The sequence below is a fragment of the Quercus robur genome, chromosome 10 (assembly GCF_932294415.1).
Source record: "Quercus robur chromosome 10, dhQueRobu3.1, whole genome shotgun sequence".
Taxonomy (NCBI): Eukaryota; Viridiplantae; Streptophyta; class Magnoliopsida; order Fagales; family Fagaceae; genus Quercus; species Quercus robur.
In genome coordinates, this window is record NC_065543.1 from 7,417,452 (window position 1) to 7,489,540 (window position 72,089).

A 72,089-nucleotide genomic window follows, 5' to 3' on the forward strand; every position below is an offset into this window, starting at 1 on the left:
TTTTTCGCCGAGGTCTTCGGTTTCCTCTTCGATAACACATCGGGTGTTATCTTTGTGTTTGCATCTTCCTTCCTCTCTATCTCTGCCTTTACATTATCTGCTGTGGTTTAATTTTGTTATGGCTTAGATAGTTGTTTAACCAATTTCATATTATAGCATATGTTAAGTTTCCGCACACTTGTTGTTTGACATATTGCTTGTGTTGGTTAAGTTGTTTTTGGGGGTCTAAATGTTCAAAAGTGTTTTTGTACACGTTTTTGAACTTTCAATTGGTATCAGAGCGGGTACACTTGTTGTGGTTTAAATACCTAAGTGTGATCCTTGACCCCTTGTGTTTTTTTGCCATGGATTGTGCTTTGTATGCCTCTTTGCATGATTTGGTTGGTGATGAATGTAACATGCCACATGTTTGTGAAAATGCCTCTATGAGTGTTAATCCTCATAAGTGTGATGACATGTTATTTGAATCCATGGGTGTTGTTGACAAACTCTTAAAGAAAAATGCTAAGAAGTTTCAAAAGAATTTGAGCAAGTTATTTTGTGAAAATGATGATTTGATTGCTAAGCTCAATGAATCCAACAAATTGGTTGAGAAATATAAAAAACTTGCTGAAATTTCTCTTGAAAAGCTGAAAGAGTTTGAACGTTTGAATATGGACTTGGATGCTAAACTTGTTTTGTCTAACAAACTTGTTGATGATCTTAAATGTGAAAATGAATCTCTTAAGATGCATGCCAAGTGTTTGATTGCTGAACCCACTGTTAAAAAGGATGAAAATATGTGTTGCAATCATGTTGTGGTACCCGATTTTGTGCCTAGTGTGTGTTCTACCGTAAAGGACAAATCGGTGTACATTCCTCCACATAAAAGAAATCAAAAGGTGGAGAGAAAGGCTGTTAAGTCAAAGCCTCTGTTTAGGTCTCAACCTAAGGCGTTGGATGGATCTAAGTTTCTTCCAACTTGCCACCATTGTGGTGTGATTGGTCATATAAGACCTCAATGTCATAAGTTGAAGAGGGAACAAAACCATGTTGCTAGATCCATTCCCAAAAAGCCTAGTGGACCTAAACACATTGTTTGTCACCATTGTGGTGCCTTTGGTCATCTAAGACCTCATTGCTCTAAGTTTCAAGCTCTTAAGAGAATCAAAAGAAAAGAGAAACTTGAGCTTTTTGGAAATTGTGCTAAAAGGAGTAAACTGGATTTGAGTGAAAATAGCATGTTGTTAAAGAAAATGTTTAATGCTCTTAACTCCTTGACTATGTGCATCTCCGGTTCTCATTCTTCCAACCCTCGTCTCACTTCTCTTGAGACACTCATTCCAAACAATCGTTCCGTTTGGATGAGGAAGGGTTCCTATGGTTGAGCTTTTGCTCTTTTGGTCCTTGATCTAATTCTTTCGATCTTTGTAGGACCCTTCATGCATTAAATGTCATATCTTCATGCATTTTGTGCATCTTGCATTTATTTGTATGCATTGTTTCGTTTTTTATCTTACTTTTATGTTTCTATTTTGTGTGAGTAAAAATCCAAAACCACATAAAAAGTGAAAAATTCAAAAAGTTTGATCATATATGTTTGAGCACATATCACATGTGAGTTTGGCCTTGTACCTTTGTACAAATGGCTTTGTGCATTTTCGAGCTTAGCTTGTTATTTTTGCACTTATATCTTTGTGGGAAAAATCTTGACATCTTTGTGTGATTGTTGTAAATCGATCTTCAAGCTTGTCATAAATGATTTGTCAATAGTCATGTTGGTTTTGATACATGCGTAGACTTGTGCTTATATCTCTTCCCACTCTTTTATCTTTATTGCTTAAAGAGCTCAATAAATGTAAATCTCAAAATGAAAAGAGATAATGAGCTGCAAAAGCCGTCGCACATACTAGTATTCGACTAGAAAAAAGGGAAAGCGACTTATATGAAAATGTATGATGCCCAAAAAGCCAAAGGCTTGTTCATCAAATTGAAATATCAAAAATTTCAGGCATCAATCTCAAAAATGAGATGTATTGCTCAAAATGAGTTGTATTGATTCAAAATGATCAAATGATATGAATTGTAAGAAGCCAAATGAAAAGCTTCAATCTTATGTAATCATTTTCTTGTGGGAGGTCATATATGTTCACTTCTATAATTGAGATATACCACTTGACTTAGTACTAATTGTGTATGACTTGATTGAATTGATCATTGAAGCTTCATTCTAGACTAATGACTATTCCACATTTGATACACACACATAACACACTTGCCTTATGTTCAATGAATGTCTTATTCATTTGTTAGATTGTACTTGTCTAAATGTGATATGTGTGTGCTCAATCATATATGGTTCAATCCAAAAAGATTTTTGATCATTTTATATGTTTTTGGAAGTGATTTTTATCATTCTTTGAGTTTATGTTTAGTGCTTACTTTGTTTTTCAATGTTTAAACATGTTCTGGTTTGAAAAACAAGTGTCAGATTTTTTGGCCACTCATATTGGCTACTTGCGTGAGCTGCCAGCAAGCTGCCAGTTTTGGCTGGTCGGTTTGGCGGCTTGCAAGCCGCGAGTCTAAGCCGCGAGCTCAGACAGAGAGGTTTCGCGGCTCACTCGCGACTTGGCTCGCGACTCGCCAGTCGCGAGTCGCCCAGAATCAGCTTTTTAAAGAGCTTTTTCGTGGGAAACTTGTTTTAAACCTCTCCCATCCTCTCTAAAACCCCTCTTTCAATATTTTTACATCAAAACCCAACCAATTTGAATGGTTTTTCAATCCATTAACATCTCTAAGGTAATTATAAATTCTTTTCATTATTTTTGATCCTTGGATTATGTTTTGGGGAGTTTTGTACTCTTGGTTGGGATTTTTATCATTGGGGTTGGGAAAACTTATTTTCTGTCAATTTTCTTCATGGGATTGGTTTCTTTCGTTGATATGCATTGGATGTTGGCCCCTTGTGGCAGAAAGAACATGTATTAAGGGTGGATTTCATGATGTTCATGCATTGTTTCACATTTTTGTTCATAGTGTGCATGCTAGGTGTTTGATAAAATGCCTCTTAGACTTTTTCTCGCTTGTTTGGACTCCGATGAGTACCAAACTTTGGGGTTTCTCATGTTTCCTCATTAGGAACATGTTTGGTTCATTGGTTGTGTTTTTTAACACACTTTGCCCCACATGTGCATTTTTCATGCATTGGTCATGCATTGGTCATGCATTGCACTTATCCACCTCTTGCACACACCTTTGCTACCCTTGTCATGCATTGGTCTTTACCTTATTTCTTCATCCTAGCATGTCATGCTTACCTTATGCTTTGTCTTAGGTTTGAGCTTCATTTTCTCATTCATCTTGCACCCCTCATGCATCATTAGCATTGTTCATACCTTCATATCTTGCCCTCGTTTCTTCTTGACCCTTTGTCTATTCCTGACAAAAAGGGGGAGAGTATACTCTAGAGTATGTTTCGGAGTATTTTGTCATTTCTATATGACTCTTGTGCACATCCTTAGGGGGAGAAATTCTATTTCTCATGCACATTTGTAGGGGGAGAGATATTCCATAGGGGAGATGCATATACCAAGGGGGAGAAGACATTGTGTTAACTAGAAAACCTTGTTCTGTTTGTTTTCTTGTTGGCTTTATGGTGCTTTGTGTTATGCTTTGGTGTTCTCATTGCATCATGTTTGTGCTTTGGACATGCATATATCCCTATGTTATTATGCTTCATTGAATGCATGTTCAGATGATCATTTGCTTTGCTATGTGATCAGTGTAGTCATTTCTATACTTGTTATATTATACTTGTCATTTATTACTTGCTTTACCTTGAGGGTCTAATGTGTTTTGTGCAAGTGTTTCAGGGTACAAGTATATATATGTTTCAAGTGCATCACAGCTTCTCATCACTTTGAAGGAGAGAATTTTTAAGCACTTTTAGTTTATATTGTTTAAGTTTTTATTCAATATAATGTCTTTGTACCCATATGCTTTTGTAAGCTTTTAGGATTTATGGTTTATGCATAGTTTGTAGGATTTATGGTATGTACCTTGCTTAAGTGCAGCCTTTATGCTATGTTTGAAATCAGTACTTTAATCTAAATGTTATGCATTTTGGTTTATGTACTGTCACTCTTGTGCCCTTGTAGGATTGTTCCTAGATGCATATGCCCTGTGTGCTATGCATTGGTTGAGTGTTGAGCATACAAGTGTCTTGCCTTGTACTTGTTAACTTGTATGTCCTTGTGTTCATTCCAAGTGTGAATGAGCACTGTGATCACTATCTTGTGGTGTTCACTTGGTTGATCAAGCCATGGTTTGTTTATTAACTCCATCTCTGCTTGATCTCATATTGCCTGTTTCATATGCATTTATAATTTTCTGCTTACAATGATCATGGTGTATTGTTGTGTTTCAGGAGTATTATGTTCATATGATTCAAAGTGCTTCACAGCTTCTAGAGTTAGGTGTGAGTGAGTTTTGTTCAACTGTTCCCAACTCACATGTTAAGTCTAGAGTCTGTTTTAGGGTTTTGTCACGGAATAGCCAAAGGGGGAGATTGTAAGGTTGAATTTATTCAACCATCTAATTGGCTTTATTCCGTGCCAAATTTGCTTGTAATTCAGCATTTAGTAACCCTGTATTTAGGTGGGTTTGTTGTAAGGGTAGTGAGTGAGATAGAGTGAAGTTTGCTCAAGAGTGTGCAAGAAAACAGAGTGTCGCGGCTGGGACTCGCGGGTGGACTCGCGGCTTCAACCCGCCAGAAACTGCACACGTGCCAAGCATGCTGGAAGATGAACAGTCATGCTAGCTGGAGCACTACAGGACAAAACAGGACAACTGGCCATACGGTTAACTCGCGACTGGAACTCGCGACTTGGTCAAGCCGCGAGGTCAAGCCGCGAGCCACCCCTGTTTTGGAAAAACCTGACGTTTCACATTCCTCTCCTCTCTAGTATAAATACCCCTTTAACCCACGATTGAAAGAGAGCTTCCAGAGAGAATTTTGAGAGAGAAACCCTAAAGAAAAACAAGATTGTTTCACACACAATCCTTACCTTAGAGTCTCATCAAATTCCTCACTCTCTTCCTCTCCATTGTCAAATCCTTGAGAGGCATTATACCAAACCTGGTTCTCACCATTATCATCTCTGTGAGTCAGTCGTTTGGAGTTCTGGGAAGCAGTTAGGAAGGAGCCAATATTCATTGGTTGATGCTACGGTCTAGTAGCGGAATCCGGAAAGCTAGAAAAGAAAAAGGTTCGGCGCAACCTCGTTGGAGCAAGAAGCTTGGAGGGCTTAGGTGCACTGGGTAGATTAGGCTTGGAGGGTCTATTGCTGTCCTTGTATCCCAACTGTATTTTCTAGTGGATTGATTACCGCTTGGAGGGCGGCGGAGAGGTTTTTCGCCGAGGTCTTCGGTTTCCTCTTCGATAACACATCGGGTGTTATCTTTGTGTTTGCATCTTCCTTCCTCTCTATCTCTGCCTTTACATTATCTGCTGTGGTTTAATTTTGTTATGGCTTAGATAGTTGTTTAACCAATTTCATATTATAGCATATGTTAAGTTTCCGCACACTTGTTGTTTGACATATTGCTTGTGTTGGTTAAGTTGTTTTTGGGGGTCTAAACGTTCAAAAGTGTTTTTGTACACGTTTTTGAACTTTCAATTTCAGAATGTAAATATTAGGAATTGTCTTTATATCAAGGGAGTCAAAGACTTCCAGAACATGGCAACGTAAAATCTCAACTATTTCAAACTTTCTACAACTACATGAAAATGTCTTATCTGCAATGTCATAAGAGACTAAGAACACACCAAGCTTATGCAGAAACTCAACAGTGTATGTATGCACTAACAAGTCATTTTGGCAATTTTTTATCCTTGCTGCTGATGCAAGATCATATTGATCATGAAACATTCAAAATATTATAGGTATGTACACTTGTACTGTTTGCTTCAACAATGGAGAATTTTTCAAGCCCAATTGGGGATTTTTTTGCCTAGCATTAAATTCAGCTTGTAACTCTCTTTCTCATTTTTTCTCAATCACCCAATCAAAATGTTCAAAAATTCTACTACATCCAAATCGAATTTCAAGTAATCTTTCAAATCTCCATTCAAACTTTCACTGAGTTGGGTACTTCATACTCCCAATGTAAACTCATTCTTCGTGTAACACTTTGCCCATTTTCCATTCAATTTGTAGATACTATCCAATCAACTACGATCATGTATAGCATATGTGTCAATCATGTGCTCCCATGTTTTTTCAAATTCAATTTCATCATTAAAATCAAACATACAAGTTTTAAAAACTTGAAGAAAAGCAAAACCATCTTTCATCAAATTCCCCAAATGCAAGCTTTTCAAACAGCCACTTAAATGATTATGTCGTCTCATCATATAAAAGAGTAGCCCCAAAATCCGTTAACCCTCCATGGTGATTGAAACCGGTAAACACCCCTAACGGTCTTAGCTTTTTATTAGTACCATATGTAGTGTCAAATGTTACCACATCACCAAAATTAGCATAATCAATAACCATTCTAGTATCAGCCCAAAAAATGTTATCTGCTTTACATTATCTAACTATACTCCATATTGAAATGATGGATTTTTAGTCAATTGTTCCTAAAAGTACCCTAATATACATGCAGCTTGGCCATATATCAAGTTTTTTTTGCCATCTTGTTCTGAGGTAATTTTTCTGATCAAACTCAGTGAATCCAAGATTAGCTCTCCCACTAGCCTCTCTACTCAATGTGCTGCTTTTGGCTTGATTCCAGAAGAGGATGCTAGCTCAATCAATCCCGCATGAATTTCTGAAAGTTTTCGTTGAGATCTCATCATATAAACTGTTTTTGATAGATGAAGAGTGTGATTATGTTCTCCAGCAAAATCAAACACTTTAAAATTTCTAGTTTCTCGCACTAATGAAATAGATAACCTTACAGGACAATTAGTCCTTGTATCATCTCGGTTACGAGTGTGAATCATATCTTCTTTTTCTTTACCTTGAATGCCCTGTTTTGTACATACAAATCCCCTTGATGTTGCCTTACCATCGTTCTTACTTTTATTTATGTAATGTTTTCTAATATCAAAGCCCATTTGCCTTCCATATTTTACCCAAAAGTCCTATGCATCTTCTAATGTATATACCAACTCTAGGATTCAAATCTGCATTAGCATCCATGTTTTGAGAGAATTCTTTTGCCACCCTACGCAATGAATTAAAGAATACTCCTGTAATTAAGAAATGTACAAAATATCTACTATTATAAATATAGAAAAATGAATGTTTTTCATTGAAAATAAAAGCTGAAATTTTTTGTATGCTAACATTGTGCTTATCATATATAAGAATTACAACAAACCAATATATGATCATGAGAGATGATGATTCAATTGATAAAGGACAGTTTCAAGCTAAAATTTCATAAGAAACTGTTTAAGTATATCATACCTAAAATACTACAGCTTAAACACATCCAGGACCTAAAAGCATAAAATTCAACCAATGTAACATCTAACTAAGTAAAGTAGTGATTTTAGCTATATCCCCTATATCACTGACCATTTATTTCTATAATTTTTCTAGACCATATTTCAAATATCCGTTTGAAAATGTACAATATTCAAGTTGCAACAAAAAACTACCCAAAAATATTCCTCAAAACGTAAACTAAATAATGATTCCATGGTGAAAAATATATCACTAGTAGAACTAAAATCAAACCCCAACTATCTTGGCCCTAGACCTAACTCTCCTCTTACCAAAAAAATAAATTTTATTTTGATCCAATGTATACGAAAGAGAGAACTCACCTCCTTGAGTCGTTTGGTGTCAAAAACAACCTAGGAATCAAAGATGGACCCACGGTGACTTTGCCAAATGAGATTTTGGGGATTTTTCAACGATACAATGTCCAAGAACTGTTGGAACCACTAATATGGCCACTAGTTGCATCACTTCAGACAGAGGTTCAGTCCTTGAGAGTTGAGACGCTTGGAGACAGAGAAAGAAGGAGAGTGTGAGTGTGAGTGTTTGGGGGTTAAGAAATTTCATATGGTAAGATGCAGTTTTTCTTTGTTTTGGCTGATGGGTTTGAGTTGGGTGATGCTGGTAGTGGTGACAACGGGTTGAGGGAAAGGCAGAAAGCAATTGTAAAGGAGCTGCATAGGAGAGAGAGAAATTTGATTTTATCAAATATGAACTTAGAGTCTTAGACCCATCAGCATAGAAGAAATGGTGAGACCCTAAATTTTTTAAGGGTAAAAGGGTCTTTTTAATATTTAGTGAAGTGTCAAAATAATGAGTCATTGGATTAAATGGAAGGTTGGAATTTGGGCTATTGCACGGGATCTTAATCACTGAATCTTAGCATAAGGTATGTAGTACTGTAGTTATATCCCAACTCCATCTTCAATTTATTATATTATATATTTATTAATTTAATGACAAAGAAAAATAAAAAAAGAAAAGTCATACCTAGGGTCCCACTAATAGGAGCAAACTTTATTTTCAAATCTATAAAAAAAATTGAAAAGCGAACCAACTTGACTAATACTAATACAAACAAGAAGTAAAGAAAAAAAAAATGAAAACACAAATGAGAGAGAGAGAGAGAGAGAATACCTAGATAGCGGCTAAGGGATGGTTAGCGATAGTAGGTCTATAGGTGTTAAAGGGATGGTTGGCGGCAGTAGGCCTACAAGTTCAGCGGGTGTGTGAGAGAGATCAAGGGAGATGATGAGTGATAAGTGGTAATTGGGTACTGACTGAGAAAGAGTTGGAGATCATGGCTCATGGGACTTTAATTCAGTTACGATAGGTTTCTTTCTTTTTTTCTTTTTCTTTTTTTTTTTTCATGAGTTATTGTGACAAAAAACTATATCTGTTGTGACATTAACTTGTCACAATAGGCCATCTATAATGAGAGACTTACGTTGCCTTCATTGAAACACAATATTGTGACAACTATTATGTTTTGTCACAATATAGTTTTATATTTTACTAATAAAATTTTTGGTGGGGATATAATAATTTATAAATTGACAAATTTGCCCAAACTAATAAATCTTATTTTACTCATGAGAATAACTTAAAATTTAAAAAATCAAGAAACCTCTAAAATACCCCAAAACCACTCAAATGAAAAAAAAAAAATATATATATATATATATATATAAATATATCCTTGGAACAACCAAAATGACTAAAATGTACTGCGAATGCATTGAACTTATTTACAAAAAAAAAAAAAAAAAAAAAAAAAAAAAAAAAAAAAAAAAAAAAAAAAAAATCTTACTAGTTTCATCTAATGATCCCATTTTTGGCTTTATATATATAGACACACACGTAGGACTCGCATTCCTTAATCCTTCCATCCCTAAGTAGTCCATATATGTTTCTCTTTTAGGGTGTTTAAAAATTCTTAAATGTTTAAAAATTCTTAAATGGTTGAAAATTTTAAATAATTCTTATTACTAAATAATTCCTCGAATTGAAATAGTTATAATAAAATTATAATTGTAAATGACATTTGCTAAACCCATATAGGCTAAAATGTACTACAAATTTCACTATCTCCCAAACAAACGTCTTTTAGACTTGACTATAGGGTCTTTTAAAAAAATAAATCAAATCTTAAAATTGAATTATCTATATCATAGAATTTTCTTAAAACTATAGTTCCATAATTAAAGCTTTAGATTCTATATATTATGGCCGGTTTCGCACACCACAATTCCAAGTAACAAACGAATTCCAAAAGAGTTAGTGTGGTTATGGGAAAAATGGTTAGGAATTTACTTAATGTGATGATGATAGTGTTAATCATTGTTCAAGCTGTGGGGCTAGCCAACAATCCTTCCTTTTCTAGTCTTTGTCCTTATCAACCCCCCATTGATATGAAATATAGCAAGTTTCAAGTTCATAAGATCCAACCTCGTAATATAAATGACGACCCTCTATTAATGCTTGCACGTCAAATAAAAAAAGATGTAGGAACAAGTGCAATAAGGAACTTAAAATAAATAATTCAACCTTCACAACCCTTAATTTAAAAGTTTGCTATGATTTATGCATTGCGGAAGAATTGTTGAAAAGACCTGAAAATATTCTACTAAAAACCGTAATACAAAAGTAGTAAAGCTGTTTATTTTGTAAGGTAAGGTTTTCCTTTTACAGTGTTAACATATCTTTTGATGCATGTTATTTTGGGTTAATTACCATTAGTTGTCTTGGGCATGATTTGGGTAGGGGTTACATATTGTTGATTTCTTTCTATGTAATGTTAGTTGTTTTGGCATTATTTGGTAGGGTTTAATTATAATTAAATTCTTTCCTAGGTATGGCTTATGAACACTTGTGAGGCTGCTCTTTAAACATGGACATATACCTAATAACATTCCATTTTTGTAACCTTAACTTTAACCTAGTCTAATAAGGATGAGTTAGACTTGGTACTTGAAGTTCAATATCCAACTCCACTATGATCTTTATTTTTGCTTCAAACCTCACATGCATTTACAAGTCTTCTTATTTAACTTATGTATTGATTTGGTCAAATACTGCTAATTTTAGTTCATCCAAATAGCTTACATTATTTTAGTTCATCCCAAAAAATAAAAAAAATAAAAAAAACTTTATGTTGCATTTTGCAATATATATATATATATATATTATAAATAAATAACTTGAGATATATATAAATGCCACCACACACCTTAGGATTGAATTTTGTTTATATGTCTTTTCCTTTCCGTTAGAAATTTATAAGATGAAAGTGAAACACAAAATGATATTAATTTCTTCGTGTATATATATGATCTATGTAGGTGTTCTACACTCTCGCTCTCACAAATGAACCTAACCCACCATTGACATACTCGTTCTTTTGGGTTTGGTTTTAACTCAAAAATACATGTTTTAGTTTTAGGAGTCTCATTAACCATTGGAATTTTAAGTTGTGATTGCCTGATTGGTTTCCTAAATATAATTGATTTTATTTCCTAATTTAACTAAGAAACTCCTAAGGGCTTATAAGCTAAATTAGAATTTTTTTTTTTTTTTTTTTTTTTTTTTTTTTTAATGTCTAGAATCAAAAGGCATGGATCTAGAAGCTTGATTACGTGTTGAAAAGATATTAGACACCCCACAACACCTATCTAGAAGGATAGTACCTTGTTTCGAATTTAATCTTAAACATCACCATTTAAAGAACAACTTGTTAGGTTCTAAGACTTTAGAAACTAGTGTATTAGAACTTCAATTTATAATATGTTGGCAAACCATGATCAAAACATAGAGTCTAGGTTTAGGCTTGTTCAAAGTGTGTTTAAATGCAAATTTGTAATTAAGTGATTACAGGATTTATTGGACAAAATCTGCAAGGCTCGATTGATCGAAAATTAGACTCGATCGATCGAATCTCATGCAAATTTAATTTTCTGTAGAAATTCCAATTCAACCCAAGCCCGTTTGACATGTAGGGTTTTGTGTTTTACTCCAAGTATAAAAGGAAAACCCTAACTACATTTTAGAAGTCTTTAGAGAGTTGTGTGTCGAATCTTCTATAAGATTTAGAGGTGTTTACCTTCATATACACATTTAGGGTTATTAAGATCAAGATTCATGTCAAGAACTTGATGATCTCTTCAATTGCTGCACAAAGAATTTTAAAGAAGATCTGAAACCTTTGAGTGGAGTCTCAAAGTCACAAGTAGGAGAACTTGTGGTTGCAATAGATCAAGGAAATAAATAGTCCATGGACTCAGAGTTATCACGTGGTCGTGATAATAAGTTTTCTACTCGAGGTAACAATTGGATATTAGTGGTCTAAGTTCTATTGTAAAAACTTTAATTCTTTCATAGTGGATCTGTTTTACCTTGAGGAGAGTTAGATTAAATCCTCCTCAGGTTTTTTACCGGTTAGGTTTTCCTGTATTATCATATCGTTATGTTCTTTACTTTTCTGCATTATTTACATGATATGATTTTATTGTGTTAACCTAGAACTGAATAATTTATCTAAGTAACCACTTAGCTAAATAACTAGGTTAAACAACTTGTGAATGGGTCTAAAAACGTACACAACTTAAAACTATTTGGCATTTGATTTTAAAAAGAATGATATGTTTATACATGTGAAATGAAATAATGATCAAGCTAATCCTAGGATGACATTTAATCTATGATAAAATGGCATGTATTTATCTTAAAATGACATGTGATCTATTCTAGGATAATACGTTAGTGCATGACATGTATAATCCATCCTAAGATGACATATGGATGCATGACATGTATAATCTATATGTCCTAGGATGACATGTATCTATCCTAAGATGAAATGTAAACAATTTATTTTAAAAGTAAGATAAAACAAACATAAACATGTGATTGTATGGCATTTTCTAAGAGAGATAGATTGCATTAATGAGTTAAGTAAAGCTAACCTCACTCGAAAGTATAGTTTAACAAATGCAATTTTGCAATTCTCTCTCTCCCAAACTATTTTATCTCATACAAAAGACACAAAGACATAACAAGAAAATGGTAAATTCCTAGGAAGTTTGAAAATAATGACATGTGACAATTTTATTAATTTTTAAGGAAAAACATTTTATTTTGGCACAAAATGAGATTGAAAATGCATTTTTGTGGCCCAAAGGGCATTGTATAATTTTTGTAAACTTTGGGTCTAGAAGTAATTTTGAAAAAACGTTGGGTTGTCCACAGATTGGCCTTGAATGATTTAAGGTTGAGTGGGTTTTTGTTAGAATGTGAGTGGGCTGGCGTGGAACTGGTCATTGGGCCAAAGAAATTCAGATTGGGCTGTTATTGGGTTCAAATTCAGTGGGCTGGCTCTAATTTTCACAAACACACCACGGGTTGGTCTTTGGGATTATGTGAGCTGATGGGCATGAGTGAATTAATGAGGTTGAGCCTAAAAGGGATCTTGAGTTGGAGCAGGGGTTTAAAGGTTAAGCTGGCTGCAGTTTTTAATGCGTGGGCTTGGGCATTTTTAGTGGAGTGGGCTTTTGTGGTTTTTAGTTTTAAATGGTAGCTGATCCAAATGGGTCCAATCCGGCCTAAACACAAACCCCACTCAACCCATATTGTCTTACCTTTATTTCTTTTTCCACTAGCCGGATTTTGGGTATTTTGGTTGATTTGTGAGGGTAGTGTCGTGGTTGTTGGGTTCACCGTGGGATTAATTTTGATTTTTGGAGTGATAGTCTCATATGGGTGATTGCTAAGATTTGATTTTTGTGTTAGTGGGGTGTGTTCGGTTGCCAAGAAAGTGCAAGAAAGCTAGAAAAAAATTTTAATTCACCTTTTGATTATTACTATTATTTTTTTTCTGATGTGGACTATTTTATTTTTAAATTTGTCAATATGGATTTTTTTTATTGCTTTCCCACGTAGACATTTTTTTGTTAGTGTGTTAATAGTAAGAAATAAACTGTTAACAAAATGTAGGAATCAAGTTAACTGTGATCCTAAAATATAGATCACCGAAAGGTATTTTCTCCAATTTATTTTCTTGGTTTAGCCTTCGAAATGGAAACAGTTTCTGTATGTGGGGACATAGCTATCAAACTATACCAAGTATATTGAACCATCGTGAAAGTGGTATGGTGGCTCACTAGTTCAGCTTCAAGTCTTCAACCGTAAAGCAAATTGGTCCAATAGTTGAGATTTTTTATTTTTTATTTATTTTTTTTATTTTTTGAGGAATAGTTGAGTTATTGGTTAACTGTTAATAGTATCAAAATAGTGAAAGGATGGAATACTAGACACACTTTTTAAAATTATACTGTACACACTTATCTGAATTATAGTGGGTAATGGATTGATAATATATAGCACAAAACTTAATCATCAATATCATACTGCTATAGCCTTCATCATCAATATCAAGTTCACTACAATTCTACCTAATGAATTATTGACGATACTAAAAAAAAGAAAAAAAAAATCCACTCATTTTTGGCGGCTAGCCGTTCCTTCATCATGATCACGTACACTCACACCAAACCAATGCCAATGTACGAGATCTGAGATCAATCCTCACCTATACCATAAACCAATTAATGTTTTGGTCTAATAATAAAGAACAATTATCTGAAATGGATGCCATAAATTTCAACTCTCCCAAAAAAAGAATTGAGAAATCAAAAAATTCTCTCATGATTTTAAAAGGTTAAAAATTTCAAACTTTGTCCATGATTTATATATATATATATATATATATATAAAGAGCAAGAATGTGTAGTGCAAGAAAATTGAGATAACCTTTTATGTAAGAATTCCATTGAAGGGTTCAACGACAACATAATGGGAAAAATAAATTTCTTTCATTCCTTACACTTCTTCTCTTGGACTAGGCAAGATTGATTCAAAGTTCTCATGTGAGAACAAAAAATTTTATTATCTAAGAGAGTTGGCACCCAACTAACTCTTTATCATTTTCATTTATTTAATACATAAGATCTAATATTCAGTTACAATTAAAGAAAAGAATTGTAACATGGTGAAAATAAAAAGTGTTTGTAAAAATATCCTAGCAAGAAAGATTATCACCAGGTGCAACACCAAATTGAGTACAGTACTGTTGGTAATACTGGATTCGAGACTGAACTTTACCAGGTTCTTTACCATTACATTCAACATCACCATTAATAGCTCGAATTGTTGCTCCAAAACCTTGGCTTACAGATTGGTGAACATTGGTCATCCAATACCATAAGGCAGTCTTAAATGAGATATTCGCATCATTGGCAACGGTTTCAGGAGAGCCTAGCCCATCAAACTGATTTTCATTTCCAGCTGCTCCATAATTGTAATTCCAGGTTAGTTGAAGTGGTCCACGGCCAAAGTAACGTTTGCTAGGATTGCATGGATATTGAGTCTTGGTTGTGTCACAGTAGTTTTCCGTGGTTGGAACATCTCTTTCTTCTATATAGCATAAACCTGTCCAAACAACAACATTTTGCTTCAACTATCAGGGATAAGTCCTTGCAAAAAACGTGTTTGCCTTTGGAAAGTCCAAAAAAGTAAAAAAATTTGGGTTTTCTTTTTTTAGGTGATATTTTTAGGTCAAACTTATAAATTTCCTCATTTTTTATTTACTGTAATTTCTTTTTGATGAAATTATTTATATTACTCTCAGAAAATAAAAAATCAATAAAAGCCATCTAATCGCACTATTATTATATAATTGTAACTTAAATACATGACTATTACGTACAAATATGCATGTCTATGATTTTATATGTATAATCATACATTCATACCATTCTATTATGAAATCTATATAAATATCTTTTATCAAGTTATTGTTTGTTTAAGATAATTTATTTTTATTGCCTTATTTTGCTTAAAATGTTTATTATGGTAAAAAAAGGGTTCTACATGATGTAAAGTAAAGCTCAAAAAAAAAAAAAAATTGTATTTTCATCTTATTTTCATTTTCAAACTTCGGAAAACCAATGTTGCCTTTTTATTCTCTGTTGAGGTTTATTAAACTAAATTGTAATTTGATTTTTCCCAAAAAAAAAAAAAAATTGTAATTTGATAAATCGTATTAATTAAGCAACTTCTATATAACATTTATAGTCTTATTTTTGGGATAGAATATATCATTTATAGCCTGTAACAAAATAAATTAATTGGAGGAAATATTATCTGTAGAATAGGCGACAACCATAATTGCTTATTAGTATTATATATGTTTCTAAATAATTGTATAATAACAAAGTTAGAGAGAGGATCAAGAACTTACTTCCAGTCTCATGTGTGGCATGGGCAAAGAAAGCTGCAATCTCACGTTTACCATCATCATTAGAACCAGACTTGGCAAACTGATTATAAGAATTAAGAGCATCAAGAAATGCCGCTCTTGTGTAGAAGCTCTTTCCAGGACAATCTCCTTGGGCCTGGTTAAGTATCCCATTGAAAAAGCCTTCTGTCACAATATCAGGGACTGAAACATCATTAGTAGTAGTTGTGGTACAAGGTCCTGATTTGCACCCCTCGCCACAGTGTTCAGCAGTAGTGCCACAAAAGTCAAATTTGCTGCAACATTCGTTTGCAGCACAATTACAAGCACCCTTCACATTTACTGCTAGGATTCCAACTATAACGAGAGTTAGCAGACCCTTTTGTAAACTAAGAGCAACCATTTTCTTAATGAAGTTTGAGGAATATGTAAAATGTGTGAGATGAAGAGTTAGGTTGTGATATGTATTTATAATGCAACGTAGGGTGAGAAGTATCTATTTCTTTAATGAAGATATTTCTTTGATCATGTAGAAAAGTAAAAGGCGTGTGAGTTATAGGTCAAGGTCTCTGTCGACTTTGACTTGTCGAAAGCATAGCTAGTTTTTCTTCTTATATACCGTCAATCCGATAACGCGTTAATAATGGGCCAACTACCAGTGCCGGCCAGCCATCTTAAAATTTTGGGCAAATAAATTAGACTTCTTTGGCTTGAGGTTTATTGAAGTAGAATTTTTGTATTCACAATATTTTTACGGTAAGTTTAATAGTGTAAATTTAGTTTTCTTGCATTAGTGTTTGGTTGAAGGGTGAAAAAGTTGAAAGATGAAAAACTTATTTGTTTAGTTGAGAAAAAAAATATAAAATAAAGTTGGTATAAATTTATAATTATGTTATAGTTAAATAAAATAAAAAAATAACACATTTTTTTTTAAGTAAATTTGTTTATTTTATAACTAAACAAATAATAGTAGTCATGACCTTATCTTTGAACCGATGCCCAGCATATTCAGAACCATATCTTGTCTTGTATAAGAATTCTTGTATTAGGATTTTTGATTCCTTCTTTATTTGTATTTTATGACTTACGTCGTTGACAAGTAATTTTCAATGTCAAGAATCAAGAGGGACAATAATACAAGGTCTTGCCGCCGCGTGAGTTACGACCAGATTAAATGAATGCATGTAACCAATATGTACAAGTTCTTTACAAGCAGAAATTTAGGCGTTGATACAGGTTTGTTACTTCATACCCTATTGTCCTAATTGAAAAGTTAAACTTGCTATTGCCAAATATATATATATATATATATATAGCAAGACTTTATAGAATGAAAATAAAAAATAAAAACCAATTACATGAATAGTCTTAGCCATGTGGCAACCAACTAGCCAAAACATTGCTCTTCTAATAAAACTTAGATATAAAAATCATAACATCTTAAACCGACTAGTTCTCAATTGAAGAAATCTTGGCCATAGATGACTTTAGCTAAAACCATGGAAATTACCTTTAAATATGAATCTAATACATAAGATATTTAAAACCTTTGAGCGTATCTTGCAAGCTAGCATGGGTCACCTCCAACCTTAATTTACATTCAGTGCTTTGGATAGCTAGGGATGCCAGCTTGAAAGAACCCCTGTTACACGACTTTGTAACAGAGTGGTTCTCAACTTTTGAAACTATGCAGCAATAGCAAGGCCTCATGAACCCATAGATCAGCCAACAAGATACTCTCATATAATTGAGTTTTAATTATTGTTAAAGACCAAAGTGCCGTGAATCATAATGTTTTATCAAAAAAGAAAAAAACTGTTGTGAGTTTGATATTACGTTATCTGCTAGTATTTTTTTTTTTTTTTTAATTCGGGCCAAGTAGATGTTTTTTTTTTTTTTTTTTTTTTGGCCAAGTAGATGTTATATTCCCATATTAAAGTAGTTCTGGGAGAGGTCAGGGGAGGCAATTGCCCCATCTTTTATGACTTTTTCGGTAGGAGAGAGTAATAGAGCGATGCAGATTACAAGATGAAGAAAGACCACGACTTAATGGAAAACATTTGAAAGAAGCATTATTTCGGGTTGATGTGGCTACACATTGCTTTTTCTTTTTTAATAATTTAACTGTAGTGTGCTTATTTATGTTTAAATGTCATAATTTTTTCGAAATTCGTACTAAATCAAATAATTGATAAAAAAGAAAAAAAAGAAAAAAGCAAAAAAGAAGTTATTAGGATAGGAATCATTTGTTGCTTAAAATTTAAAATTTTGAGGAATATAAAGGTATATATGATGTCGCATTATATTTAATTGTTTATATCATGTAAAATCCTTCATTTCAGATATCTTTACTAGATTGCTTCAAGAAATGATAGAGTGAGATTTGAATCTTGGATTTATCTAGACTTTCCATTAGAAATATCATAAGATGCCAATCAATTTAGTTACTAGGTTCTTGGCGTGAATCTTGTTAAAATTAGTCGGTAACTCATGCAATGCATAGAAAAATTTAATTGAATATGATTTTCTCTCTTTTTTTGTTTTGGTCTAAGTATGACATTTATGATTATGGTAGCTATAGACAATTATTAAGTAAGTATTTTCATATTGTTAGGTTCTAAAAGTTTAGAACAGTTGGCAAACCATGAATACAAACTTGTCTAGGTACAGATCTTAGAGTCTATAGGGTTTATTAGACATTGCATAAGTTGTTACAAGTCAGAACACAAGAACATACGAGCTACAAAAAGAAGAATTTGAAACATGCCATATTTGACCAATCGAAACTATGGTTCGACTGATTGATGCGAATTCTATAGATTTTAATTTCGGCCCACTTCTCATTAAGCTGACTAAGTGATTAGGGTTTTAGATCTATTTCATATAATATTTAAAGGAAATCCTAAGATACATTTTAAGAAGACTTTGTAGGAGCTCTTGCGAGATCTAAAAGGTATTGTGCCTTCCTCTTTCAAAATCATTACCGAAAATAATTCTCATACCATTAGAACCAGTATATTTGAAATTGCTACAGTAAGATCATACATAGTTGATAATTTAAACCTTCAAGGCTTCAAGGGTGGTCTTGAAGTCACAAAATGGAGAGTTTGTGTTGCTAAACCTTTGAGTAGGATCTCAAAGTCATAAGCATGGGATCTTGTGTGCTGCAAATCCAAGAGAGAAGAGTCTATGGATTTAGAACTTGCATGTGTTCGTATCAGTAAGTTACTACTAAGAGTTAAATCTTATTGTAAAAACTTCAATTCTCTATTAGTGGATTTGTTTACCTTGAGAATAATTAGGTCAATTCCTCCTCAGGTTTTTACCTTGAAACGGTTCATTTCATTGGTTTTCCCGAGTGATCATATCTGTGCGTTATTTTCTTTTCTGCTTTGTATGATATGAATTGTTGTTGTTTAACCTAGATCTCATAATTAGATTAATTCATTAGGTTAAACAATCTATTTTAAGGGGTCTAAACAAACAAACACATATGAAATTATATATTGTAGCAAAGACCTTAAAAGTAACGTGACATAATATTATGAGGTCAATAAGAAGTCAATTTACTTTGAATTTATATAAATTGTTATTGATAATATCAAAGTTCGGCAGGATATAGACAAATAATAATAATTATTGTTATTGTTATTTGCATTGCTAATCAACCAAAATTGCTACTTTCAATAGTAATTTTTTAGATGAAAAGAGGTTTGATTTGGCAAGTTATCAAGACTCCAAAGCTAGAAAGTTGGAGAAATTGGAGTCAAAGATTATATGCTTGACCTTGGGAAATCGGACCACTTCCTTAATTAACTTGGGAGCGCAAATCATGGCTCAGTCAGTGCCGACTTGTTTCCCATATTTTGGTCCAAGGAAGTTTGCAGGAGTTATCTTAATAAACCATCAAGAAACCATGCATCAAAGCAAAATTCGTTAAATTAATTGATCCTGTTCAACTTAATAAAGACTACTATAGTTTTAAGTTTTAACAACTTGATATTGGTAACATGACTAAGTCATGGACAAAATTTTATAATTAATCTCAATTTTTGTTATGGTGCCGGAAGAGTTATCTAGTTTAATTTATAGAAAAAACCACGTACATGGGCTACGTATTGTGTGATTTTGCCATACACTTAAAGCTTAGGGATGACAATTTGTATTCATGTGTCGTGTCAACTTATGAATATTTAACTATATTGATCAATATTAACACAATATATTTATTAAATGGGTCAAGATTTTTCAACCTTAATTAAATGGGTCGGCTGTGTTGATTTTTTTATCAGAATTTATCAAAAAAAAAAAAATAGTATTAATAAAATTGATATGAATTATGAAAAACAAAAAAAAAAAACAAAAAAATTAATATAAAATTCAAAATTAATGATTAATTGCATCACAATAATCATTTAAAACTAAAGTATATCTCAATATTACAAATAATCAATCATAATATGTTAAAACAAATAAACCACAACAACTAATAAGTTTACATACCTTGGGTTTGAAGGGTATATTTGTACAATGTCATTTAATTAAATGGGTCAAATTATCTCAATATCACAAATAATCAATAATAATATGTTAAAGAAAATAAACCACAATAACTAATAGGTTTACATACCTAGAGTTTGAAGGATATATTGATACAATGTCATTTAATTAAATGGGTCAAAGAAGTCAAATGAGTTTTATAAGTTAGACACTAATCCAACCCGTTTATTAAACGGGTTAGTCTTGTCAACTCGAATATGACACTAACCCATTTAGCCTCAATCCATAACTTACTAATTTCGTGCTGTGTCGTGTTGGATTCGTGGGTCGTGTCCAATATTACCACCCCTACTTAAGCCTTAAGCATACTTAGTTTAGTGCTAATGCTAAACAAATCATTCATTTATTAGTTCAATTTATTCATTAAAAAAAATAATAAAGAAATATTAAAAAAAAAGATAAATTCAACTAGTAAAATAAATACTTTCATAGATTGTGCTCATTTAATGTGTTATTTTGACCTTATCTTTTTCTCTCTTTTTTTTTTTTAATGGATAATGTTAAAACTGCTACAAAATTTACTATATAACTTTTATAAATTGATCTAGTAATGAGTGTAATTGGTAAATTTAAAAAAATATAATAAAAATATAGTAAATGAATGCCAAAAATTACATTTTTTGTGATGGAAAATGTTAATAGTACTTCTAGTTCTAATATCACTTTTCTACACACATATATATATATATATATATGGTACTTAATTGTTCATGTATGTTTTTGCGACTCGAATAATGTACATGCGCGGCGAACCTTCCATACTAGAGTAGATGAAAAACTTATGTAATGCACTATACTGAAAAATTTGTAAATACCTTAAGGACCGGGTTGGATAACTTGTTTGAAACATGTTATATATATATATATATATATTTTGTTTCCATAGTCTGGCCTTTTTTTGTAAAAATGCAGATGTAACTTAACATTGCTTTGCTGAATATGTAACCACTCTTAGAAGAATGCAATATCGAAATTTTGATTGCAAACTGAAAGTTTAAATAGTGTATAAACACCCTTGAATGTTTAGACCCCCAAATTACAAATTAACCAATTCAAGTATTATGTCAAACAACTAGTGTGCGGAAAATGAACATAAGCTATAGTATGGAATTGGATAAACCATCTAAACCAAATTAAAATCACAACCCACAGCAGATAATAATAGGCAAAGACAAAAGGGAAGGAAGATGCAAACACAAAGACAACACCCGATGTGTTATCGAAGAGGAAACCGAAACTCTCGGCGTAAAACCTCTCTGCCGCCCTCCAAGTGGTAAAAAATCCACTAGAAAATGTAGTTGGGATACAAGGACAGCAATAGACCCTCCAAGCCTAATCTACCCAATGCACCTAAGCCCTCCAGGCTTCTTGCTCCAACGAGGTTGCGCCGAACCTTTTTCTTTTCTAGCTTCCCAGATTCTCCTACTAGACCGTAGTATCAACCAACGTAGATTGCTTCCTTCCTAACTGCTTCCCAGAAATCCAAACAGCCCTCTCACAGTGATGAATATGGTGAGAACAAGGTTTGGTAAAATGCCTCTCAAGGATTTGACAATGGAGAGGAAGAGAGTTGAGGAATTTGAAGAGACTCTAATGTATAGATTGTGGGTGAATCAATTTTGTTTTTCTTTAGGGTTTCTCTCTTAAAATTCTCTCTGGAAGCTCTCTTTCATTTGTGGGTAAAAGGGGTATTTATACTGGAGTAAGAGAGGAATGTGAAACGTCAGGATTTACAAAACAGGGGTGGCTCGCGGCTTGACCTCGCGACTTGACTGAGTCGCGAGATCCAATCGCGAGATAACCGTATGGCTAGTTGTCCTGTTTTGTCCTGTAGTGCTCCAGCTAGCATGACTGTTCACCTTCTGGCATACTTGGCACGTGTGCTGCGTCTGGCGGCTTGAAGCCGCGAGCCACCTGCGAGAACAAGCCGCGAGTCTCTGTTTTCTTGCACACTCTTGAGCAATCAACACTCTATCTCACTCACTACCTTTACAACAAGCCCACCTAAATACAGGGTTACTAAATGCTGAAATACAAGCAAATTTGGTCCGGAATAAAGCCAATCAGATGATTGAATAAATTCAACCTTACAATCTCCCCCTTTGGCTATTCCGTGACAAAACCCTAAAACAGACTCTAGACTTAACATGTGAGTTGGGAACAGTTGAGCAAAACTCACTCACACCTAACTCTAGAAGCTGTGAAGCACTTGAATCATATGAACATAAGACTCCTGAAACACAACAATACACCATGATCATTGTAAGCAGAAAATTGTGAAATGCATATGAAATAGGCAATATGTGATCAAGCAAAGATGGAGTTAAGAAACAAATCATGGCTTGATCAACCAAGTAATCACTACAAGGTAGTGACCATAATGCTCATTCACACTTGGAATGAACACTAGGAAATACAAGCTAACAAGCTCAATGCAAGTCTCTTGCATGCCAAACACTCAACCAATGCATAATACACTAACTATATGCATTTAGGAACAATCCTACAAGGGCACAAGAGTGACAGTACATAAATCAAAATGCAAGACATTTAGATAGAAGTACTGATTTCAACTTAGCATAAAAGGCTGCATAAAGCATGGTACAAGCTATAAAGCCTACAAACTATGCATAAAACATAACCCTAAAAGCTTACAAAAGCAACATGGGTACAAAAACAATATATCCTGAAAAACATCAACAATATATATAAAAGATTAAACCAAGATTGTAAGTTATGAGTTAGAAACAAGAACACACCAAAAACCACAGTGTATCACACCCATATAAACATTAAATACCCAAAACATAAGCATATATAAACAATGTCTCTGATTTTGACAACTTCCCCTCAACACATTACTCCCCCTTAAGAGCTGCTTCTCATCAACAATCTCATCAACAACAGAAAGAACATCTCCCCCTTTTTGACCGGAATGGCCAAAGGGTCACTGTCCATACTGAGTGGTGAAGCTATCAAGTTTTGCAGACAAAATATCAATCTGGTCCTGCATGGCTCTCATCCTCTCAGAGTGCTCAGTCTGGACTCTTCTAATCCCATCAAGTCGTTCCAGAATGATTTGAAAAGCATCTGGAGGTGTATCTGAAGAAGTTGATGCTCTAGTCCTTTTGCCACTCCTCCTAGGTGTTGAGGTTGATGCATGTCCTGCTGCCTCTGCCTCAGTCTCCATTGGGACACCCTCTCCTTCATCACCTTCATCTTCTTCACCTGGAAACCGAACACTTATCCTTTTGCAGGTAAGCTTGTTAATTACAGAGGGTGTGGACATGGGACTGATGACTTGAGGGATTGGAACACCCTTCTTTCTAAAGATCCTCATCAGCAAACTAGGAAAGATCAGTTTTGGCCTAGAAGTTGTTCTAGTCTCATCCACAATAGTGTCATATATGTGGGAACTGATATCAATGAATGTCTTTTCTTTGAGATCCATCAGAAAGATTGCTCTTGCACAGTTAATTGTAGTCAACTTCTTTATGGGATATAGGTTAAACATCATGATTATTGTTAGACACCTCATGTCCACTGGAAAAGCTGTGGTATTCAAACATTTCCCTTCTCTCTATCCACCTATCCTTTGTTGAACAGTTTCAATAGATACAATCCTATCTTTGTAATTGACAAACTCCTGATCTTTTAATCCTTCAAGCCCTAGCACATCATCAATGTCATGTACATCCAAAGTGAATTCTTTACCTCTAACCCAGTAGCTTAAATCATTCTCCCTTATCACAGCATTTGAATAAAACTCCCTAATCAGGGGTTCACACACTACAGGGAGATCACTCAGAAGCTTTTCTCATCCTCTCCCTTCAAAACAGCTAGGGATAAAGGTGTTTCTTAAATCCTCCAAATCTACAAATCTTTCTTGAATAATTCCTGCTTTCAAGAAGAAATCCTTGTATCTCTCAAAGTGAGAAGCAGACCTGAACAAATTAGGGTCCATTTTTCATTCTCTTATCTGCCTTCTTTGCAGGTGCTTTCTTCTTTGGAGATGAAGGTGCCATCTGTGAGCAATCAGAAAAGGCCACAACAACATAGAACAATACATGTGTAGAACTAATCAGTACCATGTAATTAACAAAGAAATTGCAGCCACATAGATGAACTTGAACACTTAAACATTATGCTACTTAGATCAACCAGGTGGATGAACAAGCCTAAAAGAGGAAACACAAGAACAACAAGGAGAATGCAGGGAAGAATTAAAGCAGCAGAGATATAAAATATCCTAAAAACAATGTGATGAGAATGACATGACTCATAATCAGTATAGTAAAACTCACAGATGCTCCCAATAAATGCACACAATAGAACTGGCACATTCAGCACAGTGAACCACACATTCAAAATAGGAACATTATGAAACAACATAACAACATAAGATCAGACAAGATGAGTTACCAATAAACAAACCCCAGTAAAGCACATGAAGAAGAACAAAACCAACAACAAAATTAAGCTCAAACTAGATCAATAGTTTTCACAAGCTAAGCATGGATAAAGAGTAACTGACGAAACACAAACCCATCGCAAAATCATAAACAAATGCGAACAAACCAGAGGGAAAAACACAAAAACAAGTAAAATAGAGCTCAAGACAGAAAACCCATACCTATTACTTGAAGATTTTTGAGCTGAAAGAGGCAACAATGGAGTTTGAAAAATGGGTGCACGGAGTGTTTGGAAAGGAGACAGTTGAGAAAGAAAATGAACAGTCACAAAAGTTCGAGGGAAAACTGAAAAAGATTTAAAAACTGCCTTTATTTTTGCCAAACACGCGTTTTTCGCGACTGAAGAGAGTCGCCACAAAGTCGCCAGTTCAAGCCGCCAAAACACTTAAAGATAAAAGTTTAAAAATTTTTTCTAAGTGTTTTTCGCGACTGGAAGGTCTACCCGCGAGAGAGTCGCGAGCTGAGCCGCCAAAATCTCTTAGTAACCCTCGCGACTGGACCTTCCACTCGCGAACAAGTTGCCAAAAATGACCCGCGAAGACGCAACTGAGGCTCGTGACTTGGCTTACCCGCGATTGAGTTGCCAAAACAGGGCAAATTTTTTTTTTGAAATTTTCAGATTTTTTAAACAAAATACTTTCCAAAAACACCTAAAACACTCAAAAATCTTTTTGTGCTTGAATTAACAAAGATTGAGCATGTGAAAACACATTTCATCAAGTACAATCACACAAATGATTATGGCATTTATTGAACATAAACTTGTGTGTTGTGTGTGGATATCAACAATGAGATAGTCCTTAGTCTAATGTGAAGTTTCAATGATCAATTCAACCAAGGCATACACAATTAGCACTAGATCATGTGATCTATCTCAATTATAGAAATATGTATATATGACCTCCCACAAACCTTGATAACATATCTTGGAGCTTTACATTTGACTCCACTTTTAATCATAACATTTGATCTTTTTGATCCTTTGAGACAATTACCTCTCATTGTGAGAGTGATATATGATATTTCACTTTAAAGAACTAGCCTTTGGCTTTTTGAATAAACATTCACTTTAATATAAGGTCGCTTACCCTTTTTCCTAGTCGAATACTAGAATGTGCGACAGGCTTTTACAGCTCAATATCTCTTTTCATTTAGAGATTTACATTTGGTGAGCTCTTTTTAGCAAAAACAAAAATAAAGAGTGGAAAGATATATAGACATAAGTCTATGTATGTCTCAAGATCATCATAACCATTCACTAATCATTCATGACAAGTTTGAAGATCTATTTACAACAATCACATAGATTTCAAGATTTCTCCTACAGTGATATGAGTGCAAAGAAACAAGCAATGCTCGAAAATGCACAAAGCCATTAGCACAAAGGTACAAGGCAAAACAGGTTTTGAGACAAAAGCTCAACAATGTCAATCAAACTGTTTGATTTTCTAATTTTTATGTGATTTTTGGATTTTTGACACTAGAAGAAAAAGATTGATCAAAAATATAAAAAAAATAAAAACAAAATCAAAAGTATGCATAAGTAGACAAGCAAACAACCATCGGCAAAAACAACAAGCAAACAAACAAACATCGTCGCAAAGCATAGGAAGTATTAATGCATGGACATGTTTTAATGCTTATGCATGAGTACCCTTTTTCACCCACACGTCACTTGCATTTGGGGTGATTTCCTTATAGGATTGGGTACGGGAGTTAGGGCTTTCAAACCTTCGTGAGAAGCTTTCCAAGTAGTTGGTGAATGCATCAATCATCTTCATCACGTTCATCATTCCGGGATCACCATTTTGATCTCTAGATTGTTCACCTGCCCAATTTCTTCTATCATTTCTAGGTCCTCCTGACCTTTAAAGAGTTGCATTTCTTTACTCACAGCTTTTGGCAATTTGGTCGAGTATGCCCTTGAAGTCCGCAATGATGACACACATAAGTTGATCTAGGACCTCTTTGTGGTCGTGGACGAGACTTGGCAGGAGATTCAGACCTGCCCACATACTAATTGCCGGGATCCAACACCCGTTGGTTCTCCACATTCTTCTTCTCCTCTATCTTGAGCTTCTTAGCAATAGGACCAACATCGGCTGATTCTTTGGCCTTTATAAACTTCACTTCTTTAGTGACATTTCCAGATGAACTACTTCCTCTGGTATATCCCAACTCGGATTTGTCTGAAAAGCTCTTTTGAGATGAAATAACATCATCTAGCTTCTTGGTGGTGACCCTCTCAATTTTAGCATTAGCTTGCACAACCTCTTGTTCAAGAAATCTCACTTTTGTGTAAGCTTCTGACAGCTCACCATTCAGTGTTTCTATCTCACATTTGGCCTCCCTATATCGGATTAGGAGACTTTTGTAATCCTCCTCTGCCTTCTTCATTTTTCTCACAGCAGCCTTGGCCATCCTTGTGTACTCACCCGACTTCTCCAGGAGTGAGTTATAATTCTCTTGAAGATTGGCTGTACTTTCATCTTCTTCAGCATCTGATTCTTCAACAATTCCCAGTGATTCTTCGTCACTATGTTCTCCAAGGTCTCATACAAGCAGATTCAACTTGTCTGAAGACTCAACATGAGCAATAGTCATAAAAGCTGAGTAGTTCCCCTCTCCATCATAGCTTTCCTCAGATTCTAAGTCGGATGAATCCGAGTCACTCAATGTTATGGCATACACTTTGCCTTTCGATTTCAAATAATTTGGACATTCTTTTTTAAAGTGTCCATTCCCGTTACATTCGAAACAAGTGACACCTTGTGTAGGTTGGGATTCTTTTCCATCTTTCTTTTTGAATTCCCTTTTCTCCCTTCTTGAACTTTGGAATTTTCCTTTATCACCAAATTTGCCATTATTTTTGAATTTCAAGAATTTTCTGAAATTTTTAACAAGGTATGCAACATCTTTGTCAACCACATCTTCTCCCAATGAGTCATGATCTTCCACCTTCTCATTAATGGTCTTAAGAGCAAGAGATTTACTCTTCCATTGATTGGGCAGCGACATCTCATAAGTTTGAAGAGAACCAACCAGCTCCTGGACTTTGATGTCATCAAGGTCCTTGCTCTCTTCAATCGTTGTCACTTTAGCACGAAAACTTTCCGGCAAAGATCGAAGGATCTTCCTTACAATTTTAGAGTCCTCCGTTTTCTCTCCCAAATTGAACTTGTTGGCAATTACTTCATTCAACTTGCTATAGAAAGAGTCAAAGGACTCATCTTCACTCATTTTTAACTCCTCAAACCGAGTGGTTAGCATCTGCAGCTTGGTGTCTTTTACCTTCTTCGTGCCTTCGTATGTGGTCTCCAATATCTCCCATGCTTCTTTAGCAATGGTAATGTGAGAGATCCTGTGAAATTCATCTGGAGACACACCACAGAAAATAGCATTGAGTGTTTTACTATTAGCATTAGATGCAGTAAGTGCTGCCTTATCCCATGTGGATTTTGCTTCCTCAGGCTTGGTCCAACCTATCTCAACAGCATTCCAAACAGATTCATCAATAGAACACAGAAAAGCTCTCATGCGAACCTTCCAAAAAGCATAATTACTACCATCAAAATATGGAGGTGCATTTAGGGATTGAGACCGATCCATCTCAAAAGGGAGTCAAGGATCACACAATGGTAATGAAACCACTAGAAGTGTACCCGCTCTGATACCAAATGAAAGTTCAAATAGTGTATAAACACCCTTAAACGTTTAGACCCCCAAATTACAAATTAACCAATTCAAGTATTATGTCAAACAACTAGTGTACGGAAAATGAACATAAGCTATAGTATGGAATTGGATAAACCATCTTAGCCAAATTAAAATCACAACCCACAGCAGATAATAATAGGCAAAGACAAAAGGGAAGGAATATGCAAACACAAAGACAACACGCGATGTGTTATCGAAGAGGAAACCGAAGCCCTCGGCGTAAAACCTCTCCGCCGCCCTCCAAGCGGTAAACAATCCACTAGAAAATATAGTTGGGATACAAGGACAGCAATAGACCCTCCAAGCCTAATCTACCCAGTGCACCTAAGCCCTCTAAGCTTCTTGCTCCAACGAGGTTGCGCCGAACCTTTTTCTTTTCTAACTTCCCGGATTCCGCTACTAGACCGTAGCATCAACCAATGTAGATTGGTTCCTTCCTAACTGCTTCCTAGAAATCCAAACAGCCCTCTCACAGTGATGAATATGGTGAGAACAAGGTTTGGTAAAATATCTCTCAAGGATTTGACAATGGAGAGGAAGAGAGTTAAGGAATTTGAAGAGACTCTAATGTATAGATTGTGGGTGAATCAATCTTATTTTTCTTTAGGATTTCTCTCGTAAAATTCTCTCCGGAAGCTCTCTTTCATTTGTGGGTAAAAGGGGTATTTATACTGGAGTAAGAGAGGAATGTGAAACGTCAGGATTTACAAAACAGGGGTGGTTCACGGCTTGACCTTACGACTTGATTGAGTCGCGAGATCCAGTCGCAAGATAACTGTATGGCCAGTTGTCCTGTTTTGTCCTATAGTGCTCCAGCTAGCATGACTGTTCACCTTTTGGCATGTTTGGCACGTGTGCTGCGTCTGGCGGCTTGAAGCCGTGAGCCACCTGTGAGAACAAGCCGCGAGTCTCTGTTTTCTTGCACACTCTTGAGCAATCAACACTCTATCTCACTCACTACCCTTACAACAAGCCCACCTAAATACAGGGTTACTAAATGTTGAAATACAAGCAAATTTGGCATGGAATAAAGCCAATTAGATGGTTGAATAAATTCAACCTTACAAAAACTTTTCCACATTAGTCTGATCTGATGTTACTTATTGACTAATGATTATAATTTAGGTACCAACTGTCATAAGCAGCCTCTACAAGAACAGAAGAAATGCACAATTACCTTATTCAAAAACCGGAACAATGACTGGTACTTGTCCTATTGACAGAGTCAAATTCTAACAAGACCAATACCGTATACGCCATCTTGAAATCGCCATTACTATCAAATTGATATTGAAACTCCTATAGGGTTTTGCATCACATATTGCTCTATAAATATCAAATGCTTAACCCTGTTTTTCATCACACAATTATCTTCTTCATTCTTTGCTCACATACAACTTCCCAAAATGGTTGCACTTAGTTTGAAAAAGAATTTACTAACCCTTGTTCTAGTCGGAATCCTAGCTGGATTTGTGCCTGGATATGTGCAGGGTCAAAATTGTAGTTGTGCAGCAAACCTATGTTGCAGCCAATTCGGTTTTTGTGGCACCAGCAATGACTACTGTGGCCCGGGCTGCAAAGAAGGTCCTTGTACTTCTGGATCACCTACTACACGAAGTACTAATGGTAGTTCAGTAGCGGATATCGTGACTCAAGATTTTTTTAATGGGATAATTAATCAGACCAATGCAAGTTGTGCAGGGAAGAACTTCTACACAAGAGCAGCTTTTCTTGATGCTCTCAATTCGTTCAATCAATTTGGAAATCTTAGTTCTGCAAATGATTCCAAGCGTGAAATTGCAGCTTTCTTTGCTTATGTTACTCATGAGACTAGACGTAAGATATTACTCCATCTTAATAAATATTAATTAATTTACTACATATCATACTCATGCAAACATACAATAAAAGACGCATGCACCAAATCACTCATGATATCCAATTTAGTTGATGTCATATATTAAGTAACTAATTTCTGTCTCTAATCTAAAATAACAATAATAATAATTAGATAATAATTAGTTTGCATTTAGGTTGTTTTCGAATTGCATAATATATAGTATAGACCAAAATGCTTGTAGATTAGTGGTATTGTATGATTTCTTTTTTAAGAATAATTATTGTTCAAATCATCATTCTCTACATGTTGTAATTACTTAATTAAAAAAAATATAATATATAACACACGATTGAATATATTTTCATCTAGATCACTATTGATTATTTCTACTTTATCAAGTTATACTTTTAAACATCTTTTTACTTTTTTAAATCGAATTTTTACAAAGTGATAACTAAAGAATTAAAGGGTATGTCTATCTTCTACTTTTTTTATATTTTTTAATTAAGCAACTTTTCCTTATAGTCTGACATATATGATCATAAAAACACAGATTTATGAGAGATTTGATAATTCATAGCTTAAAGCACAGGTTTACATAAAAGGTGAAGTGAAATTAATACGTTTATCTTTGGGCAGATTTTTGTTACATAGAAGAGATTAATGGTGCATCACATGACTACTGTGACAAGACCAACACACAGTATCCATGCAACCCTAACAAAAAATACTTTGGCCGTGGACCACTTCAGCTAACATGGAATTACAATTACGGTGCTGCCGGAACTAGCATTAAAATCGACTTATTAAACTCTCCTGAAACTGTTGCTACAGATGTGGTTGTTTCTTTTAAGGCGGCCTTATGGTTTTGGATGACCAATGTTCGTCCAGTCGTAAGCCAAGGTTTTGGTGCAACCATTCGAGCCATCAATGGTGCCATTGAATGCAATGGTGGAAACCCTAGTACAGTCCAAGCCCGTGTCCAGTACTACACTCAATATTGTAACCAACTTGGTGTTGCTCCAGGCGATAATCTCACTTGCTAGGAGCACCATTTGTTACTCTTCAGTACCAATGCTTGTTTTGATTTGATGTTTGGATTAGAAGGAAATAAATAATGCCAACTAGCCTTGTTGGTAAAGTTGGGATCAAGTTTCACTTGCACCCTACTCCTAAGAAGAGAACTCTCTCATTGTATGGCCCATATTGTTTCAATGGGCACATAAATAATAAAGAAAATAAAGAATACTATATATAAATTTGCTTTCAGTACTACTCGGTGTTAGTCTTTTTTGTTTTTGAATAGAGACACCCCTTCCATCATTAATATACTTTTACGATGACTAAAAGTCATCGTAAATACTTAGATTTTTGTTGAAATACATTTTCAAAACGACCATTTACCTTTTACGACAAACTCCGGTCATCGTTGAAAATCTCTCATTTGCTAATGTTACTTGCACCAAAACAGCTCCATCGAAAAAAAAAGCTGTCTAATACTTTATTTGTGACAAAACATTTCTATCATAAAACTCCTGTGACTAATATCATTTATGACAAAAATGTGTGCCATAAAAAATATTAATTACGTCATTTTTACTTTATTTGAGAAACATCAATACTCCTAGATATAAAATGATTAACATATTAATTAACACGAACCTCATAAAAGTTTATCCTTTTAAATAATAAGCAATAATCCATAATTGAACAATGAAAAATTAAAAGGTCTATAAATAGTGTCAGTGGTTCAATCACACATGAGAGCTTTATTATTCTTCACCAAGCTTGAAAATATAAATAGTGGAAGATCAATCATCATTTGTAGTATGCATGTACATATCATGTGGAGTATGACCATGTCTCTAAACAAAGAAAAGTTAGGTTGATCTAAGATAAATTATTCTCCTGAAACCTTGGTATTTTATTGAGCCAATTTGACTTCATTTATCAATATTTGTAGTGCACTTATTCTTTTGCCCCACTATCTTGCTCATTGGGTGTGAAGTCTGATCTATTGTGTTATGTATATTAAGTGACTTGCTCATTTTGTGTGAAGCTTTATCTATTATGGTAGTTAAACAATAAACAGTAAATTGTGGAGGTTTATTGTGTTGTGTACTGAGCTTGATTAATATCTTCTTTTTGTATTGCCTTTGGCTTATCTTAATTTCGTACACCTTACTTGTTTGGTGTGAATTAATTAGGGGCTACAAAATAATTATTTAGTACAATTTAATTTGAAGCTTTATTTCAGATTCTATTGAACTAGGATAAGCCATTTGAGCCAGCTCAACCTGATAGTTCTTCCTAACTTTCGCAATCAGGTTAGTTTCTTAATCATTTATCATTCATAAATTTATTCAATTGCTGTTGAATTTGAAGATGATACTAGAATTGTAAATAGATTGGTCCATGAAAGAATCATCCTTAAATTGTGTTGGATATCTCTATCAAAAAGCATGTATTATTGGTGTTTGGTCTGTCTATACTCTTAATTTCAATTTGTTACCTTTGGGCCGTGACCTTTTGATCCACATAGTTAATAAAATTTAGGTAGCTCCTTACTTAAGTCTTACCCAATTTTATGTGGTTTACAGGTTGTCCTTGATGCACACAATGGTGTAATATCTACAATGAAACTTGGAGCAAATTGGGTGGATATGCACTTGTTGGAGTGGATGTATGTGTTTTATGGAGTAAGGAAATATGGAAGGAGGGATGGGGTGTCCTCTACGGTGAAGCACATGAAGAAAGGATACATCATCTTTTTTTCAATGATACTAGCTTTTGTCATGGGCCTGACCTTCTTGTTGGAAAGTGGCACTTCTCCATATATCTATTACTTGAGGATAATTGATGAAGCACAATGGTTTTCAATTTTTTTTTTCTTTTTATTAGCCATTTTGAAAACTTGGAACTATTTGAATACTTGAAAATTAGACTGGTTCTTTAGTTTTTATATAAGAATGGAGTTTAATTTGGAATTGCACAATTGTGTTTATGTTGATATTTTGAATCAAGTTATTAAATTTTGATCAAGTGAAGGGCTGCATCCAAATTTGTTTATTTATTTATTTAAAAAAAATACTTATTTCAACGGTTTCAAACTGTTGAAATTTATCTCAAGATAACATATGTTTCAATAGTTTTTAATAATATTTTGACGTTTAATAATTGTTGATAAAGGTGAATCACATTTTTCGACAGTCACATAAGCTGTAGAAAAATAATTTCGACATAGTTTTCAGTGACTGTTCTCAACAGTCACTTAAATCGTTGAAAATACTTTTTTCGATGGTTTCTAATACTTTTTTCGATGGTTTCAACCATTGAAAATAGCAAACTTTCTTGTAGTGTCATCTAAAACAAGTACCACAATCACATTAATAACATTTTCATCACAAAAACCACAAATTATGTAATTTTCATGATTAGGCGAAGAATGACTAGTTTGAATCACATATTTTTAATCCAAGTTTAGCAATCCAAATTTAGTAAACCAAGACTAAGGTGGATGGATCAAAAGAAATGTATAAAGCATGCCTTTTTGCGAAATGCAATACCCGAAAGGAAGGTATTGTTTACAAGAAAATGTTCTCCCATGGAGTAAGGTTTGCCTAGATTTGTCTAATTCTTACATTGTCGCATATTTAGATTTAGAATTATTCCAAATGGATGTTCAAACAACATTTCTTAGTGGAAAACTAAACAAGGAAATAAATATGGATGAACTAATTGATTTTGAGGGCAAAGAGAAGAAAAAAAAAATTGCAAGTTTAAATTATCTTTAATTAGTTTAAAATAATCCTCTAGGCAATAAAACCTAAGATTCCACCGAGCCAAATTCTTGAATATATTCATGATGATTGAAGAAGACCATTGTGGGTATGTGAAACAGTTCAAAAAGAGTTTTATAATATTATCTTTGTATGTAGACCATATTTTGTTGATGGGAAATGACAAAGAAGTGATCAGTGTCACTAAAGGTTGATTTTCCTCTACATTTGAAATGAAGGGCATGTGTGAAGAATAATATATTCTTAGAGTTAAAATATTTAGAGATTATTCAAACAGAATTCTTGGTTTGGCTTAACAGGTTAACATTAGGAAAATTCCTAACGCTTTAAAAAGTGAGGCCTTAAGCTTAAAAATGTGTCCTAAAGCCTATGAAGAAAGACGAGATGGTTCGAGTTCCATATTCTAGTATTGTGGGTGGAGTGGTGTACACCATGATGTGAACTGGGCCAAATATATGTTATGTAGTTGGCTTATTCAATATATTCCAATCAAATTCTAGACTTGTTGAAACAAAAGCAGTCGAGAATTCTCTAACATCTCTGTGGAATGGTGAATTACTCACTCTTTTACCTGGGTAGAAACTACACTTTGTCGGCTATAGTGATGCAGATTGGGGTAATGATCTAGACAAGTATAAATCCATGATAGGATATGCTTTTTTTTTTTTTCCTTGTAAAGGGGAAATTTGCTGGAGTAGTAAAAAGCATTCATGCATAGCTCTATCTACTAAGGACACAAAATATATTGTGCTTATAGCAACATTGCAGAGGGAGTTTGGTTGATGCGATTTTTTCATTAGGTAGACGTGGTTTTAGATGCTGATAATCCTGTGATTATATATTGTGGCATTTAATAAGTCACACTTTTAGTATAGAATGATTTATCTTTAATCACTATGATTTGTTTTCCATTCATGGTGTGTTATTGAAGGGATCACCTTTGCAAGCACACACATCTATCATGTTTTTGTTTTTTTGTTCGATTGTGAAAGGATATGACGATAGGTTCAGATCAGCTCACTAACACAAGCGATTGCCTCTGGCACTTCAGTAGCAAGCAATGACAAGGTACATTATGTTATTTGACACTTATGTAGTGAATGAGGTTAGTTGACATGAATGTTTTTCTTCTAACAAACACCAGCTTCAAAAACATTTTGTACATAAGAGAAAATTAATAATACTTATAAAAATCATGTTCGTTCGTGAGATTAATAAAAGAAAAGGCATGCAAATAAATATTTTGTAAAATTTTACTTTCTGCATGTATATACTTTTTTTAAAAGACAAATAAATTCAATCCCAAGACATGTGGTGGTGTTAATGTCTTCATATATTAGTTTATTTACTTATTTATTTATAAAATGTATTGTAAAATGTAACATAAAATAAATTATTTGGATGGACTTAAATTTAAAGTATTTAATCCCAAATTACTATGTAAGTGAAATGAGAAGACCTATAAAGGCCAATGAGGTGGAAGCAGACATTAAGATCATAGCGGAGTTGGTTCTTGAACTTGGCAATACAAGGATAACGGAAGGAGATTGGGAAGAAGCAGATTGTGCGATAAAAGCAAACGTTGGTTATGTCCTTGGAGGTGATCTATATGGGGGAGTTTATGGAGGTGTTTGTAGATCATAGTACACCATGATGGTGGATGTGTAAGTGGGGAGGGTCATAATGATGATGAGGAGGAGGAGGAAAAGGAGTGACCACATGAATTGCATTAAATTGTACCTAAAGAAATAAATCATTTTTTTAGTAGACCCTCCATACATTTTCAAAGATGGGTTGGAAATGTTTAAGAGAATAATTGACCATTGATGCATTTTCTTATGTAATTGCTACCAAAAACTAAATTAAATGGGTTAGTTGATTTTTTTTTTTTTAATTTTAAATATTAGTGTATGTGTGTGTATATAAATAAAGGGACTAATTTTATCAATTTTGTTCACTAAAATTGCACTTTGCCACCCTTAACAATATTATTGATCATTTTAAGAATAATGCTACAGTCATAAACTCTTTTTACAATATTTTTAAAAATTATTATTGAGGTAGTATATTCTTACTAGTTTGCATATCTAGGCCTACCATTTGTATCAATTTTTTAATTATCAATAATCACTCACCACATTAGCAATTTATAAAAGAAATTATAAAAAAATTTATAGTTCTAGCATTTTTCTCCTCTTATAGGTCATTAAAATTTTTTATAGATCTAAAATTTAAAATAAAACATACAACCCAAAAAAACTAATCCAACAAAAAAAAAAATTACCAATAGCAAAACTAAAACAAATTAAGTCTAACTCACCATTTTTTCCCAAAACAAACAACTTGAACCTTTAAAAATTTTTAAACAAATTAAATAATTTTGTCTTTACACAGCAATAGAAGCAAGCATTATCAAAGACAACAACAACAACAACAAAAAACCCTCAGTGGCTAAGCAAGAGCGGAAATGCCACAAGTAACCAATAACAAAACCATCCCACTCCCCCCCTTATCTCCAAGTCGTAACTCTATCCCTAACTCAATCACTAAGGAACACACCACAAATTTATAAGGTTAGGGTTGAGAGTAGTCAACACTCGGTCAAAGTCAAAGAATCAACTGAAACCTTATGTGCAAAAATCTGAGTAATCCTTACTAGATTAGGTTCAAAGTTATGGTACAAAAACGTATTGTTGCAGGACATCCATCCCCCTTTGATTCAAAGATCAACCTCACTAATATTCATTAGTCATACTTAGGAAAGGAATAAACTAACCCTAAATCAAAATTATGCCGAAAGAACTAAAACTAACGAAAACTAAAATCCATCACAAATTATGTCAAAATTATGAAGGATAATGTACCTTACGAAATTAATAGCATTTTCATTTTACATTCATCAATTTTTCTAGAATATTATTTTCAGATATTCTATGCATTTCTTCATCGAGGCATTTATTATAACAATTAGTATATAACTCGTGCATATGCATGCATGGAACATTTTTAAAAAATTACAATTATACACATATATGGATTCAAATTATAATTTTACTCTTTCTTTTTTTCTTTTTTTGTTTATTGAGTTTTTGATGATTTATTTATATTAAACCCTTTTGTCTTTTGCACCTCATTAACTCACCTAGAACAAAATTAAAAAAAACTTAAATAGGACATGTAACGCAAAATTAGATAACAATTGAAATTCAATTTGAAACTTGATTGGATTTTCTCTCAACTTTACCTATTAATATATATATTAGGAAAAGCAAAGGACATGCCAAGCTCAGCTCCTTTAAGTTTCTTTTTGCACTTCCTATTGCATAGTTTTCGTATTTTTCTTGCCAACTCTAATAAAGGGTCAAATTTTTTAACTTGGGAATTTTTCTTCTTATTTTTCGCATCATTTTGTGACGTTTCAGACCAAAGAGAAGGGGGAAGCAGAAAGGGGGCTGGAGAGGGGGGATGATAGGAAGAAAGACTAGAAAAGGAAGAGTTGTTGGCCAGCACGACGATTTGAACAATGATTGACACCATTATCATCACATTAAGTAGTTTCATAACCATTTTATCTTTAACCTTGCTCGCTCTTGTACAATCTTTGGAATTATAGTATGAAACCATAATATATAGCCTTAAAATTTTTAATTAATCATGTAAGAGTTGTAAGAAAACTCCAAGTTATACACCATAAAATTTTAAATTCTATTTTAAAAAGATCCTATGGCCAAACATCGAAGATAGGTTGGGAGATAGTGAAAGTTTTGGTATATTTTAATGTCTTTTGCTTTAGGAAAAGGTCATGCATAATTATAAGTCTGTAATTCAATTGATTAGAATTTGAAAATTTCTTGTTTAACTATAAGTGTGCAATTTGGAACAGGTCATGGATTGGTGAAATAAAATAATTTATTTCCTCCATTGGTTTAATATTCACAACCCTTTGAAAGGTCATGCCAAAAATACAAGAAACGAAAAAACAAAATAGTAATAATATTCAAGGGCACTAAAATAAGCACACAAAAGTTCCCAAATCACAAAAGGAAAAGGCAAAAATAGCCCATATATATATATATATATATATAACTCACAATCACATATGCTTTCATCCTTAAAAAAAAAAATCAACCAAAATATAAAGTGGATAGAATTAGATAGTTTGTTTTTGAAAATGACTCGGTGAAAGGAAATTGAAAGGTCATGCCAAAAAAACGTAAAATAAAAATTGTTTTCAAAGGCCTATTTGGTTGGTTAGTTCTAACCAACATTTTCACATTTTAAACAACCTTTCACACATTTTAACACACTTTTTTACTCACACGTATATCAAAAACACTAAAACTAGCCAACCAAACAGACCCAAAATGCAAAGGAAATTGAAAATAGATACTGGCTCATGCAGTTTCTAGTTAATTTTAAGGCCCAATGAAAACATGGAAAAAACAGTTTGAAAGGTCACACTTTAATGAACCTGCGCTTTGTTCGAACCACATTGCCAACATAATTAACATAGGTTTCTATGCTTTTCTCTCTCTCTCTCTCTTTTTTTTTCCTCATACAAGAGGGGCTTCTTTTTCACATTTTAGGAACCATGGCTCTCTCTCTCTCTCTCTCTCCAAATTTAACTAACTTTTGTGTGATTGAATACATCTAGTTGACCTTCATCATTTAGCCACTTGCCTCCATGTACTTAAAGCCTATATTAATATTGGTTTGTCGAAATTATTATTTTGGTCCTTATATTTTGAAGTCATTTTTAATTTGGTCTTCAGTTTTTCCCAGCAAATAATTTGGTCATTATTATTTTTAACTTGCAATCAAGTTATTTTTAACTAAGATGATGACATAGAGTCTTAGAAATTAACTTAACAACAAGTTAAAAATTACAGGAACTCAATTGACTGTTGGGAAAAAGTGAGGAATAAATTGAGAGGGATCCCAAAATATAGGGACAAAAATGGTATTTTTTCGCCTTTTGTTGGAAATTTATTGGGGCACTTACATGGTAGTAGCTCATTGGGCCATGGTGTTGAATATCAAAATAAGAGGTTGCCACTAGTGGCTGTAGCTAGGAAATGAGGAAGTGGGTGATGGGATTATGCTTGGAACCTAACTAAATGGTTAGAAAATGTAAAGATTGGTGGCTATCATCACCATATTTAAATGGCTCATAAGCTGAAATTTCATGCTTTCCTTTCCTTTCTTTCTTTATAATTACATGTTTTTTGAGCATATTCTATGCTGTGAGTTTTGGTGTTCATCTGCTGGTCCGTTAACCCTAAATGCCAATAAACATGTACTTGTGTTTGAAAATTTTAAGTCTTTTATTGATGCTTGCAAGTTATTTGAGATAAATCTTCTGGCAACTAGTGTTAGCTTGAAGTGATTATCTAATTTCATAGATAAGCGCCTGGGTAGGGGTGTTCATGATGCGGTGCAGTGCGGTTTTTGGTCATTTTTAGCAACGTACTTTGCGATACTATTTAGCCAAAACATTAACTGCACCCACCTTATTTTTGCGGTTATATGTGCGGTGCGATGTGGTATTGTAATACCTAGAAAAAAAAAAAAAAGATTTAAAAGGAGGGGTATTTAGTGATTTTTTGTGGAGCCAATTTTATAATTTATACTTATAAGGGAGTTTTTAGAAAATAAGGTTGAAACCCTAACTATATATAAGCTTATTAAGTTTTGAGAGAGGTGACTACCCAAATTACTCAAGTAGAGAAAGCTTGACTGCACAATAGAGGTAAGAGCCTAAGAATCTCTTCTTGTCAAATCTAAGTTTTATTTAAAATTAAAGTATTTTTTTTATATGAGTATTCTGGCCAATAGTGATACTATTTAAATATTCAAGAGTTATAATTATGCAAACGTATAAAAGTTTAGATTTCTTTTTTTGTAAATTGGACGTACTTGCAGATTTTTCTACCTCGGTATTGTGATTTTGTTTCCTATGCCCACTGTTGTGTCATGCGTGTAAGTGTAGATAGAAGTTGCACAAGGTGAGGCATGGTGAATCCAGTTTTGCACAAGTTTCTAGAGTCCTTGCACCGAATTTTGGATTTGGTGAATAGGAAAAATCATGGTGTGGACTTGAAGTTTTTGACCCAAAAAAAAAAAAAAAAAAAAAAAAAAGAAAAGAAAAGAGAGAGAACACATGTATAGAAGATAGATCTAGGTGTCCTTTTCAAATTGACTTTTGACCATTTATGGCTATGGGTATAGCATATTATATAGGCTTTATTCCTAGGGAATTATTACAGTATGAAGTAAATGAAATATATGTTATGAATATGTAGAATTTTTGGTGTGAGATAACAGTAGACAGTTGATGGATATTTTAGTAGTTTCCCTTTTGGCTGGGATCTTTTATAATTTTTCTTAAATTATTTAATTTTTGAGTAAATGGTGCTTGTAAATTGTTTAGGTGATATCTAAGGATTTTAGAGAAAGTGTTAGGGAGAAGTTTTTTTTTGTAGTGACCTAGTTTAGATAAGTAACCTTATCCTAATTGGTTTTATTATGCGTATTTTAACTACTGAAAATTGTTTACAGATGTTACAATTTTATTTCTATTGTATCAATGATTTCAAGTAAAGAATTATCACAAATATATCTGATTACTGAATATATGATGTATCTTATTTAATTGTTTTTAGCTATATTGATTCAAAGTAAAGAATAAGGAATTTTCACAAATACATATGAGCATTGAATATAAGAATTATTTTATTTAATTGTTTTTTTTTTCCTATATTGATTTAAAGTAAGAATATAGAAATATCACAAATATATTTGAATATTGAATATATGATTATATATATACGTATTTGAATAAGATATATTTTTGTTAGAAACTATGATTTCATATATCTGATTATGGACAATTTGACTATGAATTGATTCTGATACCCAAACCAATGGGGGTTATTCATTGGTACTCTGATACCCAAACCAATGGGGGTTATTCATTGGTACTCTGATACCCAGCCAATAGGGGTTATTTATTGGTATTTTGATACCCAAACCAATGTGGGTTATTCATTGGTACTCTGATACCCAAACTAATGGGGGTTATTCATTGGTATTTTGATACCCAGCCAATGTGGGTTATTCATTGATACTCTGATGCCCAGTCATGGGGATATAGCGTGACTATAGTCATAAGATTGTAAAGAATATGAATTACGTTTGAATATCTAACTATTTTGAGTCCTTAAAACTACATATGTGATTTTGGAAATATTTGAGTATTTGGTCTATTTTGAGTCACTAAAACTGCTTATGTGTTTTTGGAACCTATTGTAAGTTATAGCTTTTGATATATTTATAAGATTAAAGTATGTGACCTATGTGCAACTTATTATTTTAAGACTATGAAACTTCTTCAGTTATTTTGATAACACATAGTATATTATAATTTTTGAAAACGCATATTACATCTTATACTTTACAGATCTATTGCTTGATACAACTTTTTAGGAATTTGGTTACTTATTGAGTTGTCAACTCACCCCCTTTTTCCCCTCCAGTTTCAGATTGTGAAGAATACCAAGTTTTGAGAGTTTTGACGTTGTGTTATGAGGAGGAAAAGAAGCTTAGTGATTTTGGGATTGGATGGTCTTCTAATAGTTTTATATTTTTTTTGGACAATTGGCATTATGTACATGAGGTTTGGATTTTGTTCCTATTAAAATATTGGAGATCTATTCATAAAGAAATTGTTGAGGTACTTTGGATTTATTTGATTTTAATTTTTGAGGATAAATTTTAGTTGCTAAGAAAGCCTTGCACACTTGTAGGGTGCTTACTTTATAAGCGTGCAGCGGTTGTCACGTGCCTATCTCTATAGTTGAGTTCAGGGTGTGACAATTTTAATGGTATCAAAGCTTAGGTTATGATCTTGCAGACTCTATACTAGAATTTGATTTGGAATAAAGTTGGTGCACTAGGGATTATGGATTTATCATTGTTTATGAAGGTTATTAGGTCATAGATAGTGTTGTTTTGATGACTTGATGAGAAGTGTAAGGGAGGTTCCATCATATGATGATTTGTTAGGTCATATTTGAAGGATTTGATATTATGTCTATGTGGTTATGCATACGGGGCTTATAAATACAAAAAAGGAGGATTTTAATTGATATACTTCTATGATCTTATACTAGTATTAAGTGGGTGTATTTTATTCTTGAAAAATTTGTAATTGATTAGATTGGTTATTAAAACATCTTCTTCTTATTAAAAGGAAAAGTGAGTGAGAAAAGAACAAGCAAAGGAAATATTACGGTTGTTTTGTGACTGATCTTTTGGAAACTCATTTGATAGCTTTGCCTAATATAGTCGACCTACCTAAGGTTAGTTTGATCTGTAGGAGATTCTCATAGGTTTAATTATTGAATGATAGTTTACTATATGCCCTATTCAAAATTTGGAGCACTTTTAGGGAATTGGAAATTGCAGAACTCTATTTAGGGGTTAAGTTTTGATGTTAGAGCTATGCTTCCTTGATTTTAGTTTATATGGAGTTAGGAAATTAATAGAAAGTTCATAGTGTGAAGGGAAAATTAAATTGTGGTTGTTGTAGTTCACATTATATAATATGTTATTATATAAATTCTGAGGGTGTTTAAAAAATTCAGCAATATATCGATGGACTTCTTTGGATTCTAATGTTAAGGACCGACCTTCTTTTGGATCATTGTTCTTGTTAGCGTTGACCTACATGGGTTACCATAGCCTAACTTATGTGTGAGGTAGTCCCTAAATGTTTTTGAGACATGTTTTGTTACTTAGAAGTTTGAGGTCCTAATTTGTCTTTCTATGGACTTGGAGGATTGTTTAATATCCTAGGGAATAAGTTTTGATGCCAAAAATGTAATTCTTTGAATTTAACTGATAAGAGTTAATGGATTGGCTCAATAGAAAATGAGGTGGATAGAACACAAGTACATGGTAGTATTGAATTGGACTAGTGATCCATATTTTTGATTGGATATTGAAGGAGTTGGGATGGCAAGAGAGTTTATTTTGAAAGGCTATTACAAGTTGAATTATAGTTCATTGAGGTACCTTTGTTTTATATCGACAAGTGGTTAATAATATAAAGTTGCATTGTACTCTAAGTTCTAGACTGCTGGGAAATAGTATTTGCTAGTAAAAAAAAGGGGGGGGGGGGTTTGAGATACTTCATGGACTATTCCCTTCTAGCCGATGTATACTTAGAGACTTGTTTTCATAATAGGCAATGTAATTATAAAGAACCCATCTCTTCAATGAGTTCCAGCCCAAGTATCATCTAGAGGTTAAAGGTGAATAAATATTACTTATTTGTGAAGATAATTTATGATTAAGATAGGCGTTCGATGATAGACCCTTATATCAATGCTCAATAGACTATTTATGGAGATTTTGAAATTTCTTTTTCTTACAATACTTGAGGAAGAAAAGATATAGTGATATATGAATATGTTGTAAATTAGTTTTGAACTTAGGAAGGATTGGAACTTTGGATGCACTACTTAATTTTGAGGTATAGAATTAAATGGATGTTAGCATTCAATGGTCTATGGTGAATCTCAAAATTGTGGATTTCCCTTGTTGTAATTTTTGGAGACTAATTAGGCATTGGAATTTTGTTGAAATTAATGATTGATGGAAAATCAGTTATTGGGGTTAATCTAAACGAATGGGCCTTGGAACTTTTGTTCATATTGAAAGGAATTTAAAGAGCTATTTAGACTAGAGATATGTAAATCTTTAAAGAATCTTATATTTTTTCATAATATGGTTGTTCTTAAACTATTGGTAATTGAGTGAGAGATTTTATAGTGGTATTGTATTATGCAGCGGAAGCATAAAACACTACATTTTAGGATTAAAATTGAGCCTTTTACCTTAAAAGGAAAAAAAAAATGGTAGTTGCTAATTTTTTTATATAAGATAGAAATTCTACTCTAACATAATCTAAGTGTATATGTGTGTGATGTATGTGAATTTTATTAATATAAGCTCTTTTTAACTTTTTGTTATGTTTGTGTAGTACATGGCTAAATTTTAGGATTGATTTTAGGATTAAATACAACTTGATAACTGTCATAAATAAAAGAACAACAACACAACACCACTAAAAAGAAAAAAAAAAAACGTACCACTGCACACCCTTGGTGCGATGGTCACTCCACAAGTATAAATGCTTGTGGGGTGTGGGGGGTAAAGGCCGAGGTTCAAGTCTCCAGGAGGGAGCTTCACACACATATACACTTAGATTAGGTTAGAGTAGAATTTTATCTTGTTAAAAAAAAAAAAAAAAAAAAAAAAAAACGTGGATGCACATCTAGACCCTTTCCTTAACAAAAAAAAAAAAAAAAAAAACAAAAAACAAAAAAATCAATAAAAAAAAAAAATGACTCTTTTACTGTAAAAGAAAAAAAAAATGGTAGTTTCAAGTATTTATTATGAGATGTGTGCTCTGATTTAATTGGTGGGTCATTTATTTTCCTACCCTTTTTTTTTTTCTTTTTTCTTTTGCTTTTTCTTTACTCATTTGTTGGACCAGATTCTGATTTGTTTGTGTGTTTAGATCCAAGTAGCATAGGCATTAGTTTACTGTTAAAAGTATGATTCTGCTGAACGTTTTTTCCAATTTTTGCCACTTTCATCACACACCTAGGTTTTCTTTTCATGATTGGAAAATGTAGTAATCTCAAATTATAATAAACCCAAATGATTAGTTTTTACCAAAAAATTAAAAGAGTTTCTGAGTACTCGCTCACGTGCATGCCCAAGGCTAGTTAATTATTATGCTACATGTCTTTATTTGATGAGTTTTTTTAGGCCATGTGTCCCACGTTTGCAAGGATCAAATAACCTCTTTGTAACTCACTGAGGTTTCCACATTCTAATTCCAACGTTTTTCTTGGATAATTATATCATGTCATTGCTCCTGTTAGCCTTCTCGTGCTAGTTACGTGCCTTCAGGTCAATTTAAAATAACTACTAATTATGTGTGCCAATGATTTGGGCTTTTCCCTTATGATACAGTGCTTTTGGGCCTCACTTGGATTTAGGCCCTTCCTTGTTACCCCTTTTTTCTGGCCCAATAACTTGAATATGAAAATGCTAAACTAAAATTTAAATAATATAAAAGAAAAAAAGAAAAGAAAAGAGAGCATCTAAAAGATGCAGAATGATCATAATTCAGAAAAGAGAAAGGAAATGGGGTGGGATCTGATCATGAGCGGGAACGCAATCCACAACCAAAAGAAAAAATTGTATGCTGCTATTAATCCAAATAAATTTCTGTTTTCGTTGTTAGAAATTTCTTTTATTATTATTTTCTCCTGCATGCCTACCCATGAATTTTTTTTTTTTTTTTCATTCTTAAAATTTTTGGAAATGAAAAATAGAAGCAGTTGTCAAAAAAATTACGTCTTTTGGTTGAAAATTGGAAGAGGATGAGCTTAGAAAAGGAAAAATAAAAATTTGTGACATGACCACTTCAAGAAGCTCAAGAAGAGTCTCAAAGTACATATGCAACTATTTCAAAGATGCTTATGATTTGAGAACAAATCTTTTTTTTTTCATTGTCTAGTTGCTTTGTTTACCATTTTTTTTATTTTTTCATCCACTTGCACATACACAATATAATTTTTTTGCTAAAAATATGTGTTACTTTTTTGTTTTATTTAATGAAGACGTAATTATAAATTTATAGTAACTTCATTTTACATCATTTTATTCTTCTTCTCAACCAAATAAATAAATTTTCTATCTCTCCACTTTTTCATCTTTCCAATTAAACATGAATGTGAAAAAACTAAATTTATTCTATTAAATTTGTTGTAAAAATGTTGTGAACACAAAATTTCTTCTTCAATAAACCTCAGGCCAAAGCAGTCTAATTTATTTGCCCAAAATTTTAAGATGGCTGGCTGGCACTGGTGTTTGGCCCATTATTAACGCGTTATCTTATTGACGGTATATAAGAAGAAAAACTAGCTATGCTTTCGACAAGTCAATGTCGACAAAGACCTTGACCTTAAACTCACACGCCTTTTACTTTTCTAGAAGATCAAAGAAATTTCTTCATGAAAGAAATAGATATTTCTCACCTTATGTTGCATTATAAATACCTATCACAACCTAATGCTTCATCTCACACATTTTATATATTCCTCAAACCTCATTAAGAAAATGGTTGCTCTTTGCTTACAAAAGGGTCTGCTAACTCTCGTTATAGTTGGAATCCTAGCAGCAAATGTGAAGGGTGCTTGTAATTGTGCTGCAAACGAATGTTGCAGCCAATATGACTTTTGTGGCACTACTGCTGAATACTGTGGCGAGGGGTGCAAATCAGGACCTTGTACAACAACTACCAATGATGTTTCAGTCCCTGATATTGTGACTGAAAGCTTTTTCAATGGGATACTTAACCAGGCCCAAGGAGATTGCCCTGGAAAGAGTTTTTACACAAGAGCAGCATTTCTTGATGCTCTTAATTCTTATAATCAATTTGCCAAGTCTGGCTCTAGTGATGATGGTAAACGTGAGATTGCAGCTTTCTTTGCCCATGTCACACATGAGACTGGAAGTAAGTTCTTGATCCCCTCTCTAACTTTGTTATTATACAATTATATAGAAACATATATAATACTAATAAGCAATTATGGTTGTAGCCTATTCTATAGATAATAATTCCTCCTATTAATTTATTTTGTTACAGACTATAAATGATATATTCTATCAGAAAAATAAGACAATAAATGTTATATATATGTTGTTTAATTAATGCGATTTATCAAATTACAATTTAGTTTAATAAGCCTCAACAGAGAATAAAAAGGCAGCATTGGTTTTCCGAAGCTTGAAAATGAAAATAATTAAGATGAAGATACAATTTTTTTTTTTTTTTTTTTTGGGAGCTTTACTTTATATTATGTAGAACCGTATTTTTACCATAATTAATAAACATTTTAAGCAAAATAAGGCAATAAAAATAAATTATCTTAAACAAACAATAGCTTTATAACAGATATTTATATAGTTTTCACAATAGAATGGTATGTACGTATGACTATACATATAAAATCATAGACATGCATATTTGTGCGTTGTAGTCATGTATTTAAGTTACAATTATATTTTTTTTTTCTCAAAAAAAAAAAAGTAACAATTATATAATAATAGTGCGATTAGATGGCTTTTATTGATTTTTTATTTTCTGAAGGTAATATAAATAATTTCATCAAAAAGAAATTAAAGTAAATAAAAATGAGGAAATTTATAAGTTTGACTTAAAAATATAGCTAAAAAAAAAGAAAGATTTGACTTACCTCCAGTATTTTTTAAATTAGAATTTCATTTTATTTTAATGAGAAACTGTCATATCATCCACCAATTAAATAAAATATAAAGATTAAAACTCACTACCACTTATTATTGTATATTTAAAATAAATAGACATCTCTACTTTAAAAAGTACTGGAAGTAAACCAAATCCAAAAAAGAAAACCCAAATTTTTTACCTTTTTGGACTTTCCAAAGGCAAACATATTATTTGCAAGGACTTATCCCTGAGAGTTGAAGCAAAATGTTGTTGTTTGGACAGGTTTATGCTATATAGAAGAAAGAGATGTTCCAACAACGGAAAACTATTGTGACACAACCAGGACTGACTATCCATGTAATCCTAGCAAACGATACTATGGTCGTGGACCACTTCAACTAACCTGGAATTACAATTATGGAGCAGCTGGAAATGCAAATCAGTTTGATGGGCTAGGCTCTCCTGAAACTGTTGCCAATGATGCGAATATCTCATTTAAGACTGCCTTATGGTATTGGATGACCAATGTTCACCAATCTGTAAGCCAAGGTTTTGGAGCAACAATTCGAGCTATTAATGGTCCTGTTGAATGTGATGGTAAAGAACCTGGTAAAGTTCAGTCTCGAATCCAGTATTACCAACAGTACTGTACTCAATTTGGTGTTGCACCTGGTGATAATCTTTCTTGCTAGGATATTTTTACTAACACTTTTTATTTTTCACCATGTTACAATTTTATTTCTTTAATTGTAACTGAATATTAGATCTTATGTATGAAATAAATGAAAATAATAAAGAGTTAGTTGGGTGCCAACTCTCTGATAATAAAATTTTTTGTTCTCACATGAGAACTTTGAATCAATCTTGCCTAGTCCAAGAGAAGAAGTATAAGGAGTGAAAGAAATTTATTTTTTCTATTATGTAGTCATTGGACCCTTCAATGGAATTCTTACATAGAAGGGTATCTTAATTTTCTTGCACTACTTTCCTAAAACAAAAAACAAAAAAAAAAAATTCTTGCACTACAACAAGACCATTTCTTTTGATGGTTTGGAAGAATGTTCTAAGATGTTTCCAATGTTTGTCTAGGGATTCTGAGAAAATGAGTACATCATCAATATACACTATGGTATGACTGGAGAATGGATTGAAGATCTCATTCATGATGTTTTGGAATTCAGAAGGTGCATTCTTAAGACCAAAGGGCATTACATTCCATTTGTAATGGCCAAAGGGTGTGGTAAAGGCTGTCTTGTACCTATCAGACTCTCTAATTTGTATCTGCCAAAAACCACTCTTCATGTCAAACTTACTGAAAACCACTGCTTTACTGAGCCTATTAACTAAGTCTTTCTTATCCATTCTAAGACTTTGTTAAGGGGCTTGTAATTGATGACAAGCCTAGGGATACCTCTTTCTATCTCAGCGTTTTTCTGGACATAAAAGGCTGGACAAGACCATGGTGATCTAGAGTTTCTAATAATCCCTTTCTTAAGAAGATCCTCTATTTCTGCCTTGCAAGTATCCATGAGTTCTTGGCTCATTTGGATAGGTCTGGCTTTGGTAGGGATGTTCTTTTCATGGAAATCTTTGACATAAGGTAGAACAACTTCGTGCTGTTTCCTATGCCAAAAGGCTGTGGGAAGATCAGAGCAGACTTCTTGCTTAAGTTTTTCTTCAAACTTTCTAATGTCTGTTTGGTAACTCTTGCAAGCTAAATGCTCATCAATTCTTTTGTAGCTTAGTTCATTACCAAGGTACCTAAGGTGTTAGGTTTTGGCTTTGATAAGGTTAAGGGTCTTGGAGATAGAAACCTCTTGGAGACTTTTGATGTCTTTAGGTTCTGGGTTCCTAAGAAACTTAAACTTGACTGGTTTGGCCAAAATGATGGGTAGTGATTCCTTCACTATCTGTGACAAAAGGATATAACAGACACATGAATGGGTTTCCTAAGATGACCCTATCTGTCATATTTTTGACAAGAACAAAGGTGGTTTTAAAACACGCATTAACTTGGCATACATGTGCTTTTGGGATTTTGAATTCAATCTGCATTTTTCCTCCACTTGCGGAAATTAACCTTTCTTTGGTTTTCCGGAAGTATTTAGAGGGAATAATTCCTTCTTGAATGCAGTTGAGGTCAGCACCTGAATCTATTAAGGCAACTACCTCAAATTGAAAATCCTTGCTAATGACAATCCTGACTTTGGAATGCCATTTCTGAAAGCTAATTCTACTTATGGTTTGCAAGAACGATCCATTGGATGGTTCTGGTTCCATATCTGCAGTAGGGTTAACTGTATCATCTATTTCTTCATCAGAAGGGTTCTGTAATGAGGTTCCTTCCTCATTGCCTTGGTGAGAAGTATATTCTAGATGCTTGACTCTTTGGTCCATGAGACTGTGATCAACCCTAAGGATAACTAATTCTTGCCTAAGGTTTCTCACTTCGGATTTGGTATCCTTAATCTCTTTCTGGAGATCTTGGACAGTTATCTCTATCTTAGATTTGGTAAACCTATTGTAGATTTTCTCCAAATCAACTTTGGGTTCCTGAAACCTAGGTTTGGATGTACTGGCTTCCTTAACTAGGGTTTTGTGGAACTCACTAAGCCTCTAAGCTTTCTCTTCTGGGTCCTTGATCTGTTCTATGAGATCTATGAGCAGCTCTTCTTGCTTAGAAAGGACAATGATAGTGCTGTTTCTACAACATTTATTTGTGCAAATTATAGCTTCATCTGGACTACTAGAGGTGCTGGACGGAATTCTAGGAGAGGATGAAGATTGGTAAATCTGACAGATTTCTCTGTTAATAGAACTATTGGGGGACTCACTTTCTGGGTGGCCAAGTTCTAAAGTCTTGGAGATATCTTTACTGATTAGGGAATTGGTGGGGGATTTTCCGGGACATTCTTTCTTGAGATGTCCTTTCTTTCCATATTTAAAACATTTCCCTTTTGCTTTTGGTTTGAGGTTCACTATGGAGTTGGGGTTTCCTTTTTTATAGAAATCATTGTTCTTGAACTTCTGCTTTCTATATTGTTTGGAAACTGTTTTCTTTCTATGGAAATCTTTAAAGGCTTCTTTGCCTCTGTATTTGGATATCCTTTTCTTAGGAGGGATTGGGGGTGTATCTCCAAGCTGGTCATCTAGTTGTTCTTTCTCCTTTTCGTCTTCTGAGGAGGGTTTACTTGAACTGCTAGAAGATATGTGGGCTTCTAAGACATTTACTTTTGGTGAAGGAGAGACATGTTTCTTTACTTCTTGTGGTGGAGTCCTAACACTTGTTGGTTGGTTAGGTTTAACTAGAAGTTTGGTTTTGACACAAGACTTTTTATGCCATTTGAAATGTTTCTCAAAGTATTCAAAGAAAGGATAATCACTGGATACCTCTTTCATGAATGACTTCCATTTCTCCAAAACTTCTTCTTTTTGTTCTCTGGTATGGTTGGCTTTATAGGCTTCTCTCTTAGCTCTGTTTTTCTCAGAGTTAAAATCCTTTTCAAGAGCATCCATATCAGGGGTGAACTCTTTTGTCAACATTAAGAGCTGATAGTCATATTCAGTTTCTTGCTGAATAGGATTTCTCATATCAGTTCCTGATGGTGAAGGAGGCTTAAGACTGTCCTGACTAGTGCTGTCTTCCTCTTGATCAACAACTGAGTCTTGCTTGGCTGTGTAACAAGGGGTACTAACCTGTGAGTGGTCTTTGACACCTTGGAACAATGGACCTAAGTCTCTTCTAGATGTGCGAAAGGGAGCTCGTGTTCTAGACGAACTACACTGGGGATGCAGGTCTATCTCTAAGGAGGATAGTTGACTGCCTAAAGGGTTGGCGTCGATCTACGGATCTAGACCTTGGTTCCTGGTACAGGTCTACTGAAGATCTGGGCCTAGGTTCTTCATTTTCTAAGGGTGACTTAAACCTAGATTGGTCAAAGCTCAGTCTAACTGTTCCATCGGCTAACTGCTGGACGAAATCTAGATCTGGATTTCTAACTGGGTTTTGGACCTTTAGAGGATAATTCTCATTTTCTATAGTCCAATGTGCTGGGAAAGTGACTTCCGACCATTTCAGGGCTCTAGGTACCTGAACTGTGGATCTAATATCTGGGGTTTGGATAAGAGTGGTTTCTCCGGCCTTTCTCTTATCTATTGCTTGGATGGACATGTTTGTTCTCATGCACTTATAATACACTCTGTATATAAGAGCAAGCTGTCTGGTGCCATGTAACACAAGGTTCCATGGGTTTTGATGTTAAGGGTGAGGACCTTTAAGATGTGAGGGTCGTCAAGTGCAACAGTGAGGTTGGGGAAACAGTCGAAGTGAACTAGTCTGTTACTCAAACTGGATTCAATGGTGCCTAGAAGACTGTCATGGAATCTAATAAGACGAGTGTCTCTAAGGGCCATAAGGATTGAATTGTTCAACCCTTCTCTGATCAATGGTTTTACTCCTACTTAGACAAGTCCTATATGGAGGAATTTATGATCTTTTTCCCTGTGAGCTTTCACAGCTGCAGGGGATAACAAGTAGCATGTTTCATACTCCTTATTGATGTTGTAGATTTGTTCTATAGTCCAAACATGGTAGTCTGTTCTGAAAGACTTTTTCAAGGACCATGAAGATGACTTATAGACCTGGGTTGTGGGAACTTTGGGTATGTTCCAATCTCCTAGCTTCTGATCTAGATCTGAAAGCTGGTACGACTCCGAGTTGATTGTTCCATCTTCTTGTGGAATCTCAGGGAGGGATGTACTGCTAGATCTAATGCTGGTGGATGAGTCACTCCTTCTAAACATCCTATTTATCATTCTGGATTAAAAGCCTAAAAAATCAATTACAACCTAGACAACCTTTTTCTTCCAATTTCTAGATCTAACCTTAGATTTGAAATAGGGTGTTCAAAGAATTGATGCCTTCTGTGAATACTGTTACTACTTACTGCCGCTCATCCCCATGTTGATGTATACAAACCTTCCCGCTCATACCCTAACGCTCTCCTAGCTACACGGGAATTACTGTTTGGCTCAGGTTCAAAACTCAACTCTGGTATTTAGACCTACTGGGCAACAGGTAGACACAGAACTGGACTGACTCTTCTCAATAGTACACATCTGCAACAAACTTTGGGCTAAAAATAAAGACAGGAAAAAGAAGATAACTGGGAAGTAAAGGATTAGCTTAAACAGGTAATCACAAGATAATAGACAGAAAGAATGAACGGGAGGCTCAGCCTACCACCAAAAGAAAGAACAGTAAACACTGACTAAGATGAAGTAGTAGATGAAGAATGCAACATATGGGAGTGGAAGGGCTATCAGAAAATAGATGTAAAACAAAATAATGTTTGTTAGAGATAACATACTTCAAAGTAATATATAACCACAAAATAATGGATAACTATGGCGGTTGAACTGGCCAACTTGATTAACTTCAAAAATAATTAGAGTAACTTACAACACTTACTATCGGCCACAAGATCACAATCCAACCTAGATTCCGTTCAGATTTCCGGAAAATCTAGCAAAGAACTCAAAGATCTTGCCCAACAGCTGCTCCTCCAATCAGAACAGCTAGAGTCAGTAGAAAAGAACTCTCCTGCCTCTTTAGAAGTTTCATGCAGTCGTGCTCCAATTGACCCATTCCAGGATTCTCAGGATCCTTATGATGGTTATAATTTGGACAGCGATTGAAGAATTACCAGAAAGACTCCCGGACGCTTCAAAACAACTCCAGAAGCCCCAGAATAGCTCAGGAACCACCTTTGCAAATCCGGTTACTATTCCAGGAACAACACCCGCACCAGCAGAGTTGCCGACAGAGTACTATTCACTGCACAGTCCAGAACACTATGCAGAAGTTACTATTTAGAAAAGTAAGGGGACAAAACACTGTTCATAAACAGTGACCAGTTACTGTTCATAAACAGTGACCAGCTACTGTTCACTCTACAGTGCCCTGACAGAATCATTGAAGTTACTGTCTACTTTCGGCTGAAAAGATATTCACCAGAAGGTAAAAGCATTTCACCTTCCGTGATTTCTACAATCTCCTGATCTGATCCAAGGCTCCCTCCAACTATAAAAGGACCCCTTGGCTTCAGTCTTTAGCAGGTCCAGTTAGACTTAGTTCCATACTACCTCAGAGCTTTAGTTTCACATTGTAACTAGAATACTTTGTAAAACCTAAATGGCTCTCTTCTCTCCCTTAGTTTACACTTGTACTAGAACTACATTTGTAACCTATTTATGCTTCCGCACTCAGTGCCCTCAGAACGGCACCTTTTGTTTGTAGCTTACCCCCCATTTGGTATCAGAGCCAAGTTTGTGGCCAATAGTAAGTGTTGTAAGTTACTATTTTTTTGAAGTTAATCAAGTTGGCCGGTTCAACCGCCATAGTTATCCATTATTTTGTGGTTATATATTACTTTGAAGTATGTTATCTCTAACAAACATTATTTTGTTTTACATCTATTTTTTGATAGCACTTCCACTCACATATGTTGCATTCTTCATCTACTACTTCATCTTAGTCAGTGTTTACTATTCTTACTTTTGGTGGTAGGCTAAGCCTCCCATTCATTCTTTCTGTCTATTATCTTGTGATTACCTGTTTAAGCTAATCCTTTACTTCCCAGTTATCTTCTTTTTCCTGTCTTTGTTTTTAGCCCAAAGTTTGTTGCAGATGTGTACTATTAAGAAGAGTCAGTCTGGTTCTGTGTCTACCTGTTGCCCAGTAGGTCTAAATACCAGAGTTGAGTTTTGAATCTAAGCCAAACAGTAATTCCCGTGTAGCCAGGAGAGCGTTAGGGTATGAGCGGGAAGGTTCGTATACATCAACATAGGGATGAGCGGTAGTAAGTAGTAACAGTATTCACAGAAGGCCCAAAAATTCCCGAACCAACGATACTGCCATCTCACCCACTTCCAGCAACGGCCAAGTGGGTTGATTCTCCCTCACTCTGTTTCGCCTCTGCCACAGACACCAAGTGATAGTCAAGAATAGAGCAACCTGAAATTCCGATGCATTCTCCAATACTTCCTCCAATAAATCAATAAAACTTCAATATTGCTTCCTATAAAACCGAACAAAATTAATGTTAGATTTCCACACAACCTGGGCATATTCACACAACCACAGACAATGAATTAAAGACTCCGAGTACTCATCACATGTAGGACAGGAATCTTCCATAGGTACATGACGATATCGAAGATTTTGCTTGGTTGGTAAAGAATCACAAGCAACTCTCCAAATGAAATGCTGAATCCGATTCGGAGTTTTGATCTTCCATATCTTCTTCCAGATCTTGCTCTGTCCATCCCCTGAAGATGACCCCAGATTGACACTCCTTGCATTTGATTCCAACATACGGTAGGCACTCTGCACACTATAGTCCCCAGTAGGAATGAGAGGCCAAGTCAACAAGTCAGCTACAGACTCCTCACACACTAGGATTCTTTAGATCAATTCAGCCTCCCAAGGCAGAAAAAGCCACTGTACAAGACCCGGATCCCACACCCTTCTACTTTCTATAAACAGGTCCTTCACCAAACTAACCTCAGTATCAATTCTTGGGGAAACAACATAACTGTTTGAAAGCTCCGTCAACCACTTATGCTCCCAAATTTTGATAGATTCCTCATTCCCCACTCTCCACACCGCGCCTTTATTGATGACATCCCTCACCTATAAAATACTCCTCCAAGCAAAAGAACATCGTGGATGAACCGGCGCTTCCAAAATACTACCATTGGGGAAATATTTTGCAGCAAAGACCTTATAAAGTAAAGAATCTTTATGATGTAATAGCCACCAAACCTGTTTAGCAAGAAGAGCATTGTTGAAATTCTGAATATCTCTAAAACCCATCCCACCCACAAACTTAGACGAACAAAGAGCACTCTACTTCACCCACTGGATTTTTTTTGTCTCTCCTTGCCCCTACCAAAACTTCCGGATCATTGCCTCAATGTCTTTACATAGACCAACAAGTAATTTGAACACGCTCATGGAATAGGTAGGTATAGATTGAACTACTGCTTTTATCATAATTTCCTTTCTAGCCTGAGATAGCAGCTTCTCTTTCCACCCTTGCATCTTTGCCCAAATCCGCTCCTTTATTTGCATAAAGCAAGCTTTTTTCCCCCTACTAACAAAGGAAGGTAGCCCCAAATACTTCTCGTAACGCTGAATGGCCGGGACACGTAAGGACAGCTTTATTTCCTCCATAGTCTGTGCATCAGTATTCTTACAAAAAAAATATAGTGGTTTTGCTCTTGTTTATCATTTGTCCCGAGGCTTCTTCATAGGAACCCAACAATTCTTGAATTTTTTCACACTGATTCAATGATGCTCTGCAAAACAAAAGACTATCGTCTGCAAAAAAGAGGTAGGTGAGTTTCGGACCATTCCCACAAATAGAAAAACCATGAATTTCTCCCTTAGAGGCTGCCTCATTCAAGATTACGTTTAAGCCTTCGGCATAAAAAAGGAATAAATAAGGCGAAAGGGGATCCCCTTACCTTAAACCCCTTGAAGGCCTAAACAAGCCCTTAGGCTCTCCATTAACAAGAATAGAATAAGACACTGTTGTAATACACTCCATTAACAAAGCAACCCAATCTTCATGGAAACCCAATTTCAAAAGGATCTGTTCCAAAAAAACCCATTCCACCCTATCATACGCTTTGCTCATATCCAGCATAAAAGCCATGTAGCCTTGCGTACCTGAACAATTATTCTTCAAATGATGCAAAGATTTAAAAGCAATTAAGATATTATCTGTGATAAGCCTATTTGCAACAAAGGCGCTTTGAGTTTCAGAAGCAAGAGAATCCAATAAAGGTTTGAGACGATTAGCAATAACCTTACTGACAATCTTATAAATCACATTACATAGGCTAATGGGCCTAAAATCAGACACCCTTCCAGGATTTTGGACTTTTGGAATTAAGGTGATGAAAGTATGGTTAATAGATTTCAGGATGGATCTAGAATTTAAACAAGAAAGAACAGCCTGAGAGACATCCATACCTACATTGGTCCAATACGTTTGATAAAATAAGGGCGGCATCCCATCCAGACTCGAGGCCTTTAACGGAGCCATATCCTTAATAGCACATTCCACCTCCTCCACGTTGAAAAGCCTAGCCAAGGTGACCCTCATCTCCTCGGTCACCACCAGTTGAACCCCATCCAAAATCCGCTCAAGGTTGCGAGGATTGGAAATAGTAAACAAGTTAGCATAGTACTCTATCAACAAACCTGAAACCACCTCCTCATTTTCCTGCCAAGTTCCATTCTCATCACGTAGCCCCTTTATAAAGTTCCTTCTCTTTCGTTGGGTTGGGACACCATGGAAAAATTTAGTATTCTGATCTCCACTTTGTAGCCACTGAACTCGAGTCCGTTGGTGCCACATTTTCTCCTATTGAGCGCATAATTCATTAAGTTCCTTCTTCAAGCGATTCACCAAATCAGCATCCCCATATCTAACCGAATCTGCCTCAACCCTCCAAAGCCGCTCCTTTAGATTTTTTTTTTTTTTTTTCTCAAAACATTACCAAAGTGGTCACGGTTCCACGTCGTAAGCATCTTCTTACATTTGTTTAACTTTTTTTATACCACATGCATGGGAGTGCCTTCCTGATCAACCGCCCAAGCCCTTGAAATTATACCATTGCACTCCGAACTAGTTAACCACCTAGCCTCGAAACGGAAAGGCTTTCGTCTCCACCTTTGGTGCTCCCCATTCGAATTCAAAGATAAAAGAATTGGGCGATGGTCAGAAGTAAAACTATTCAAGTGCCTAATCCTTCCTGCGGGGAACCGAGCAAGCCATTCGTAGTTGGCAACCCCTCGATCCAACCTTTCCCATATCAACTCCCCCCTATGTCGTCCATGCCAAGTAAAATCTGAACCAGAATAGCCTAAATCCACAAACCCACAATGAGCAAGAACGTCCCTAAAAGCTTGCATAAGATTATGAGCTCGTGGTGCACCACCCTTTTAATCTTCCACTTGTAATAATTCATTAAAATCCCCGAAACAACACCATGGAAGTTTTGGCTTTGACCCCAACATACGCAGCAGATTCCAACCTTCACTTCGAATACTCGTCTCCGACTCTCCATAAAAACCTGTTAATCTCCATGACACCTTCGTACCCCCCTTTGTAATGGCATCAATATGATAGGAAGAAAAACTATCAACCCAGACATCGCTACTATTTTTCCACATCAAAGCCAATCCACCAACCCTAGCTTCATTAGTCACCGTAAACAGACCATCAAAATTTAGCTTCAATTTAATGTGCTCCATGTGTTCCTTAGTGGACCATGTTTCAGACAAAAACACAATCCCGGGATCTTTTGCTTGGATAATTTCCCCAAGCTCATCAACTGCACAGCGATTCCTAAGCTCCCGGTAGTTCCACGCTAACAAACTCATGGCTGTTGGTGGGGCTGTGAACCAGCTTCCACCATTAAATCATCAAATTCCACCCCTCATTGTTTTTGTTAAAATCTGTCTCCTTACCTTCCCCTTCTAAATCTTGAAAAGTTCTCTTTAAAGAAGTCACCCTCCTGCGTTCCTAAGGACTACAAGAGGAGAGGCCACCCTTCCCTTTTGTTTGGTTTCTAATAATTGACCGTGTGTACCCACTTTTGGTCTGTCTTTTCTCTTTTTTCAAAATATCATGTTGCTCTACCAATGAATCACCCAAACCCACTATTGTACCAGATCGAGTTGGATGCCCACCCATATTAGTGTTTACTCTTTCTTCACCTTCCTTGGACCCACCCTCACTTGAATCAAATATTGCAATTTCCTTGTCAATTTCCTGTAATTGAGTGTCAAAATCCAGCCTAGAAGGTTCTTTGTCACTAACGCCAACACCCCCGGTAGTCGCTCTAACTAGAACTGGATTAGTCCGTAGTGTATCATCACATTCAACCTCCACTTCTTGCGTATTAAGACTAACCTGGCCTAGTCCCCTCCACCTCAATGTCATCCTGCGTCTCCACTTGTTTCACCAAAATCGAACTGACTGTGTCATGGGAAAAGACCATAGGTTCATGATTGTCACCACTGTCCTGTGGCACAACTTCATTGTCCTGCCCACTATCCTCTATTTCACTCTCATTCTCATCAAAACCAGCCACCCTAACCACCGATTTCCTAGCTAGATTTGGTGTTGTAGCCCTCATCCATGACCCAAATTGTTGTTTAGCTTCCTTCAATGTATTCCTGCCCTTCAACCATATTGGACATTCCTTATCCATGTGAGTAAGCTTGCCGAACCAATGACATATATTGGGCATTCTCTCATACTTAAAACATACCCAACTGTCTTGACCATCCCTTAGAGCTAATTTTCTTCCTCAACACAATGATTTAGTAATATCAATTCCCACCCTAACACGGACAAAGTTGCTGCCTTCATACACCTCCTTGTCAGGACTATTTTCAAGCACCTTACCTGCTACAGAAACAATACTCTTTGCTGCACTAGAAGAAATCCCTATAGGTAAGTTGTGCACTTGAACCCACATACAAGTAGTCTCAAACTTCAGCTGACTTAAATCTGTATGTTTTTTAACCCTTTTCAAAGCCACAAGGTGTTTGTTGAAAGTCCAAGGTTCTCCCTTCATAACATGCTCCACATCCCCTTCATCCCCGTATTTTCTCCGTATTGGTCTCAATACCCCTTTGGGATACTATGAATCCTAGGAACTTTCCTGCAGTAACCTCGAACACACACTTATTCGGATTTAATTTCATGTTGTATGACCAGAGGGTGTTGAAGGTCTCTTGGAGGTCGCTCAAGTGATCGTCTTCTTGTAGGCTTTTCACCAATATGTTGTCTACATAAACTTGCACATTCCTCCCAATCTGGTGTGCAAACATCTTGTTCATTAATCTCTGGTACGTTGCTCCTGTGTTCTTGAGCCCGAATGGCATCACTTTGTAGCAGAAGAGTCCCTGGCCGGTAACAAAAGAAGTCTTCTCTTGATTAGCCTCCTCCATTTTGATCTGGTTATAGCCTAAAAACACATCCATGAAGCTCAAAAGCTGGTGTCTTGCGGTTGAGTCTACCAAGGTATCTATCTGTGGGAGTAGGTAACTATCCTTAGGGCAAGCTCTATTGAGATCTGTGAAATCTACACACATTCTCCACTTTCCATTGGCCTTCTTGACCATAACCACGTTTCCCAACTAGTCAGGGTAGTACACTTCTCGAATGAAGTCTACTTCAAGCAACTTCCGAACCTCCTTAACTATGGCTTTGTCTCACTCCTAAGAGAACACTCGCTTGTTCTAGCGGACAGGAGAGAATGAAGGCGACACATTCAACCTATGAACTATGATTGAGGGGCAATCCCTAGCATGTCCTCGTGATTCTAGGCGAATACATCCTGATATTCCCTTAGAAACGTCGTGAGCGCTTGACGTACTGGCTGGCTAGCCAACGTACCCATTCCAGTTGTCCGCATGGGCCTAGAGTCATCAAGGAGCACTTTTTCCAATTCTTCCACTGGCTCCGCTATTGTCTGTTGTTCTTCTATGCACATGGTTTGCTGGTGATCATCCATCTCTAGCATGGCAATGTAGCATTCACGTGCTGCCACTTGATCTCCTTTTACTTCTCCTACCCCATACTTAGTAGGAAACTTGATCATCAAACGGTAGGTTGACATCACAACCTTCCATGAATTCAAAGTAGGACGACCCAATATGGCGTTGTACGCAGACGAGGAGTCAACAACTAGGAAGATGACATCCTTCGTGATCTGCTAAAGGTAGTCTCCAATCATCACTGGTAGGGTGACCACTCCAAGTGGATACACCCTTGTCCCTCCAAATCCTACAAGTGGGGCGTTGGTTGGGATTAACTGTTCTTTCTCTATTCACATTTGTTGAAACGCTGGATAATACAAGATATCAATGGAGCTCCCGTTGTCTACCAGTACCCTGTGGGTGTTATAATCTCCTACTCGTATGCTAACTACAAGTGCATCATCGTGTAGGTGGTGGAGACGCCAGGCATCTTCCTCCGTGAACCCAATTATGGGATTGTCGATCCACGCCATCTTTGGCGCACACCCCGTTAGTTGAACATTTTGAACCATTAGTAGGTATGTCTTACGTGCCTTCTTGGAGGAACTGGAAGAAGCACTACCCCCTACGATCATCTTTATGTCTTCCAAGGGTGGCTTAGAGCGCTCGTTTTCCCTCCGGACGAGCGGTCCTTGGTTTTGTTCTATTCCTTCCTTGCCGACAAATTTTTACAGTTTCCCTTACCTAATGAAAGCTTCTATATATACTTTAAGTCATAGCACTCAAACGTATCGTGACCGTGATCTCGGTGAAAATGGCAATACTTATCCCTAAATCTCTTGCTAGGATCTCCTTTCAACTTGCCGGGGAATGTCAAGGCCCCTTCATTCTTGATCTGCATCAAGACTTGATTAATCGCGGTATTCAAGGGGGTGAAATTTGTGAATTTCCCTGCAAGGGGTTTGGAGCGTCTGTCTTCTTGCTGATCTTCGATTCTAGCCATCTTCTGCCCCCTGTCCTGTCGTGGATCTTCCTGCCTTTCCCTCTTCCTGGGCTTCTCTTCTCAAGCCAACAACGCATCTTCCGCATTCATGTACTTTGTTGCTCGGTACAGCACATCCGACATAGTTTTTGGGTCGTTCTTGTATAGGAAAAACAGGATCTTACCCTTCCGTAGTCCATTTGTGAAGGCCGCTACGAGTATCTTGTCGTTTGCTTCATTGATCAAGAGGGCCTCTTTGTTAAAGCAGGTGATGTAGGACCTCAGCGTCTCGTCCTCCCGCTACTTAATGTTCATCAGGCATGCAGTGGACTTCTTGTACCTGTGCCCTCCAATGAAGTGTGAGGCAAATTAGGCACTTAACTCCTTGAGGGTTCCAATGGAGTTGGGCGTTAGCCTGTTGAACCAAATCCTTGCAGATCCCTTCAACGTGGCGGGAAAGGCTCTGCATATGATCTCGTACGACACCTCTTGAAGGTGCATTAGGGTCTTGAAAGACTCCAAGTGATCTAAGGGGTCCTTGGATTCGTCATAGTTTTCCACTTGTGGCATGCAAAACTTCTGTGGAAGGGGGAATGAAGTGACAGACGCTGTGAATGGCGAATTAGTTCGATGGACCAAATCATCGAGGTTAGTAGACACCCATCCTCTAAGGACATTCATCATAAAATCCATTCGTTCCTTCATCATCTACATCTCGGCTACTATATGAGGTGGAACCGTATCAGTGACGGGTGAGCGACTAGTGTCTTGCCGCTCTGGCCTACTCGGGGCGTTGTTGCCTCCCGACCCTTCTTGGTTCCTTCTCTTAGTGCTAGTGCCTTCTTGGTCTTCTTTTTGGGTGTCCGTCACCGCGTTCATCTGGTGCAGCTGTTCCTCCAGATCATGATTCTGCTTGGTGAGGCATTCTACTACTGTGATGAGGGTTTGGACTTGCCTCTCCAGGGCAATAGGTCGCGGTTCGTCGCCTTGATTGTTGGTGGTGGTTGCCATTAAGCGAGTAAGTGTCATGCAACTTTTTGTCTAGGAAGCGGTGAATATGGCTTCTCCTAACACGTTCCCACAAACAGCACCAACTGATGATGCCAAAAAATTAACAATAAGTAACACGATCCTCACGTGCTCGAAACAATACCTGCACAACAAAAAGAGAAAACCTAACAGAGAACACCAATGTGGTGCTAGCCAAGTACCCTCCAAAGGTCAAGTTAGAACTTCTCACAACTCTAGAATGCCAGAGCTGAGGTGAATTATGTGTACCTTTTTTCTGAGGGTCTTTAGGTTTTTATAGTAGTGTAGAGTCAAACTCCCTTGCTTACATAACAAGTCTTTTCCTTATAGAGAAGCTCCCCATTAATGTGCGTATATTCTAGAATCCTCCTCGTGCTAGAATTCTACTTATATTAAGACTCTATGGATTAGGGTTAATCGTGAGACGCAAGTCGTTTCCATTAAGGGTTTATTAGAGACCACACAAAGACTAGTTGAATACCACGTGGCCTTTGGATCCGTCCACCTTGTGTCCGTACACATTGTACCTGTTTACTATTAGCCCATTTGCCTAGCACCATCAAGTCCATCTGGATGGACCCGTTACCTCTAATTTTTCCCTCTTCAGTATCAAAATGATATTTTTCTCTTTTTTTATTGGAAATTTATTGGGGCAGTTACTTGGTAGTGAAGCTTAGCTCATTGGGCCATGGTGGTGAATATCAAAATAAGAGGTTGCCTCTAGTGGTTGCGGCTAGGAAATGAGGAAGTAGGTGATGGGATTATGCTTGGAACCTAACTAGATGGTTAGAAAATGTAAAGATTGGTGGCTATTATTTAAATGGTTCATAAGCTTCATGCTTTCCCTTCCTCTTTCTTTCTTTATTACATTTTTTTGGGCATATTCTATGTTGTGAGTTTTGGTGTTCATCTGCTGGTTCCTTAACTCTAAATGCCAAAAAAACATATACTTGTGTTTGAACTAAAAATTCATTTTAGTCTTTTGTTAATGCTTGCAAGTTATTTGAGATAAACCTTACAGCAACTTAGGTACAATACTTAGGTGCTGTTCCTTAGGTTCCCATTTTAAGATTCTGCCATGTGGATTTTTTCTCATGGGATGGAAGTATATTTTTAAGTTAAGTATCCACATAGCTAAATTTTAAGAGGTGAACCTAAAAAACAGTACCTAAGGTATTGTACCTAAGTTTTGTCCTTATCTAATTTTGTAGATGGATATGGTGTCTGAATCGAACTTTTTGAAATGTCCATAACAACTGAGAGAATGAGAAATCCCAAGTGACTAAATTCCTAAAAATGACTAAGTTGGCTTACTTGACTAAGCTGCAGTTCCTAGCTAGTAAATTGACATAGGCTACTTTAATATAAAGCATTACAAAACAATATAAGCAATCTCTATATAAAGCATATTTGTACAATTTATCTCAATTAAAGGCAAAGTTACGAAAAATTAAGTAACTCAAGCCTACTGGGTTTCCCTAACACCAAATTACTTCAAAAGGAACAATAAATAAGGTCAAACTAAGATTAACAATAACAGATTGCATGAAAGTTAGATATATGATTGAAATCACAAGTACATGTATACAAGGAGACATAAACTTACAAACATAAGACAATGACGATCTTTGTAGGCCTGAAGAACTAATTGCTCGCAAATTATAGACCACTTCCTAATTATCTATACTACTATTTAAGGGGCTTTCCTTGCTTAGGATCCTCTTTTACACGGTTCAAAAATATCTCTACACCTTGCACAAAATTAAAGAACAACATTGTAAAATCATATTTTAAACACCCAAACAACCCCACTATAGAATTACTTCCAATCCACTAAACCACTACTAAAATTCAAATTTGCTACAGTAATTAAAAAAAAAAAAATTGCTACAATCACTCCTATCAAAATACAGTAACCAACCCTCCTTTTTCTTTTTCTTTTCTTTTTAAAAAAAAAAAAAATCTCTTTCACAAGATCTCTTTCTTTTTCCCCCCTCTCATTCATGTTAAGTTGGTTTTTAACGATCACTTATTGTATAAAAAAATATACCCTTATCCTTATCTCATCATCCCAAGTATGTAGTTTTTATTTATTTTTTTTTTAAAGAAATTATCTATACTACTATTTAAGGGGCTGCCCATGTTTGGACTGGATTTTTTTTTGTTCCAAAATACCCACACACCCCTATGTTTAAGTAGAGACAAAACTAAGAGATAATCTGGTAAAAATACATGTCTAACTTGCACTAAAACATTGCCTACAAAATAGGAACACTCTTCCACTAATTGCTAATTTAAAAACTCCTAAATTTTTTCTAAACTTATAACATGTTTACATTTCCAATTAGTTTCTCCTTGCCTATATCATCATTTAGCAGTTAACACTTACCGGTAATTTCAATGTTATCCACACACCAACGTTTTAATTTGAAAATAAAAATAGTTACTACAATTTACATCCCAATACTCCCTTATCAGTTGCCCAACTCCAAGTTTCCATCCGTTCATATCCATTTGCCAATTTTTTATTTTATTTTTTAGAATGCATTTGCCAACTTGAAGCGGCATGCCAAGGTTTTTGTCTATTTTTATTTAATTCAATTACTATTTCCTTCTCCTTTCTCACTTTTTTTTTTCTTTGTATTTTTTTTCTTTTTAAGAATTTTTTTTTTTTTTTACCATCATTGTATATTATTTGACGATATTTTTTTATTTTATTTTATTTTTTTGTTTTAATTTGACAATTAGAGAGATTACAATTGTTTTTTTTCCCTTTTTTTTAACCAGAATCCACAGGCACATCGATGGATATGTGAATTAGATCCATAAGTAATTGAGAGATCGTTGGAATTGATGTCAATAGAATATTTAATATCTGCTCTACGTTCAGGTAATTGAGATCTCTTTGTACTTTTTTTTTTTTTTTTTTTTTTTTGAGATCTCCATTCTTTGTATCTAACGTATAGGTATACATATATGTTGAAAAAAAAAACTCTGTACTTACTATTTACCCTGGAGAATTAGAAATTAAATATTTGAAATACAGCAAGTGAAATTGAGTTGTATCTTGAGTTAAAGATCCATATTTGATAAGGAGAGAATTTATCTTCAAACAAAGCTTGATTTGAGTTTGGAGTCTGCATTATTATCGTTTAAAAGATTAACACTGACCCGCCCCTTACATCCCTATATAAAACCAACTTCTTTTGTAATATGATTGTATTAACAATTTTGACAAGAGGATGTGAAGTATTTGACCACTTTAATATAATGAAAAAAAAAAGTTTATTAAATTGGGAGATGTACTTAGTGTGTGCCCTATATGAGCTTTGGTGGAATTACTAAAAAAAATATATATCTTATTTAAGAATGTTATATATTCCACTCTTTAATTTTATATTTCAGGGATCAAGTTTACAGTGGGAAGAACCCTACCAGTGCGATCTCCTACAATAGAGAAGATTAAGTTGCATTTGATTGGGTTTCACTTTATTTTTAGAGTAACATTCAGAAAGCCATTTGGTTGATCCCTATAGTTGGGGTTAACTGGCTCACTTAGTAGTAGTAACTAGTAAGTTTATTTGCCATTTCCTAATGTGTCTCAAGCAAATATGTGTAGAACATAATTATGTTTTTGATTAATTAACCTTTCAATTTTGGTTTTTCATTAGGAAACTTAGAGTGCATGTGGATATGTTTCTGGAGAAGTAAGGACGGTGGATCCTTATTGTTCCCTCTTATGTCTCCTACTCATTCTAAAAATTAAAAAAAAAAAAAAAAAAAAAAAAAAAAAAAAAAAACTAGCCTATAAGCATGCGCTCACACACGTATTCAGAGGCTCTTCTATTTTTTGGATAAGAGTTAATTTAGAGCATCTATTATAATTTTGGATTACTACATTTTCCAATTACAAAAAAAAAAAAATAAATAAATAAAAACCTAGGTGTGTGATGAAAAATTATTTCATCACACATAATACTCATCACACCCCTAGGTTTTTTTTTTTTTTTTTTTTGTGATTGAAAAATGTAGTAATTCCAAATTATAATAAATGCTCTAAATTAACCATTACCCAAAAAATAGAAAAGCATCTGAGTACACGCGTGAGCGTGACGCTCAGAGGCTAGTCCAATATAATTAAAAGAATATTAAGTTATCTACCACTCTTTCTCACTAATCTAAGTAAAATTATTAAGTTTTAAAATCCAAAATTTTAATTTTTCATCTCACCTGAAATTTAATCTACCAAATTCAATTTTTTAAGAGATAGATTTATACAATTATCAAACTATTAGGCTATTATTCCATAATAAAAAATAAAATAAAAAACTCTTAAACTATTAGTTATATTTACCTATAAGAAATTAATATTTATTAAAAAGGAAAAATCAATTGGAAAGGATAACTCCCACCCAAAAAACTGTCCTATAAAGCCTTAACACTCATACAAACTGAAGTTTAAACGTTCCGTCAGTTTCTTCCAATTAAGTTTGTTTCATTACTTTCGTTGTTGTCATCTTCTCTCAATTGAAAATCCAAGAAAAAAACATATTTCTCGCAAACCATAGCAACAGAAGAGTACACATAGGTGTTTTGGGATACTATTCATATCTCTGGGACTACTCAGTCGAAATGGATAAGCCCTCAATAGTGAGTTACCAGAGGATACTCTTGGAAGTAGGATCTGAAGATTCCACAGAAGTCAGAGATTGAGGAATTCTTCATAAAGAAATCTCTCTCTGTGAGTATGTTTCTCCCCCCGCCCCACAGGGAACAGTGTTTTTGGGGTCAAAAGAGTTCTGTGGTTTTTCACTTTTGGTCTGAACTATTATTTTTCTTTTTGTTTTGTTTTGTTTTTTTTTTTTTTTTTTTTTTTTTTTTTTTTTATAATTTATATATATTACAGTACTTATATTTTTTGGGGAAAAAAAGGAGCTCTTTAATCTCTTTGATTAATCTCTAAGCATTTGTTTCGTTTTGTCAGAGGGATGGGTTCTTAAATGTACATTCTGTGAATAAATTTGTGAATTGCTATAATTTCTTTTCACTTTCATGTAATTATTGACTCTTTGAACTACTAGTACTATCTAGTGCCCATAAACTGTTTGATAAAATGTCCCTAGGGATGATTGGTATTTTTTTTTTTTTTTTTTAAATAATATGTGGTTCACCAATCAATTTAGAAGTTAATGTTGCAGGACAATTTATAGCTTTTTGCTACCACAAATTAAAGACATGTTACTGTTTGGTTGAACCTTTCTATGGCTATGGTTTTAATTTGCTGAATTTGGTTGCACAAAATTTTTTAATAATTGGCATTCAACTTATTTTGAATTGTTGTTGTCCCTACTTTTAATGGTTTTTTTGGTTATATATTTTGCTTATTGTATGATTTTGTTTTACAAGCTTCCAATCTGACTTTACAATAGCTTTTTGAGCCTCAGTTTGCAACAGAAACTTATGCTTTGGTTAGCACTCACGTGGATTGAAAGGAGAATCCAGAAGCATGTGTTGAAGGCTGATCTTCCTGGGCTTAAGAAAGAGGAAGTGAAGAATGAAGTTGAATATGATAGATTGGAGTACTACAAATAAGTGGAGAAGGAAGAAAAGAATGACAAGCGGCATGGAGTGGAGCATTGCAGTGGATGCTGGATGCAGTGGAGAATTGCACTTTCACTATGATGGTCCCTAAGTAAGGCTTTGAGCTAGGGGGTGGCTTTATCTTGGCTGTGTGGCAGTTTCAACTTTTGACTCTATTACTATTTAACTGCTGAGGTTTTTTTTTTTTTTTTTTTTTTTTTTTTTTTTTTTTTTTTTTTCAGAACTTAATTTTTTCAGAACTTTTGTTTAGAACTTTTTGAAGTATAGGGTTGTTTATTTTAGATAATATTGGTTGATTAAACTTAATTTTTTTTTTATTGGTAATTTTTATTGTTGAGCTAATTTTTGTTGAATTTGCATATTTTGTTTTAGATTTAAATCTATAAATTTTTTTATGGTCACTAAAATGAGAAAAATACTAGAGCTACAATTTTTTTTTTTTTTTTTTTATAATTTGTTGATGTAATAAGTAGTTATTAGCAAGTAAAAATATAATGTAAGTGGTGAGTCCATATGTGAACCGATAAAAATTTACTACCAAAATAGTTTATAAAATTTTTGTAAGTATAGCATTACTCATAAAAAAAATCAATGATATTGTTTAAGGGGAAGGAAATGTTACTTTATAAAACAAAGTTGCTAAAATTAGTACACATATAAAATAATTTTTTTTTTTAATTAGGTGCCCCGCCACAACCCCCCCCCCCCCCCCCCCCCCCCCCCCGGCAGTCCAACATTGGCTCCGTTCCTGTCCCTAAGGTGGAGGTGAAGAAGCCCAAACGTATAAGCCATTGAGATTTCCATTTAAATTTTGATTTGATATATCCTATATATTTTACGTGTCAACGTACGTCTAAAATTTTGGTTAATAAATATAAATTTGGGTTTATTTGTTCATTTTTTGGTGTTTTCGTTGTGAACACAATATTGTGATTACTATCTCTCTATGTAGATCGTTCAAAATTATGTTGGAGGTTTTTTGTTTGGAGAGTTTCAAAGAATACATATAAACATTGCTTCAACCCTTTTCAATTTCAGTCAATTTACCTTTCTTCATCAAATTGCCTACTTCCAGTTAAAGCCTGGGTAATATGAGGTATGAACTTATTCTAGAATTACGAATTACAAGAAAAAAGAAAAGAAAAATTCTTTTTGAGTCAATTATCTATTAAAATATAGTGATGCATTATCAAATGTCGTGGACCTCAACTTGGTGATTGTGTAAATTTTAAGCTTTGTTCATAGGTTCTTCAATTTTTTCCCTAAAGATTAATAACAAATTAATTAGGGAATACTAGTCTCTGAACATGCAATTACTTCCAATCACTTAAACATTGATTATCACTTTAAAAATCATTATGATGAACGTAAATCATTAACCTTGAGAGAGAGAGAGAGAGAGAGAGAGAGAGAGAGAGCACGCACTCAAAGTCTCTTCTATTATTTATTTAATTTTTTTTTTTTTTTTTGTGTAAAAATAATCATTTGGATCCACTATAATTTGGTACTAGCCTTTGAGCACATGTGCTCAAAGGCTCTTTGATTATTATTATTATTATTATTATTTGTAAATGTTACTAATGTGCATCCATTATAATTAGGGATTACTACATTTTCCAATCACAAAAAAACTTAGTAGTGTGATGAAAAAAATATTTCACCCGCAAATGCATAACACTCATCACACCTTATGTATTTTTATGGTTGGAAATTGTAATAATTTCTAATTATAATTGATGTAAATTATTAACTTTTACCCAAAAATAAAATAAAATAAAAGAGTCTCTGAGTATGCACCATAGTATAACTAATGATCTCTAATTTTGCTCTATTTGTAGGTCTCTTTTATAGCAGGTCTTCTATTTATACTTTATGTGAGTTTTTTAGGCTATGTGTCCCATGTTTGCAAGGATCAAATAACCTCTTGTAACTGACTGAAGTTCTCCACATTCTAATTCCCATGTTTGAGAACAGCTTATTTAACTAAAAATGAAAACTATTTGCTAAAAGTACAATAGATAAAACTAAAGGTTGCTAAAATAGTACAGTGAAACCAATAAATAGTACCAAAAAGTGCAATAAGACTCATAAATAATAACAAAAATAAGCTGAATAGTAGCAAGAATAAGTTAAATAGAAAAAAAAAAAAAAAAAAAAAAAAAAAAAAAAAAAAAAAAAAACTGTCTTTTTAAGCTAATGCTAAACACACACTAATTATGTCTGCCCATAATTTGGGCTTTTCCCTTATGATATAGTGTTTTTCTCTTACACCATTCAATATTTTTTAATTGGATGCAAATATTGACAAATCCACCGTTAGATTACATTATCTTTGTATATTTTTTATGTTTGCAAAATTTCAAGGTGATAAAAAATTAATATCCATGTCATCAATCAATTGTCAAAATTCAAATTTTTGTAGTTTAAAATAATGCATAAAGTATGAGTTTATGGATCAAATGGTAAATAGCATCCGATTGATATGAAAATTGGCATGCACATTAAGAACATATAGAACATGTAATTCAACGACTGGATTTTCAAAATATTAATTCAATAACAAGTTATTAGTTAGTGTAACATTTCTTAGAGTTACACCAAGTGTAACTTGAACCCAACTATATATATATATATATATATATATAACTCATAATCACATATGCTTTCATCCTTAAAAATAAAAAAATAAAAAAAAATAAAAAAAATAAAAAGTAGATAGAATTAGATAGTTTGTTTTTGAAATGACTTGGTGAAAGGAAATTGAAAGGTCATGCCAAAAAAAACGTTTAAAAAAAAAAAAAAAAAAGGTTGTTTCCAAATCTTAAGAGCATTCTCATCAGTTCTTTTATAAAAAATGTTATTTTAACACACCAAAAACTTACTTTATTATTTTATCACATCATTTACAATATCTCATTTATCAGATGTGTTATTCTTCCCTTCTATACATTAAAATAATATTTACACTGATGGTGTCACAAATAATCCCTAGTCCATAACTCGTCCATATGTCTCGTCCAACGACAGAAGCAACAATAGGCGGAGAAAATTGCAAGCGTACCAGCAAACCTCATCCGTATATGGACGAGCTTAATACCTTGAGATCTACTCGTCATTTATGAATGACAAGCCTTCCAAGATGATCTCGTCCGTCTTTCACTAAAAGTGGACGAGATCATCCTGGAGGTCTCGTCCATCCTTACTATGGATGGACTAAAAGTGGACGAGCTCCTCATGAAGGTCTCGTCCATCCTCACTATGGATGGACGAGTTCATCGGCCCGTCCGACCTAGGTAACTTCCACAGCGGTTACTCCCAATTCTCCGGACTCCTCGACACTGGGAACGGTTACCAAACAGATAACCGTTCCACACACACACTATATAAGGCTTCTTCGATGAAGGGTAAGGGGATTCAGACATTTTTCTTACTTTTAAGAGAATACTTCTTCGTTACAGAGAGTTCAAAGTAACTAACTTGATCATCGGAGGATTTTTGGCCGGTCCTCACCGGTCCCCTCTGATTCTGTGTCTTTGGTATTACAGGAGATAGCCCGAAGATCAACGTTCAAGTCTTATCAACCCACTGATAATCAAGGAATCATCATACACCACATTAAAATAATATATTAAACTCCTCCAACAACAACTCTTCCACCACTGCTGCAACAACGGCATCTTAAAAAAAAAAAAAAAAAAAAAAAAAAAAAAAAAAAAAAAACCACCACAACTACCCAATAATCACCACCACAACCACCAAATTGCCGCCACAACCACAGTACCACTGCCACAACTAACCCATAACCCACCACATTCACAAACCTCAAAACCCATCCAAAATCAAACAAACCCACAGCTCAGGCAGTGAGATTGGCTTCAGGCGAGAGATGTCAGCGACGAGATCTACTTCAGGCAGCTTCAGGCGAGATCAGTTTCAGGGGCTTGAGGTGGCTTTAGGCAAGATCAGCTTCAGACGGCTTGATGATGAGAGAGGAAGAGAATGAGAGTGAAGAGGGAGCTTTGGAGGACGACCATGGCTCTAGCGAGATTGGCAGCTTCGGCGAGATCGACAAAAGAGAAGAACTTAGACGTAGAGAGAAAAGAAAAAACTCAGATGATAGAAACGATGAGATAAAAGAGAGAGAGAAAGTTGAAGTGAATATATGAGAGAGAAAACCCGGTGAATAAACAATAATAAAAAATTTTGGCATTGATGTCTGCACCGTCTCATATTTGAGACGGTACTGTAACATGTTGCAAAATTTTGGCACATTTGAAACACCTCATGAGGCATGAATAGTGGTGTTTGGTGTGTCAAATGCCAACCAAATATTTGGCATTTGACACACCTGATGAGAATGCTCTAAAATGCAAAGGAAGTTGAAAATAGATACTAGCCGAGCAGTTTCTA

At 34.7% G+C, this 72,089-nt stretch overlaps 3 protein-coding genes and 1 long non-coding RNA gene across 5 annotated transcripts; 3 read left to right on the forward strand and 1 right to left on the reverse strand.

Moving 5' to 3' along the window:
* Window positions 1–14,395: 14,395 nt before the first annotated feature.
* On the reverse strand, window positions 14,396–16,236 carry LOC126702641 (endochitinase EP3-like). The gene is made up of 2 exons (XM_050401405.1): window positions 15,787–16,236; window positions 14,396–14,975 (listed from the first exon to the last, which is right to left on the reverse strand). Exons 1-2 carry the CDS (start codon window positions 16,184–16,186, stop codon window positions 14,566–14,568), a joined length of 810 nt encoding a protein of 269 aa, XP_050257362.1. The 5' UTR covers window positions 16,187–16,236; the 3' UTR covers window positions 14,396–14,565.
* Window positions 16,237–29,911: 13,675 nt separating this feature from the next.
* Window positions 29,912–31,606, forward strand: LOC126701476 (endochitinase EP3-like). The gene is made up of 2 exons (XM_050399594.1): window positions 29,912–30,368; window positions 31,012–31,606. Exons 1-2 carry the CDS (start codon window positions 29,939–29,941, stop codon window positions 31,416–31,418), a joined length of 837 nt encoding a protein of 278 aa, XP_050255551.1. The 5' UTR covers window positions 29,912–29,938; the 3' UTR covers window positions 31,419–31,606.
* A 14,735-nt stretch (window positions 31,607–46,341) lies between these two features.
* LOC126701478 (endochitinase EP3-like) lies at window positions 46,342–48,364 on the forward strand. Its single transcript, XM_050399596.1, has 2 exons — window positions 46,342–46,767; window positions 47,785–48,364. Exons 1-2 carry the CDS (start codon window positions 46,371–46,373, stop codon window positions 48,192–48,194), a joined length of 807 nt encoding a protein of 268 aa, XP_050255553.1. The 5' UTR covers window positions 46,342–46,370; the 3' UTR covers window positions 48,195–48,364.
* Window positions 48,365–66,510: 18,146 nt separating this feature from the next.
* On the forward strand, window positions 66,511–67,980 carry LOC126701482 (uncharacterized). 2 transcript variants are annotated; one of them, XR_007647372.1, is made up of 2 exons: window positions 66,511–66,823; window positions 67,508–67,980. It is a non-coding gene; the product is annotated as an uncharacterized LOC126701482 (long non-coding RNA). The 2 variants fall into 2 exon arrangements; XR_007647371.1 differs by having other exon boundaries at window positions 66,511–66,819.
* Window positions 67,981–72,089: the final 4,109 nt, after the last annotated feature.

Coding starts and splice junctions, on each gene's coding strand:
- LOC126702641 (XM_050401405.1), bottom strand. CDS start 16,186: ATGGTTGCTCTTAGTTTACAAAAGGGTCTGCTAACTCTCGTTATAGTT. Junction 14,976..15,786: donor TGCCACACATGAGACTGGAA/GTAAGTTCTTGA, acceptor TTGTTTGGACAG/GTTTATGCTATATAGAAGAA.
- LOC126701476 (XM_050399594.1), top strand. CDS start 29,939: ATGGTTGCACTTAGTTTGAAAAAGAATTTACTAACCCTTGTTCTAGTC. Junction 30,369..31,011: donor TGTTACTCATGAGACTAGAC/GTAAGATATTAC, acceptor ATCTTTGGGCAG/ATTTTTGTTACATAGAAGAG.
- LOC126701478 (XM_050399596.1), top strand. CDS start 46,371: ATGGTTGCTCTTTGCTTACAAAAGGGTCTGCTAACTCTCGTTATAGTT. Junction 46,768..47,784: donor TGTCACACATGAGACTGGAA/GTAAGTTCTTGA, acceptor TTGTTTGGACAG/GTTTATGCTATATAGAAGAA.